This window comes from Temnothorax longispinosus, unplaced genomic scaffold (assembly GCF_030848805.1).
Source record: "Temnothorax longispinosus isolate EJ_2023e unplaced genomic scaffold, Tlon_JGU_v1 HiC_scaffold_65, whole genome shotgun sequence".
Lineage (NCBI taxonomy): Eukaryota > Metazoa > Arthropoda > Insecta > Hymenoptera > Formicidae > Temnothorax > Temnothorax longispinosus.
This window is the reverse complement of record NW_027270506.1, coordinates 1-64,897: the sequence shown is the minus strand read 5'-3', so window position 1 is coordinate 64,897 and position 64,897 is coordinate 1. Positions and strand designations below refer to the sequence as shown.

The 64,897-nt window shown below is 33.7% G+C and overlaps 4 protein-coding genes, 1 long non-coding RNA gene and 1 pseudogene across 7 annotated transcripts; 4 read left to right on the top strand and 2 right to left on the bottom strand.

Annotated features, from left to right (window-relative positions):
• The first annotated feature begins 16,010 nt into the window (after positions 1–16,010).
• On the top strand, positions 16,011–20,011 carry LOC139824898 (serine protease gd-like). Its single transcript, XM_071797451.1, is given in 5 exon segments — positions 16,011–16,157; positions 16,470–16,583; positions 16,685–16,925; positions 16,928–17,133; positions 19,169–20,011. Coding segments are annotated over 3 exon segments (600 nt in total). The 5' UTR covers positions 16,011–16,157; positions 16,470–16,583; positions 16,685–16,798; the 3' UTR covers positions 19,436–20,011.
• Positions 20,012–20,285: 274 nt separating this feature from the next.
• LOC139824895 (uncharacterized) lies at positions 20,286–22,917 on the top strand. Its single transcript, XM_071797448.1, has 2 exons — positions 20,286–20,462; positions 20,663–22,917. Exons 1-2 carry the CDS (start codon positions 20,286–20,288, stop codon positions 22,298–22,300), a joined length of 1,815 nt encoding a protein of 604 aa, XP_071653549.1. The 3' UTR covers positions 22,301–22,917.
• A 14,424-nt stretch (positions 22,918–37,341) lies between these two features.
• On the bottom strand, positions 37,342–39,620 carry LOC139824897 (F-box/LRR-repeat protein 4-like). Its single transcript, XM_071797450.1, has 5 exons — positions 39,298–39,620; positions 39,016–39,214; positions 38,560–38,930; positions 38,129–38,474; positions 37,342–37,983 (listed from the first exon to the last, which is right to left on the bottom strand). Exons 3-5 carry the CDS (start codon positions 38,762–38,764, stop codon positions 37,572–37,574), a joined length of 963 nt encoding a protein of 320 aa, XP_071653551.1. The 5' UTR covers positions 38,765–38,930; positions 39,016–39,214; positions 39,298–39,620; the 3' UTR covers positions 37,342–37,571.
• A 7,618-nt stretch (positions 39,621–47,238) lies between these two features.
• LOC139824899 (kelch-like protein 5) lies at positions 47,239–52,989 on the bottom strand. Its single transcript, XM_071797452.1, has 10 exons — positions 50,377–52,989; positions 49,805–49,966; positions 49,337–49,650; positions 49,098–49,184; positions 48,836–49,025; positions 48,460–48,684; positions 48,198–48,360; positions 47,806–48,024; positions 47,566–47,737; positions 47,239–47,473 (listed from the first exon to the last, which is right to left on the bottom strand). Exons 1-10 carry the CDS (start codon positions 50,477–50,479, stop codon positions 47,393–47,395), a joined length of 1,716 nt encoding a protein of 571 aa, XP_071653553.1. The 5' UTR covers positions 50,480–52,989; the 3' UTR covers positions 47,239–47,392.
• Positions 52,990–55,952: 2,963 nt separating this feature from the next.
• On the top strand, positions 55,953–60,978 carry LOC139824896 (uncharacterized; annotated as a pseudogene).
• Positions 60,979–61,537: 559 nt separating this feature from the next.
• On the top strand, positions 61,538–64,278 carry LOC139824900 (uncharacterized). 3 transcript variants are annotated; one of them, XR_011735342.1, is made up of 4 exons: positions 61,538–62,097; positions 62,815–63,162; positions 63,431–63,656; positions 64,110–64,278. It is a non-coding gene; the product is annotated as an uncharacterized lncRNA (long non-coding RNA). The 3 variants fall into 3 exon arrangements; XR_011735341.1 differs by lacking the exon at positions 62,815–63,162; XR_011735340.1 differs by lacking the exon at positions 62,815–63,162 and having other exon boundaries at positions 61,538–62,105.
• Positions 64,279–64,897: the final 619 nt, after the last annotated feature.

Genomic DNA, 64,897 nt, shown 5'->3' with positions numbered 1-64,897 from the left:
TCTACCCTTTCCCTTGACAATTAATAAGGTATTAAGTAGGTTTTTTATTTATGAGAAAAAACATCCCAAAAATTGCTTACTTTTGAGCGAACACTTCCTTAAATAAAAATATACGAGCATCTATAATCAAATAGTTATCTTCAAATATCCCATTTGTCAACCTGAAAATTTGTTTAAATAATGTCTTACCTTTAATCCTTGAAACATAATAATTCTGTCAATCTTAGGATGAAAAAAGTAAATATTAATATCTATCTACATATTGTAAAAATAGTACTTATGTGTTTATGAATTTTCTTTCAGATGAGATTAAACAAAAAGAGAGAAAGAAAAGGGGAAGGAAAGAGTGAAAACAGAAACTGTTCGTTGTAGACAAATCAAGAAAGCATAAGGCCAATTTGTGGGTAAACCTGAGATATACATTATTTATTAAGGCTAGACACGCGCGAGAATAGAAACGTAAATATCTGCGTTTTCCGGACCGGAAAGAAAGATTTTCTTCAGAATTTAGAGAAATTCGCGGCTTTAATAAATTCGCGTCGTCTGCTCGCGTAAATTATAGCGAGCCCACGCAAGCGAAGTGCGCGGAATTATTCGCCGTTATAGTTCGGTGCCGGTTTCTACAAGATCGTCCAAACGAAAACAAAACGCGCGCGCGACACATGAATTATCGCGCCAATGATTTGGTTATTAATAGGACAATAAGTGTGATAAACGAAACTAGTTTGAAAATAACAGCTCTCTTATCTTTCCAATTAAAAGTATATAAAAAGAAACGTGTACATTACATCACAATGGTACCCTTATCTTTTCAGTAATATATAATTGTTCTCATATATGTATATAATATATCGTATAATATTAAAAAATATACATTATTCATACATTTAATATTATATAGTTAATATAATTAAATATATTCTATATTAAAATATATTTAAAATAATATTATATATTTAACTAGCGGGTTACCCGGGCTTCGCCCCGGAGGACATGAGTAATAATACACGCAAATAATCTTACTCAATAGTCTCTCTCTCTCTCTCTCTCTCTCTCTCTCTCTCTCTCTCCTCTCTCTCTCTCTCTCTCTCTCTCTCTCTCTCTCTCTCTCTCTCTTCTCTCTCTCTCTCTCTCTCTCTCTCTCTCTCTCTCTCTCTCTCTCTCTCTCTCTCTCTCTCTCTCTCTCTCTCTCTCTCTCTCTCTCTCTCTCTCTCTCTCTCTCTCTCTCTCTCTCTCTCTCTCTCTCTCTCTCTCTCTCTCTCTCTCTCTCTCTCTCTCTCGCTCGCTCGCTCCCTCTCCCTCTCCCTCTCATGAAAAATTGGATTATTTTACACACATATTTGAACAAAATTTTGGCATCATTCTTTTTTGTGTAAATAATTTCTTGGAAAATTTCCTTTTTATTTATCCAAATTTTTAATAATAATCTTATTTATATAAAAATCGAATAAGTTGTTTCTCTCGTTTTAACTGCAGGTTATTGCAAAAAAACTCCAATAACTTTTCTATCACTCGCGACAGTCACGAAAGCCACGAATTGAAGTGACTGTTCACATATGTGAAATAAACAACTTATCCTACATAAAAAAATAAATTGTTATCGAAAAATAATACACATCGTGGCAATTAAACCCATCCTCGAAAAATTAAGAAAATTTTTGAAAGATCGGTAACGAAAAACTAATACAGTTTATAACACTTCCGAGAAATTCTACCTCTGTTTTATATACAATTCTTTAAGATTCGATCAATTATTTCCCGAAAAATTCAAAAAGTTTCTGATAACAATTTTCAAAAAAATCAGTAATGAAAAATTATACATTTTATATCACAAAATTCAATTCTTTGAAATTCGGACAATTAATTCCCGAAAAATTGGAAAAATTTTGATACCAGTTTCCAAAAAAATCGGAAACAAAAAATTATACATTTATATCACTCCCCGGAAATTTCTATCCTTATTTCATATATAATTCTTTGAAATTCAGTCAATTATTTCGCGTAAAAATTAAAGAAATTAGAAAAACCGGTTTCCAGAAGATCGGTAACAAAAAACTATACACTCTATAGCACTCCCCGGAAAATTCTATCCCTATTTTATATGGTTTTAATACAAATCCGGTTCAATAGTTTTTAAGATTCGATCAATTATTTCCTGAAAAACGTTCAAACATACACCACTTGTAAGAATTAAAAAAATTTTAAAAATGGGTTTCCAAAAAATAGATAACGAAAAACTATACACTCTATAGCACTCGCCGGAAATTTCTACCCCTATTTTATATGGTTCTAATATAAATTCGGTCCAATAGTTTTTAAGTTAACGTTTTTTTTTTATTTTTCTAATTCTTACGGGTGGTGTATGTTTGAACGTTTTTAACTTAAAAACTATTGGACCGAATTTGTATTAAAAACATATAAAATAGGGGTAGAATTTCCGGGAGTGCTATAGAGTGTATAGTTTTTTGTTATCTATTTTTTGAAAACCGATTTTTTAAATTCTTTTACCCGTAAAAATTAGAAGAATTAAAAAAATCGGTAACGAGAAACTACACACTCTATAGCACTTCCCGGAAAATTCTAGCCCTATTTCATGTACTTGTGGTAAAAATTCGGTCCAATAGTTTTCAAGTTATTAACGTTCAAACATACACCACCCGTAAGGATTTTATATAATAGTATAGATATCATTACGTGATAAATTAGTCCCTTCCATAATTTCCACGTGATGCTATCATTCAGTTTCACGTTTAATACATACATACGTATAGATATATGTGCAATATATATGTATAAAGAAAACATTTTTACATCACACGTGCGTGGAAAGTGGCACATTACGCGCGTGACACGCTCGTAATGGGCCACTTTCCACGCACTTGTAATATAAAATAGGATGTGTAACACGTGTGTTAAGTTGAAAATTGGACGTGCGGGTGATCGCACTCGCCTCTGGCTCGTGCGTCCACTCCGCACGTCCAATTTCCAACTTACAGCACTTGTTACACAAATAACTATTCTAGAATAGGATCTCAATTTAATATTGACGGCTTAAACAATAATTAAATAATTAATTTAATTAAATTGAGCAAATTTCAGTATGTGAAGATATAAAAGCAGCGGAAGTAAAATCAGAAGGTATAAGAAGCACGTTTATTTGTTCTGCGACACTGATATACTTTGCTCATCTCCAAAGAAATGCATTCTTATCGGCGTGTTGATTTTGAAGCAGCCTGTAAAAAATCGACTCTCGAAACTTTACTTCCTGGACGTTTCGTTACGAATGGCCGAGTGTCCGACTGACCGTGAGTGCCGAGCGCGAAAAGAGCATCGCGTTGCAACTAAACTGGGCTTACAAACAGGAGCTTGCGAAATAAGCAAAGAACCGTGAGACCAACGCTACGTTCATTACCAGGATTTTATTATAATCATAGAAATAGAAATCATTTATTTACATATTTGATTTACGTATAATTGGATTCACAGATAGGATAGATGTATATTCATACTGCATACAAAAAATCTATAATACACAATCTGACAAAAAAGTTTCTAATAAAATAAAAAAATTGCAATACGCGTAACATAAAATCAAAAAACGCTTTTTAATTTCAATATATTCCCCGGCAACGTTTACACATCGATGACATCGCTTGTACAAATTTTGGAATGCTTGTTTAAGGACGTTTACCGGCAAAATCGTTTTCTTAGAAATTTTCTTAAACTTTCAGTATATGTTTAATTAAACGCGTTTTATACGTAGGCGTTTTATTCAATGCCTCTTGCGGTACTAAAATTTGAGATATTCAGCTTCAAAGTTCCGATTTTTAAAACGGGATCCCTATGTTGAGCTCTCTCGACACGGACATTTTAATGAATAATAAATACAGTTTTCTTAGAATTTTTTTGAAAAAATAGTATAAGATGCCTCATATTATTAGTAACGTATGACAATAAAGTTCGATATAGCAAGCGGTATTTATTTTTGAGAAATAGTCGTCTAAAGAACACTATCGGACATAATTTTCGTCTGCTCGGAGGCAGGGAGAGGGAGAGATCACTGCGAGACTTGACAACGTTGCTACCGCTGCGACATATAGGTTAAGTAGAGAACGTCAAGATCTTATGGGCAACGTTATTTAAATCAAGTTATTTAATCTTTTTTCTTTATGATCCATTATATTATTTACTTTTAGAATGCTCAATATACAAGTAGGACGTACTCATTTATGATTGGTATTGGAGAAATGGAAACGGAACAAAAATTTGCCAGATCGAATAAAACTGCGCGGCTAGACGAGTTTCAGACTTTTGCGCACGGAAGTAGTTGTCAACCATATCATTACTCCGTGCGTCTGAGTTGAGCACAACTGCCACCGAGAGAACGTCCTTAAATGTACGTGTCGTAAGAGAGGCTGTTGAGTTCGGCGGTTGCATTTCTTTGACTATCATTGACGTTCTCGAAATATCTTCCCTTCCGGACGGTTTTCAGTTTGGGGAGCAACATAAAGTCCGCAGGGGCCAAGTCCGGAGAGTAGGGAGAGTGTTCCAACACTGATATCTCCTTCTTTGCCAAAAGCGTCTTCACAATGATACTCGAGCTGCGCGGATGCGTTGTCGTGCTGAAAACGCCAACTGCTGCGTTCAGCGAAGTTCGGACGCCAAATTCTAGCATTTTGAATGTCACAGTTGCATTTTTTTCCAAATTTATAGTAGAACTTAATGCTCACATACGCTGTCCTAATTTTAACGTCTTTGACATTATGTATCGATACACATACGATGAAAATGCGCTATGAGTCGCAACCAATTCTGACGAAGCTTTCTACTAAATTAAACAAATGTCTCAGCTATAATACTTCAATCGCGATTCAACAATATTGTCATCCTGGCGCGCGCAGTATTGCCAGTCCCGAAACTTTTTTTTTGGACCATGTATATATCTTACTAAAAATCTATAATATACAGGACCGGTTAAAAGTATTCGCTTAATGAAAAGGAAAATCATTATTTTAATAAAGAAAGACGTACATAAATGTTATAAATGTTATAAAATTTAATTTAGTACTGTTTTTTTATGCTTTGATAGGAATAGTTTAAGAAAAAAAAACAAAGATGTTAATGATTTAATTAACATTGAATAATTATCGTCAATGATAATGCATGATTATATGTACTTCTTCATTAAAGTAAAGACTTCTCTTTCCATAAATAATACAATATTTTTTTATCTGTATATCAGTACTTACACGCGAATAATTAAAAAAAGAGTGACAGAGGTATTATCGTTTTAAACATTAGTTATCTTACCTTAAACATTTATTGCATGATTATGCCATGTCATCTCGTCAAAATAACCATGACTTGCTATAACTTTTTTAATTATCGTAAAGAAGTGTATACATGTGTATCAAATTTTTATAACAGTTATAATTTAGAAATTAAACTGTTTCTCAACATTAAATAAAACCATAAAAAACGTACGGAATGTATTTAGCGTGTTGATAAGTAAACTCAATTGAGAAACGAATTTAAACGAACTTTTCTTTACAATATCTTCATAAAGTTGGAATTCACTTCGAGATTAATTTTGTCTGCGAGCGTAATATCAAATCATGCGTGATGAATAATCAACTTAAATATAATTAACTTTTTAACACGTGACTATCTTCTTGCACGAAAGTGCAATATCTTCGTGAGGAAGATATAGTTATCTGAATGACGCATCGCGAACGCATGTTTGAGATAAATCGTCCGCAACGTCAGTTGTCAGTATCACCGAGGGTCCCTTGACTTTTTGTCAGGTGATAAATTCTGGTGGATCTGTGCGGAAAAATTAAAGATGCTAGTGTGATATTCCGACGGAACAACGCATCGATCTCGCTATATGCTCGCACAAGCCCGAGTCGTCGGCCAGACACGGACTTCGCAGTATCCACGGGCTCACCTAGTCATTTGGTGCGAGCACTCGGCTGCAGACGTGTTCCGGTCTCACTCTGTCACATCGTGTATCAGCGAACAGGTTCGAGATTCACCGCGATTCGACTACGCTGGCGATAACACGTGCATCGGGATGAAAGACATTCGCGCGCAGGTGAGTCCCACACGGAACTGAAAAATACTCGTGAGAATTGTTTTCCCGTACACCGCACCGCCTTCCTGTAGGACAAAAGGAGATTCGCGTCGCCCTCGTGTCGTCGAGTCTGACACGTGGACGGTAATTTAATCTCGATGACGTTTTTGACAAAATTTTTGATTGAATGATTCTTCGTCAAGATATACCAATTTATTCGCAATATATTGACATTTTTTTCGATAGAGTAACGAATGCAACAATGGATGGAATAATAAACATTTTTAATATATATTTATTGTTTTGAAGATTTATGGATGATAAGAGTAGAAATGTACATATGGCTTGAAGTTTTAACATGTCCTTTATAAGAGATTTTAAAGCCGTCTGTAATACCAACATCTTTACTAAACGCATATCTTTTTACTGTGGCTTTATGGATTTAAAAAAATTCTTCTCCAAAGTTAAAGTATATGCGCTAATGCTCTCCACGATGGTTGATTTTATACCAAGAACGAAAATAATTTCAGAAATGCAGACAATTAATAAGACGTCGACTCGTGACAACATTTGCTTCATATAAAAATTTTACAATTTGTTGTTACAAAATGAGACCGTGAAAGGTGGATTACATCAAGAAATACCATACGGTTCTCAGAATTAGGATTAGACACCTAACAAAAAAGTTATACGCGTAGATCTATTATTGTGCACTGTAGCTAGGTACTATAATCTTGTCTATCCTTGTCTATGCAAGGGCAGATATAGGCCGGTAACACAGAAAACGATCAAAATTATCGACTTTTTAATTCCGTTTAGATGAAGGTGTATTCCGTCGTAGTTCGGCCTTTGGTTTAGGATCCCAAAAGAGAAAAAGGAAAGGGAGGGGGCGAGGAGAGAGAGAGAGAGAGAGAGAGAGAGAGAGAGAGAACTAATAATGATAATAATAAAATATCCGCAAAATGAGAAGTACAACTCTTGTATTGCGGTGAAAATATAACAATCGATAAATATTCAATTTTTGTACATCAAAATTAAAGATATATATTTTTTAGTTTACGGTATGTTGCATCTACTTTTAGTAAAAATCGAGTCATTCGGCTGTACGTATGTAATTAAGGAATTATAGGAAGTTTTCCAGCAAGTCGACACAAGTAGACACAAGTGTCGTTTTGTCTTTGTTACTCATTGCTAAAAAAAGGAAGATAGAATGATGTTTGTGTCAACCTGTGTCGCTTGCTGGAAAGCTCCCATAGAATTGTATACATTTTTTCAACTGCTCGTATTCACATGTCGCAGAGACGCAAATTTTGGATTTGGTCAAACCTTGTGATTACTATTTGCGACTACGTTACGACTGGAAGTAGTACTGCTTGCGAAGAAAGCAATACTATTTACTTGTGTTACTAGCAGTTCTGATTGCTTAGGACATGTTGATAATGACATTTTTACAACAAATCTCTTCTTTGATTGGCTGTGACTTGTGATTGCAGTGTAAAAGCGCCTCTTGCGTCTTGCGACAATATGGATTTGCTTGCGACTAATGTAGATCCGAACGACTTTAACGATGAGCCTCTAACGATTGCATCAACGAACTGAGAAATGAGGGTACACAATGTAGTCGTTTACTAACGGCGTCACTGGAGTTCATGCCATACGAGATGACATAATTGACCGGACCACTCGGTTCGGAGGTCAATGTGATATCTGCCGAATATCTGAAGAAATTCAGGCAAGCGCGGGTAAACGGCGGGAATAACTATGACTCGAATAATCTGTCGTTCTATCGAAACGTAGTAGCAACTTGCTAATGACTTATTTCTGACTTACTTTCACTTTTAATCTTATCGCACGTTTACGATTATATTTTTGTTGCATTGCCTGTTGTAAAGAATTAATATCTTATATATATTATTTAAATTAATAGCTTAGATTTAACTCTTTCTCTGTCTTCTTTTCTCTTTCTTTTCCAATGTTTTTGCAACAATAAGAAATAATACTTCAGCAATTTATAATGATAAAAAAGTAGACAATCAATGTTCCTTAATACTTGAATATTTTAAACCCAATTCTTAAATTATTGCTTTCTAAATTTTATTAGTTTATTATAATTACAATCCTTTATTTGAAAGCTGTAATATAATGAACATTATTTTCAATAATAATATTTATATGTAACTAACAATATAATAATATAAATATGTGTATATTAAAAGAAAAATATTAAAAATATAAAGTTATTTTTTGCGGAAATTGTATTTCTTTTTTACGGAAAACTATAAGAATAAAAGAAGAGAGTTAAACGTTTAATTACATGCGTGCGTATAATTGCGAATTGTTCTGAATGATTTCGAACTTTGGAATCAATTTCCTCTGCATCTGCGAGAAATTTTTATTAATTATTTCAAGAACGATATTCACAAACCGAATCGTTGTCGCGGAGAAGCTGAGGATTTCGTAAAAACAAAACGTTGTTATCGAATTATGCCTTATCGCTTGACCATTTATGATGATCCGAATGATCTTTTCTTGTCACTGTAGAATTTTGGAGACTATTTTTAAATCTTAACGAAAGAGACCAAATGGGCAACATATATTATCGCTGTGTATGTTTTACGTACTTGGGACCAACGGAAAGATTCAACAAAAAGTCTATTCTTGTTCCAGTAGAAAAAGGGAAAAAAGGCGCACACATATTCCAATAATTCTTTCATTTTGGGTGCGTTATGTAATGAATAGATAGCGTGTTTTATCACACGAAGAGATCCATATTTTAAGTAATTAAAAACCGCCCTCCAACGAGAGAGAATATCTCTTTCGTATAAAAAGATATCAAAAAATAATAGAAAATAAAAGATTTCAAAACATTTCGAACATTTTGTATTTCTGGAAGATGACTATCGTAAAGTAAAACCTTTTTGACGTTTTTAATTGCTCGAAATAATAAGAGGAAAAGATATAATAAATGTTGCCTAAGAAGATTAAAATTAACGGAACGCGATTATCTATATAACATTCTGCGTTGTATTGTCATGCTTAATTATATGCGAATTCGGTGATATTCGCATCAATTAAGGAGTGAATGTTTGCGCGTTAAAATATCACAATTTATCTTCGCGCTTCCAGTTATAGTTACTGATATTCTCGCTGTAAGTGGAACGGAGAATGCGAGAGCCTAAAAACAATTTTGTTTTTAAATCACATTTTTTTGACACATTTCCTCCAGAAACGCGATCCGCGGATAACGATTTTAATCAGTTTTCTAGGAATCACGCGAAAGATAGTGAAATCATTTTATTTTTAGACGAAAGAAGAAATGTGTTTACAGTGGAATCATCACCGATGATAATTATCACGTGAAATATTCTACTCGTTGATCTATATTGACCTACTATTAATCTATGTCGTTCATCATTTCCGACGCTATTTTAGTCGTAGCGTCTAGTTGAGTGTTGTTTACGGTTAGGCACAGATGGTAATTACATTAATTACACCGCCCGATAATAATCTTTTGTTTTTAAGAGTTAGAGTTGTGAATCGGTTAAAACAAGCCTCACATTTCTTATTTATTATCAAAATTTACCATTATTATTAATAAAACCTTCGTTTTTCATCTTTTTTTTATCGATATGACCAAAAGGTTGGAAGGAAGTATAGGATCAGAGGACCTTTAGGACGTTTTTAACTTAAGTACTCTTCGCGAATTCGACATATATACTCAAATTAATTCGAAATACCGTAGGCGACCTTGATCCTTCGTAATTGCGCTGCGAGATGAGAGGCAAACGACGGATGATGAACGCCCACGAACCCTACATCCCGTAATTCCATTCTGTTTCTATCCACGCGATTCAGCGCTTTCGCGGATGGCTTGAGTCATTCGTATATACGGACGAAATTTCAGAAAAATGTCGACGACAAGGGGAAATGAAGTAGCCCAACCACCCACCTGTCAACAACGACTAGCCATACGCTATTTTCGGGATGTGCTTCGCACGTATATTATATAACTTTGTTAATGTTAATAAACGTAGTATGCCCGCGCGAGTTTGGCTATCGAATTCGCTCGCGAGGTGCTTACGCGGCTTTAAAATTCTTATGCTCGCAAACCGAATTAGTACTACAGAAATCAATTAACTGCGTATGTGTTATATACACAGCATTTAAATTGAGACACTTGAATAGCTTGAAAAGCGAAGCATTTAAAAGAAAAGTGTTCCAGACAAAAGTTGAAAAAATCGACTTTTTAAACTCGCATGAAGACCATCGTCATATTTTAAAGTAGAATTGTATGATTTTTTTTTTACATAATATGATTCTTCCAGTTATTCTGCATATACTAGTAAAAGTATTAAGGTGGAGTTATCAAAAAATTAATAGTTTGAGATATTTTGTACTTTATTTTCTGGCACATTTTGATACGGAATATAAAATATCTCGCAAACTATTAATTTTTTGATAACACTCTACCTTAATACTTTTGGCTGTATACTTCCGAAAACGTCCATGCTCAGATTTAGATGAAACTTTGTGAATATGTTTCTTTTAGATAGAAAACACATATACCAAAAGGATTTTTGCGACTCCAAAGTTTAGCAACTTTTTTAACATTTTTAACTTACTGTCTCCGCACATACATTTTCCACGCGAAACAAACCAAAACAGCTCTCAAGTAATGTAAACAACTATAAAATCATACACAAAGTACAAATATATTAGTTTATATACTCTACAGTATACTCTGCTTTACCGAAAAAAGTGGAGCTCCCCGCAGGGAGGGGGCGGAACCTACAGCCTCCACGCATACACTGTCAACGCGAACCGAGATTCACGCACCCCCCCCCCCGTGCTTTCGGGGGAGGTGCGGTAGTCCCGAAATAGTTCACGCATACACTTGGCCCGGCCCGGCCCGGCTAATTTTTTTATTTGTTTTGTATATATAAACTAATATATTTGTATTTTGTGTATGATTTTATGGTTGTTTACATTACTTGAGAGCTGTTTTGGTTTGTTTCGCGTGGAAAATGTATGTGCGGAAGTAAGTTAAAAATGTTAAAAAAGTTGCTAAACTTTGGAGTCGCAAAAAATCCTTTAGTATATGTGTTTTCTATCTAAAAGGAACCTATTCACAAAGTTTCACCTAATTCTGAGCATGGACGTTTTCGGAAGTTTCGCCATTTATGCTTGTGGCAGCCCGTGACGTCGACGTTTAATTGAAGCAACTTCATTTTTTTCCGTGTAGGTATATATGTGTATATGTATAAATTAATTTCATTATTTTATAAATATATTTAATAAGAAAAAAATGTATATCCTCTCATATATTTTGTGTGTTAGGTATATTTATAAAATAATAAAATTAATTTGTGTGTACGCACACAGACATACATATATTTTCTTATCTCATTAAATTTGAAAAGTAATTAATAATCCGTTAATTACATTTACATCCAAACTATATTATTGAAACAACCGTTTCAAATTAAATCATTCAAACAACGGTTTCTTAACTTAAGGGAGTTTAACTTGATAAACTGTGACAAATTTAACGAAAAACCTCAAATAATCTGTTGATTACATTTATATCCAAAAAAATACATTATTGAAATAACCGTTTCAAATTACATCATTCAAATAACGGTCTCTTATCACCATAACTGTGGCAAATAAAAGGAAAAATTCCACATTGAAATCGTAAATTTTAATCTTTATCGCGTTGTTACGTAAAACTTATACTATCTGGTCAATATAACAGAATGAATAAAACGTAAAATGTTAATCGTGATGGACTTCGTTAAATTTTACAACTTACTTTCTCAAGAAACCTTTTTTTCGTTTTTCTTGTATCGCTGCTCAATTAAGCGTTTGACCTGAAGTTTTAGAAAAATCTCACATTATATATTGGCGGAAGAATTAAATGTCAATTCAATATATTCACAGCAATGCTGTTGAATATGGGGTGAGAAATCATTGTCAAAGATGAAGATGAAATATATTCTACAAATCTATCGTTTATTCTTGCGTCTTCATTATTAACTATCATCTCGAGAAAAAGAGTGATTGATGTACGGCTGTCATAAAAAAGATCGATGTGTAATCTCTTTGTTTGCGAGCGGTTGTGACAATTCGAAGGCCAGAGCTCAGCTGAGGGCAGCGCAAAGCAGAAAAGATTGCAGATATCATTGTTTTAAAAAAATTGCTACTGCGCCGAGCGATATTTCTCCTTTATCGCAGGAAATGCATTATATTGTAGCGATGCAATAATGCGTTTCGCCGTAATCGAAACGTAAAAATGGCGCACATAAATTGCGGATTTTTCGAAGATACCCGCGAGCGTTCTGCGTTCCCCGTGGTGTCTTTATTGCGACGCGCGATTTTCCCGAGCGGCGAGCCGTCACCGGAAGTACGAGGAAGAGACCGTGTAGCTTTCGAACGAATGACAAGCGCGGGACTTCCTACGATCGCGCGATGTGACTTTCGGCAATGTTTACGACCGATATCCCGCCGTTTCGAACGCTAAAAATACCGCGCGCCCAGCACACCTTTTTCCCGACCATCTACTAACACCGCGGAGAGGTTCCGTTTTGACATGCAAGTTTTGGAATTTTGCCGAATGCAGCTTCCTTATTTTTTTTTCTGGCGACTTTGTCAGTCCTCTAAACGTCCGTTCGATCGTAAATCAAACGATTAACGAATATGCAACAAGAAGACGAACGTACGTCTCGGCTCTTAGGGGAATTGCTCGTAAAACCGTTCCGCGAATTAAATGCCGCACGAAGTGACGTTTCGCTTTCGTTTAACGGCGTTTTGCAATTTCGAAACACCCGTTTTGACGCGCACTCGCATGTGAGATAACACGGAAAGGCCTCTGCCAACTAGCGTGTGAGATTGTATATCTATATACCGATACGTGAATCACAAAACTATATACGATGTACGCGACGATCTCTGTTGCGCAAACGTTTTATTTATATATAATTTATTTAGACTACGAGTCTTAATGACACGTCGCGCACGCATGATAACCGGTTAATAAAAATAAATTTCTGAAAATTGGATAAAATTATCGGCGGATAAAAAATGGGAAATGAAACAACGCGACGCCGACGTAGCCTAATTATTAAGAAAAATATTTTTTCGAAAGCTGAATATAAACAGCGCCACAAATGAGAAAACAAAGCCATTAAGATATTAGATAATAATTAAGAGAAATGCAAGATTATATATATACTAGATTTTGAGCCCGCGCGAAGCGCTTCGCGCGGGCTCAAAATCTATTCACCTTTCCCCAAACTCACTCATTAATTAGGAGCACCTAGATAATATAGAGCTAATAGATAATATAATAGATGCAGATTAGCATATTGTCAAATATTTCAAAAATGTAATCTCTTATATTAAAGTCTTTAAATTTTATTTTTGCTCGTGCCTCGCGCGTTTTTACCCTCCGTTGATCCACCATTATTAACTCTCTTTTATTTTCTTCTATTTTATTTTTTTTTTTCGAAATCATCGAAAACTTAGAAAAATTTGGCACTGGTTTAAAAAAAAATCAATTCTTAATGAAAAATTATTCATTAATAAAAAAATAAACTTATCCTCCAAAAATTAAAAAAATTTTGACTCCTATTTCATATATAATTCTTTAAGATTTGGTTAATTAATTCCCGAAAAATTTTGTAACCGGTTCCCAAAAAAATCGGTAACAAAAAATTATACACTTTATAGCAAACCCCAGGAAATTCTACCTTTATTTCATATACAATTCTTTGAAATTCGATCAATTAACTCCCGAGAAATTTGAAAAATTTTGTAACCGGTTTTCACAAAAATCGGTAACGAAAAATTATCTATAAAAATTATCCATAAAAAAAATTTAGCTTGATATCTCAAAATTTACGGAAATTGGAGCAAAAATCGGAAACCTTTTTATTATTAGCAATTTTTCTATAAACTCATCGTAGCCATCCTAAAAAAATTAGAAAATTTTGAAACCGGTTTCCAAAAAATTGATTATGAAAAATTATACACATCTTCGCCATCCCCGAAAAATTAGAAAAATTTGGGCATTGTTTTTAAGAAGAAAGTAACGAAAAATTATCTTTAAAAAAATTTAGCTAATATCTCAAAATTTGAGGAAATTAGAACAATCACGTACCTACATTTTTTAAACAAAAATCAAAAACCTTTTTAGAAAATTGGAAAAACTTTGTAACCGGTTTCAAGAAAATCAATTCATTAATGAAAAATTATCCATTAATAAAAAATAACTTATCCTCCAACAATTAAAAAAATTTTGACACGACTGCTATTTCATATATAATTCTTTAAGATTTGGTCAATTAATTCCCGAAAAATTTCAAAAAATTTGTAACCGGTTTCCAAAAAAATCGGTAACAAAAAATTATACATTTTATAGCAATCCCGGGGAAATTCTACCTTTATTTCATATGTAATTCTTTAAGATTCAATTATTTTCCGAGAAATTGGAAAAATTTTGTAACCGGTTTCCAAAAAGATCGGTAACAAAAAATAATACACTTTATATCACTCTTCAGAAAATTCTACCATTTCATATACAATTGTTTGAGATTCGGTCAATTAATTTCCGAAAAATTGGAAAATTTTCTGATACCAATTTCCCTAAAAATCGGTAACAAAAAATTATACACTTTATAGCAATCCCCGGGAAATTCTACCCCTACTTCATACACAATTTTTTTAGATTCGGTCAATTATTTCCCCAAAAATTGAAATAATTTTGTAACCGGCTTTCAAAAAGATCGGTAACGAAAAATTATACACTTTATAGCACTCCCCGGAAAATTCTACCCCTGTTTCATATATAATTCTTTTAAATTCAGTCAATTATTTTACGAAAAATTAGAAGAATTAAAAAAAATCGGTTTCCAGAAAATCGGTAGCAAAAAAAATGGCCACGACATTTTCATCCCCGGGAAATTCTACCCCTGTTTCATATACTTTCGGTAAAAATTCGGTCCACTAACGAATGAGTAGTTCGCGTACATACAGACAGACGGTACTTATCTATATATATATATATATATATATATATATATATATTATATTTTTTTTTTGTATAAAAAAATATTTTTTTTTTTTACGTGTTTTTTTCCACCTTGGACTAATCTGAAACGTCTGACACACGTAATACATGTCGAACTATCTTAACCGTAACAAAACAATTTGCCGCTTTTTTAACGGATGTATGAGCATCGCAATCTGATTGCATGATCGGCGCTGACGCGAAGCATGGAATGCGATAGGTGTGAAACGGAAAAACGTAGGAACTCTGGGCGTGCGTTTCCCCTCTGAAGCAGGCAATGCCCATGGGTTTATTTTTAGATGGCTTTATCGGTCGTGATCTATTTATATATAGAATCGTAGTCTATATCACTCAAAACATTGTGGTGCAAGGTGCAACGAAACTACGACATTGATCGGTCAGATGAGATCAAATGACCGGAAACAAAATTTCTTTAAATTTTGAGCCGACGACCTTCAATTACCGCTTATCTTATCCCGGCAATAAATCGAATAAGCGATTCGTTGTTCTCAGATTCATTCAACTTTTACTACAAAATTCAAATTTTTACGGTGACGTTAAATGATGCTATGAAATTCAAGTAAAGAGACTGCAGATTATTCCGGAAAATGGATAAATATTTTTTTAGTTCTCCCGCACATCTATATCTTATATGTAAATTTATTTTTTATATAAATCCATTTTTTTAATTTATGAATATAATATATAATGATGGAAAGCGACTTCTCTTACACATTATCATTTCTTATTTCTTTCCGCGCTTGTAATTAAAAAAAAGATATGGTATTTTAAACCACTTATTTTATTAGCTTATATATGTATAAAAATGCCAAAATAATATTTATATATTAATTATGCTTTTAAATTAAGTTTCAGAAAATGGCTACGTCATTTTGGAAGACTTCTTTTGACCGGAAGAGATCGAAGAATTGAGAGCTTGTGGAGAAGAATTAACGAATAAATTGCCACCTGAATCGGAACGAAAAGTATTCAATACGATCGATACAGTTACAACAGGTGATAAGAATATAAGCAATTGTGAAACTTAACAGTATAAAGCATATAAATATTAATATGACGATTCAGAATCAGTCAGAGATGATCGTGCAACGTATAACTTGTGAATACTTAAAAACGATTTTTATCAAAGAAGGTAGATACGTACATACAAAGAATAAATTTATGTTTTACAAAATGTTTTACACTGTATTATGTATTAATGTAAACTATATTTTTGTTAATTTCGAGACTTAATTTCCTGTGAATGTTATACAAATAAAACTCAATATTAATGTTAACGGAAGTAATGATTATATGATCTTATTTCAGAATAAGGATGAGTATTTTTTGGATAGCGCCAATAAAATAAGTGTTTTCTTTGAGACTGAAGCTCTGGAAGAGGACGGGAAATTGAAGGTTCATCCAAGAGTGTCATTAAACAAAGTAAACTATCTCAAAAGAGCCGTACCTCTAGTTAAATCAATTCCTACGAAGATATTTTGAAATAATTTCAAATTATTTAACGGTGACTTAATAATTTCCAGGTAGGCCACGCTTTTCATTGGTTACACCCTACTTTCAAAAAGTACACGTTCGATGAGAGAGTCAAAGAAGTTGCTTTCCAATTAGACTACGAGGAACCAGTCGTACGCCAATCAATGTATGTACATCCCAATGTGTTAGTAGTGGCCTTAGGACGATTTAGGTTGCGTCAGTGGCATGGGCTGGGAACTGTGAATAGGGAGGTCGCAAGCTTCAAGATCCACCCCAACTACACGCACGAGGCCCTGGCGACTCCGATCTGGCGATTTTGACTCTCAGGACACCCGTCGAGTTCAGCGATTTTATTAAACCTATTTGCTTGTGGTTTGGTTCAACCAATCTTGAAGACATCGTCAATAAGAAAGGATGGGTTGTGGGATGGGGCGAAGATGAAGAGGGTCGTACCTACACCGAGTTACCACGGGTGGCGAGGGAGCCGATAGTAAGCCAGGTGAGAAACCTCCCTTACGGAAAGAAACTACAGCGGATTACAGAAATTATATTACAGGAACTACATAAAAGTATTACACGAAATTACAGACTGAAGTATTGTAATATACTGTAATATTTTCGTACTATACGCTCGGATTACAGGAAAATATTACAGGAAAATAGACTGTATTCTGTCATTTAGTGGCTCCCGCTTGATTTTAGAGAATTTTCCTCTGAAATACAGTCTCAGAAGATATTTTAAAATCTAGAGGAATATCCTCTAACCATGAGACACTAAACTTAAGATTGCAGTCCCCTAATACTAGAGGACACTGATTTCCGATATTCACCCGGCATAAAAAAAAATATTTTTTCGAAATTTTATTACTATTTTATAACTAAATTTGTTTCTTAAGATGCAGTCTATGATTATAAATATTTTCTTGTATTTGAAAAACCTTACCTTGGTGGGATTCGAACTCGGGACCTCTGGATCGTGAGCCAACTGCCTTACGTGGTAGACTACTTCTTAATTTGATGTAAGTGTTATATATAGTCTACATATGTCATAACCAGCGCAAATATATAATTTTTTCAAAAATCATCTTAAGAAACAAATTTCCCCACTTATCAGTAGAATATTTTTTTTGTGAATATCTTGCCGATATTACAGGATAATAATAGCCTGTAATATCACTGTGGAATTATAGGAAAATAATCTGTAGTGTATAATTATAATATATATAAGAAAAATATATATTTATACGATGTCAAAATGGCGAATACCCTGTATACACACTGATACTTTATATTTCTTTATATTTATTTACTTATAAAATATGAAATTAAAAAATAATAAAATGTGGTTAAAAAGTGATACATTAAATCTAATAAATTTCAAACAATATTTATAGAAATAATTTATATACAGCTGCATTGAAGTAAAAGTATACTATATATGGAGGGGTAAAAACCACAGTGGTGTAACTCAAATTTTTAAAAATCTTTTCTTGTGTGCATAGATGCAATGCGTACAATATATAATATGCATCTATGCGCATGAGAAAATATTTTTAAAAATTTGACTTACACCACTGTTGTTTTTACCCCTCCATATATGAGGCTCGCTATTTCAAATTTCATGGATTACTGGTAGCATTACGTTTAATACACGCGTGTAGTAGTGTATTACACATTTTGTAGATTACATGTGTAGTCTACTACACAAGTCACTTACCATACGTGTAGTATATTACACATATAATGGATTACACGTGTAGTCTACTACACAAGTCACTTACCACACGTGTAGTATATTACACATATAGAGGATTACACGTGTAGTGGATTTTACACTTCATGATTAGACATGTATTCCATATTACAGGAATTTCACGCACTAAAGGAATTACAGCGTGTAATAACTACAGATTATTGTGTTCCTTTCTGTGATAACTACAGGGAGTCCTGTAGTAACTACACAAGTGTAATATTTACTGGCTGTAGTTTCTTTCCGTAAGGGCTTCACTGATAATAAACCCGGTTTTTCCTCTCCATGACTTTTGCTCTTCGGTCGACTGGGTCGACATACAAATTGAATTCCAATGGCAAACAAGGTTTTCTAAAAACAAAATGTCCAAAACATGATAACGACAAATTTGAAATATTTGTATCTGTAAATATTTATATCGCGAAAGGGAAATGCTTAGAGATTTTGCATCGTTAACGATGACGCGCGATACTCCATTTGATTTCGCTATGTTTACAGTTACACAGTTAATTGCTATTATGACAACGATTTTATATAACAATATTTGCCGCATATCTCCATGACAAATGGATTTGTCAAAGTCATTACACACCTCAAGTAGGGTTGACGATTCCGCCAATTGATAAGCGCTATCGTCGATGATGTGAATTTTAGTGAACGTTCTTGAAATAATACAATTTCACACAATTCCAAAATGCTAACGATATCAGGGAATCGTCAAATCAGCGCTATTATAATACCAAATATTTTAAATAATGAAGATCTGTTGTTGCGCGAATTATAGGAGACCTGTCTCCGGAGTCATCAGGCTTTCTACGCTCTCACCTCGGTGCGTACCTTTTGCGCCGGTTTGCGAGATTACAGCGGTCCATGCAACGGTGACAGCGGGAGTGGATTAGTGCTTTTCGACTCTACCACAGGCCGTTATTATTTGCGCGGCATTGTTTCGCGGTCATTGGGTGGCAGACCGTGCGATCTCTCAAATTACGTCGTCTATGTTGACGTGGCCAAATATACATCCTGGATTCAAGAGCAGATCTGCACCAAGTAACGCTGATTTTTTGATGCAAAACACAAAAGTGCTAATCAACATATCTCTTATGTAGATTCATTAAAACCACGTTACTTATATTTACATGAGGATTAAAGTTGCTTCTGAATTTTACGGCAATATTATTATTGTAATGAATTTATTACAATGGTAAAATACTTATGTAAATGGTTATAAATATAGCTATCTGTTTTTGTAGATTTATTAACAATTAAGAATAAATCGTATGTGTACGAATAAATGACATGCGTTGTAATACGTTTATTGATATGCATCTTACGCAATATTCAGCTATACATCGTATTACTTAATTTAACACTTCGTTAATGATCTATATTATAAAGTATTACAAAAAGTATAAAAAATATTGCCTGCAACACTGCTCACACATGACTGTTAGATATATATTAAATATATATATTATAATTCTAGCGCGACTTAAGTTTACCTGTCTAACAGCATGTATAAAAAGATTGTTTAAAAATATATATGCGTATATACTCTTTTTTTCACTATGTAATATTTTGTAAGTCTGAAAAATATTTAAATGTACACGCCTTAATAAAAAAAAAAAGATTTATTTTAGAAACACGTGAGTTACTCTTTTTTGATATATTATAAGTAATAATAAGGCAAGAATGATAAAAGGAAGAAATGTTGAAATCAGAAATCTTTATACCGTTCCCGATCGCGGGAATTCAATTCGCGCTATCAACGTTCGCACCCGCACGCTTTAATAAAAGTTATTTACGATCGCACACGTACACATAGGTTCAAACAATATTTTTATATATACCTTCAACTAGACGCCGTCGACAGCACGATAGAATCAGCTCTCGATACGAAGAATATGTGGCTCCATTGCGGTATACTGATCCACTTATTCGGATTTCTTCTCGCGAAATCGTCCAAATCGTTCGACGATGCCGGGAGACATTCCTCATCTCTGGAGAGAAAATTGACATTAAAATTAAAAACGGCGGCACGACTAAAGCACAATGTCGGGAAAATTCTTCACGAATTGCCGGTAAGTTTCGTTTTTCCGGAAAGCAGAACGTAAGAAGTCATCCTTGCGTGGAAAGAGATCGCGATGCTAAAGATGTATTTTCGAAATAAATTAACAGAACAAATACATATAAGTTTCATTTAATCTTTAGTTATATATATATATAGACATACTTCATTCTGACGCCAGAATTTACGCTTATTCGTTTTTTATTCTCACAGATACAGAGTTACGAGATGCATCACTCCGTAAAGATCATCGAGGACTACTTGAAAAACAGCGGTTCGCTGCTCGACTGTCTCGACGTCTTACCTTCCGTAACGTACGCGCCTATCGCGGAGCAGGTGGACAGTATCCTTGGATCCATGGAAGACCGCTTACCCGAGTATCTTCTGCCGGCGATATCCTTGATACGGCGATCCCTGTCGGAGGGCCTTCTGAACGCCGACGAGATCTACAGGCCCACATTCGGACCGCCGAAGGCCGACCCATTGGAGAAGATATCTTTTCGAGAGTTAAAGGAAGCGACCTCGCCTCTGACTTATCGCTCGCCTGCCAAAGATGTCAAAGGACCCTGGCCGAAGATTGTTGGCGAGACGGCGACGTTGATCCACGACAAGATCATCCCTCCGCGTTCTGAATTGATTGCGTACATGTTAGCGAATCTGCGGGTACCAGACGCGACAACGGAGGTGAGAGAATCGGTCGCGCTTCTCGTCGAACATCTAAGATCGCACGGCAAGCACAAATTGACCGGCTTCAGCATGTCCTCCGATCCGTACGCGCTGGTCGCCAACGCCGTCTCGAGTCTGTCTCTGCAAAATGAGACATTGATAGCCGCCAACGTGTTACTGCCGTTCTTGCGGAGGCCCTCGGAGTGTCGAGGATCCGCCGAGTTCGCCAGCTTCTTTCAAGACAACACTCTGAATTACACTCTGCTGATATCTCGGGATAGGAAGATCTCTAGTTCGAAAGACGGTATCGAGTTTCTTTCCATGATACAGCAGAACAATACGGATGTAGCGGATATTATAGAACAATTTTACCCCTTTGAATATGCGTCCCGAAAAGATCTGTTGCTGGCTTTCGTCAGTCGTCTCAGGCGTCAGCAGAGTCATCAGGGCGAAGTGTCTAGCGTTGTAGACAGCGTCTACGGTGAGCTGATTCTGAGAAATAACCGGAAGCGTTGGCAACTTCCGAGGAACTCTATTATTGCCGCACCGGTCCTCACCGCGATAGCCAGAAGAGAGAACTTCGTCAAGATTCGAAGACTACTCATGGACGTGGCTGCGGACAGAACAGTCAAGCCGGAAGTCTGGCAAAAGGCACTTGCTTTCGCTTCTTCGGATGATACCAGTGGACCGATAAACGCCGTACTGAAAACGCTGAAGGCTCTGCTAGCTTCCGGTTTTCTTCCGTCTGGCGTCTTGTCGATGAATATCGCCGAGCTGATAACCACGTTCGATAACAGACTCAATCAAGAACAGGCCGAGTGCTCCAATCGATTAGAAACATACTTGGCTAATCTTACTCAAGTAGAAATCGAAACCGACAAAAAGAAGACGATTAAGAACGTCGATGTCAAGGATCTTCTTCAGGTTTTGCCGGGCTTGGACACCTACACGGATGAATACAGAAGCTTGGAGAGCTTTTTGTCGCAGAACGGCTTGGAGGCAAAGATAGGACAAGTTGACCTGAATGCCCATCCCACCAGAGGTAGATTGCTAGCGCAATTGTTGCAGATGATAGAGCGTGCCGACAGTGTCGACAATAATTTACGACGTTTGGCCGAGCAGCTCGCCGATAACGTGGCTTACGAGGGCTATGGCGCTGGTGCCTTGTCGTATCGTTCTAGTTAGTTCAATAATGAGCACGGTTTTTTCATTGAGTAAATTTCATATTTGACATTTCCGCCAATATCTCGTCCCGAACATTTTGGTTTATATTTAACGAATTAATTTAGTTGACCGAATTGTGGAACGGTTATTTATCATTAATATATTATTATACTATTTGTGTATCGCATGATTCTATCTAATAAATTCTCGGAGAATTTTTTACCTATCGTTTTGCGGTAAAATACAATCAAACTACAACTATGCAATAAAAATTAAATAAAATGTGTTAATAAAAATTTTTCCCATTATAGCGATTTAAGAAATAGGTTTAAAACAAATTATTTTGTTAAACTTGAGTCGAGTATAAAGAGAAAAGGTATTACAATTATCCTTCAAAATTCTGCGAGCGTTGGAAAATATATAGTTTTGTTTTTATTATTTTACTCTTTTTATTGCTTTGTACAAATCGTCTGTATTCAAGTATACACTTAACTTTTTGCAAACAATTTTAATATAAAAATGCAAAAGTATTTTATATTATCTATCTATACTATTATCTATACTATCTATACTATTATATAAAATCCTTACGGGTGGTGTATGTTTGAACGTTTTTAACTTAAAAACTATTGGACCGAATTTTTACCACAAGTATATGAAATAGGGGTAGATTTTTCCGGGGAGTGCTATAGGGTGTATAGTTTTTCGTTATCTATTTTCTGGAGACCGATTTTTTTTTATTCTTTATTTTTTTAAATATTAAAAAAATTAAAAAAATCGGTCTCCAGAAAATAGATAACGAAAAACTATACACCCTATAGCACTCCCCGGAAAATTCTACCCCTATTTCATATACTTGTGGTAAAAATTCGGTCCAATAGTTTTTAAGTTAAAAACGTTTCAACAAATACCACCCGAAAAGTCCTTACGGGTGGTGTATGTTTGACATCACCCGAAAAGTCCTTACGGGTGGTGTATGTTTGAACGTTAATTAAAAAACCTGAAGAAATCAAGAAGAAAAACCCCTCCATTTTCCTATCTTTAACTTTTATATAATTTTTTTTTTATTAACTTGAAACTTGGTGACATTTATGAACATATGTTCGGCTCAGAAGTTCGAGCGGAAACTTTGAACCGAACATGTGTTCATAAATGTCACCAAGTTTCAAGGGTAAACCAAAGGATGATGTCGCTCCCCTAAATATAGAGGTCGATGTTGAATCTTAATAATGCGAAAAATATACGACGATGCGCCGCGTAGTGTCTGTATAATTTGTCTGTGTTATGTTATGAAGTGAACTTATGAATTTATGAAGTTGTCTTTTTTATAGACTGAATTTTTGATTGATTGAATTTAAAATCGCACCTAATTTCGTATTGTATAAAAGAAATAAAAATAAAGGATTCTGAGATTCTGATATTTATGAAAACAAAAAATACTTAATATTAAACTTTATAATTAAAGCAAAATCAATTCTATTACCTGAATAACTGCAAACATGAAATAAAGGTGAAAAATACTTTTTATAATATACACACGTTCTCTCTCTCTCTCTTTCTTCTCTCTCTCTCTCTCCCTCTCTCTCTTTGCTTCTTTAAGCAAATGTAAACTGCAAAATAGTAAAACAACACATGCAAGCAAAATCAATTCTATTATCTGAATAACTGCAAACATGAAATTACAATTAAAGCAAAGCAAATTTTTTAATAATAAAATATTTAGCACATTCTCGATTTTAATTATTAAATCATTGATATATTTAACAATTTTCTTATTAAAGCAAAGACTACGAAATGAGCTGTTTTCTAAAGTTTTAATAAACAAACACACATTCTAGTTAATAAGATAAACAATATTGCATCCGTATTAAGCAAATAACACTTTATGATTTGATTATATTAAATTAAAAAATATATTATATTTATGAAAACAAAAAATACTTAATATTAAACTTTATAATTAAAGCAAAATCAATTCTATTACCTGAATAACTGCAAACATGAAATAAAGGTGAAAAATACTTTTTTATAATATACACACGTTCTCTCTCTCTCTCTTTCTCTCTCTCTCTCTCCCTCTCTCTCTTTACTTCTTTAAGCAAATGTAAACTGCAAAATAGTAAAACAACACATAAAATATTTAATAGACAAATTGATAAAAATATATTGAAAATTTATATAAAATATTTAGCACATTCTCGATTTTAATTATTAAATCATTGATATATTGAACAGTTTTCTTATTAAAGCAAAGAATATTTGATATAAAATTGCACAATTAAAAGTAATTTACAATTATAATTATACAATTACAATTAAAGCAGAGAATACATTATATTTATGCTTTTTAAAACATAAAATTGTATATTGTATATATACTTTTCTATACGAACTATTCTCTGATGTAATAAGAAACAAACAGAAAATACAATAAAGAAATAAAAAAATTGAAAAAAAATATAATAATATTTTGAATTTAAAATAATCACATTCTTATTATTTAAAAAAATTTAGAATTTAAAATATAACCTTACCTTTCTTAATCACATTCCTATTCTATCTCTCTCTCTCTCTCTCTCTCTCTCTCTCTCTCTCTCTCTCTCTCTCTCTCTCTCTCTCTCTCTCTCTTTCTCTCTTTCTTTCTCTCTCTCTGCCAACAATATATACGAATATACTATTTCAAAATATGAATCCGTTTCTCTTAATATCACAATCTCAGAATCCTTTATTTTTATTTCTTTTATACAATACGAAATTAGGTGCGATTTTAAATTCAATCAATCAAAAATTCAGTCTATAAAAAAGACAACTTCATAAATTCATAAGTTCACTTCATAACATAACACAGACAAATTATACAGACACTACGCGGCGCATCGTCGTATATTTTTCGCATTATTAAGATTCAACATCGACCTCTATATTTAGGGGAGCGACATCATCCTTTGGTTTACCCTTGAAACTTGGTGACATTTATGAACACATGTTCGGTTCAAAGTTTCCGCTCGAACTTCTGAGCCGAACATATGTTCATAAATGTCACCAAGTTTCAAGTTAATAAAAAAAAAATTATATAAAAGTTAAAGATAGGAAAATGGAGGGGTTTTTCTTCTTGATTTCTTCAGGTTTTTTAATTAACGTTCAAACATACACCACCCGTAAGGACTTTTCGGGTGATGTCAAACATACACCACCCGTAAGGACTTTTCGGGTGGTGTTTGTTGAAACGTTTTTAACTTAAAAACTATTGGACCGAATTTTTACCACAAGTATATGAAATAGGGGTAGAATTTTCCGGGGAGTGCTATAGGGTGTATAGTTTTTCGTTATCTATTTTCTGGAGACCGATTTTTTTAATTTTTTTAATATTTAAAAAATAAAGAATTAAAAAAATCGGTCTCCAGAAAATAGATAACGAAAAACTATACACCCTATAGCACTCCCCGGAAAATTCTACCCCTATTTCATATACTTGTGGTAAAAATTCGGTCCAATAGTTTTTAAGTTAAAAACGTTCAAACATACACCACCCGTAAGGATTTTATATAATATAGTATAGATCAGCTTGATATCTCAAAGTTTGCGGAAATTGGAGCAATCACGTATATATATATTTTTTTTAACAGAAATCGTAAACCACTTTACTATTAGCAATTTTTCTAATTCTATTACATTCTAACGAAAAACTATACACCCTATAGCACTCCCCGGAAAATTCTACCCCTATTTCATATACTTGTGGTAAAAATTCGGTCCAATAGTTTTTAAGTTAAAAACGTTCAAACATACACCACCCGTAAGGATTTTATATAATATAGTATAGATGCGCCGCGTAGTGTCTGTATAATTTGTCTGTGTTGTTATGAAGTGAACTTATGAATTTATGAAGTTGTCTTTTTTATAGACTGAATTTTTGATTGATTGAATTTAAAATCGCACCTAATTTCGTATTGTATAAAAGAAATAAAAATAAAGGATTCTGAGATTGTGATATTAAGAGAAACGGATTCATATTTTGAAATAGTATATTCGTATATACTGTTGGCAGAGAGAGAAAGAAAGAGAGAGAGAGAAGAGAGAGAGAGAGAGAGAGAGAGATAGGAGTGTGAAAAAGAGAGGTAGGGTTATATTTTAAATTCTATATTTTTTTAAATAATAAGAGTGTGATTATTTTAAATTCAAAATATTATTATATTTTTTTCAATTTTTTTATTTCTTTATTGTATTTTCTGTTTGTTTCTTATTACATCAGAGAATAGTTCGTATAGAAAAGTATATATACAATATACAATTTTATGTTTTAAAAAGCATAAATATAATGTATTCTCTGCTTTAATTGTAATTGTATAATTATAATTGTAAATTACTTTTAATTGTGCAATTTTATATCAAATATTCTTTGCTTTAATAAGAAAACTGTTCAATATATCAATGATTTAATAATTAAAATCGAGAATGTGCTAAATATTTTATATAAATTTTCAATATATTTTTATCAATTTGTCTATTAAATATTTTATGTGTTGTTTTACTATTTTGCAGTTTACATTTGCTTAAAGAAGTAAAGAGAGAGAGGGAGAGAGAGAGAGAAAGAGAGAGAGAGAGAACGTGTGTATATTATAAAAAGTATTTTTCACCTTTATTTCATGTTTGCAGTTATTCAGGTAATAGAATTGATTTTGCTTTAATTATAAAGTTTAATATTAAGTATTTTTTGTTTTCATAAATATAATATATTTTTTAATTTAATATAATCAAATCATAAAGTGTTATTTGCTTAATACGGATGCAATATTGTTTATCTTATTAACTAGAATGTGTGTTTGTTTATTAAAACTTTAGAAAACAGCTCATTTCGTAGTCTTTGCTTTAATAAGAAAATTGTTAAATATATCAATGATTTAATAATTAAAATCGAGAATGTGCTAAATATTTTATTATTAAAAATTTGCTTTGCTTTAATTGTAATTTCATGTTTGCAGTTATTCAGATAATAGAATTGATTTTGCTTTAATTATAAGTTTAATATTAAGTATTTTTTGCTTTCATAAATATAATATATTTTTTAATTTAATATAATCAAATCATAAAGTGTTATTTGCTTAATACGGATGCAATATTGTTTATCTTATTAACCAAAATGTGTGTTTGTTTATTAAAACTTTAGAAAAAAGCTTATTTCGTAGTTGTTGAATCTTATTAAAAAATTTGCTTTGCTTTAATTGTAATTGTATAATTATAATTGTAAATTACTTATAATTGTGCAATTTTATATGAACTATTCTTTGCTTTAATAAGAAAACTGTTAAATATATCAATGATTTAATAATTAAAATCGAGAATGTGCTAAATATTTTATTATTAAAAAATTTGCTTTGTTTTAATTGTAATTGTATAATTATAATTGTAAATTACTTATAATTGTGCAATTTTATATGAACTATTCTTTGTTTTAATAAGAAACTGTTCAATATATCAATGATTTAATAATTAAAATCGAGAATGTGCTAAATATTTTATTATTAAAAAATTTGGATTTGTTTTAATTGTAATTGTATAATTATAATTGTAAATTACTTTTAATTGTGCAATTTTATATGAACTATTCTTTGTTTTAATAAGAAAACTGTTCAATATATCAATGATTAATACTTAAAATCGAAAATGTGCTAAATATTTTTATATAAATTTTCAATATATTTTTATCAATTTGTCTATTAAATATTTTATATGTTGTTTTACTATTTTGCAGTTTACATTTGCTTAAAGAAGCAAAGAGAGAGAGAGAGAGAGAGAGAGAGAGAGAGAGAGAGAGAGAGAGAGAGAGAGAAAACGTGTGTATATTATAAAGTATTTTTCACGTTTATTTCATGTTTGCAGTTATTCAGGTAATAGAATTGATTTTGCTTTAATTATAAAGTTTAATATTAAGTATTTTTTGTTTTCATAAATATAATATATTTTTTAATTTAATATAATCAAATCATAAAGTGTTATTTACTTAATTTAAAGCAGTGAAACGTAAAGAATACTACTTATCTTATCAATCTGAGCAGTTATTCGAGTAATAAGATCGTTTTTGTTTTAATTGAATATTTTAATACTAATTTTAAATTGTTTTTTGATTTATTTAAGGTAGGGAATTTTGAGATTGCTCGCCAAAGGCCTAAAAAACGCCAGGGTAAACCAAAGAATGATGTTGCTAATCAATAAGTGAAATATCGGAGAAGCGGAAATGATTCAATAGTGTGAAACTTGAGTAGAAAAAGACCGGTTACGACATGTTTAATCCATGAAATCATTTATGTGGTCCATTTTGAAATTTGAGACATTTAGTTATGATTTAAATTACGAATATCATTTCATCCGAAAGTAATAATTTTGAAAATTAATCCAATATGTGATCATTGTTAAGCAAAAAAGTTAAAAACTTTAGCAGCTAAAATGTGTTATTCATGTGTAAAAGTTAAATTACTGTCTTTAAATCAACCCGACTCCTTATGGAACTCCTTTAAGAAAAACGACTCCCGGCGAAGCCCGGGTAACCAGCTAGTACTATTATATAAAATCCTTACGGGTGGTGTATGTTTGAACGTTAATAACTTGAAAACTATTGGACCGAATTTTTACCACAAGTACATGAAATAGGGCTAGAATTTTCCGGGGAGTGCTATAGATGTGTAGTTTTTCGTTACCGATTTTCTGGAAACCAATTTTTTTAATTTCTCTAATTCTTACGGCTAAAAGAATTAAAAAAATCGGTTTTCAGAAAATAGGTAACGAAAAACTATACACTCTATAGCACTTCCCGGAAAATTCTACCCCTATTTTATATGGTTTTAATACAAATTCGGTCCAATAGTTTTTAAGTTAAAAACGTTCAAACATACACCACCCGTAAGAATTAGAAAAAAAAAAAAAAAACGTTATTAACTTAAAAACTATTGGACCGAATTTATATTAGAACCATATAAAATAGAGGTAGAATTTTCCGGCGAGTGCTATAAAGTGTATAGTTTTTCGTTATCTATTTTCTGGAAACCCATTTTTTTAATTTTTTTAATTCTTACAAGTGGTGTATGTTTGAACGTTTTTAACTTAAAAATTATTGGACCGGATTTGTATTAAAACCATATAAAATAGGGGTAGAATTTTCCGGAAAGTGCTATAAAGTGTATAGTTTTTTGTTACCGATCTTTTAGAAACCGGTTTTTCTAATTTTTTTAATTCTTACGCGAAATAATTGACCGAATCTCAAAGAATTATATATGAAACAGGGATAGAATTTTCCGGGGAGTGATATAAAGTGTATAATTTTTCGTTTCCGATCTTTTTGGAAACTGGTACCAAAATTTTTCCAATTTTTTGGAAATTAATTGCCCGAATTTCAAAGAATTGAATTTTGTGATATAAAGTGTATAATTTTTCGTTACCGATCTTTTTGGAAATTGTTATCAAAAATTTTTTGAGAGAGAGAGAGAGAGAGAGAGATTATTTGCGTGTATTATTACACATGTCTTCCGGGGCGAAGCCCGGGTAACCAGCTAGTCATAATATAAAATTAAAAGTATTATACGCGTTATAATTATGATATAAGATAATTTATATAAACGTGTTTCAAAGCGTTTTAATAGAGAACTAATTAGTCATGAAAATTCGGTGAGTACTAGCGTAATTCCAAGGATTAGCATGCTAAATATCTGGCACCGCAACGTTCATTTCCATCTTGTACCATTAAAAAGCACTTTAGAATACGTCGCAAAAATGTCTCAAAGAAATAAATGTCAGAAAGAAGTACGAATAAATACAAAATAAATACAAAATACAAAATAAGAATACGTAAAGGGACCCGTTCGTCAAATATATCTGTTATAAGACACCTATAACTGTATTACGTTTTATTTGGATGCTGAATGTATCACGTACATAATATTCCATTCATTACTTTTGAGCTTATTTTATCTATGATTTATCAGTTTTTTCTGATTTATTTTGTTGTGAATGGAAATAAATCATTTCGTACTATGTACCGAAATCTTCTTTAACTAATGGATTACATCAAAATTTAATGCACGAGAAGTGGATATACGTATAATATTAATTATATGTATGTTGATCATGTATATAATTAGTTAATATAATTACACGATAAATTTGTAGTAGTTTTAAGGTTCCTTCGAAATAAAATTACAAATTTTTTTTAGTAATTCTTTTACTTAGAGTATTATTAATTCTGTAACGATCAATAAGCTTCTCTCTGGATAGAAAAAATCCGTGAAGCTATTGTAATTAGCTTCATGGCTAGCGACACAATTTCGAAATAATTATAATACAATTATGCAGTTATTAAGAACAATTCGTAAAAATTCAGTACACTTCGAAATCATATCGTATTTTGTTAGTTTTGTAACAGAGCCTTACACAAGATAATTAAGATTTCTATTTTGAGCGTGTTGCTACCGCACCTAGTTTATACCATAGTACGTAGTACAACTGAGACAATCCAAAATCGCAATACCAATAACAACGACGAATGCGGTATCACTGGCTACTACCCCGATAGTACAAATAATCGGATTCCCAACGGTGAATATGCATTTCCAGGCCAGTGGCCGTGGGTGGTTGCACTCAACTATAATCTGTATGAAATTGGATTCCTGTGTACTGGTTCCATTTTGACAAACAGACATATTCTAACAGGTATGCTAATAAAAAAAAACTTGATATTTCTAATACTCTACGCACATTGAACCATATACCTACATTTCTTATCTAACCTGCTTCCTTAAATTTTTATAGCAAGATTCTTATCTTTACCTATTTATATTGTATAATAAAATAGGATTTATAGCTGCAATTAATCTGAAGATAATCGGGGAATGCGCGCAATGAAGTATCTGACATAATTACCTAAACAGCACACACACAATATGTTCTCAAGATCACCCTTAATACATTCACAATGTCTTGAAATATTTATAGGAAGTTTTTCATGCGCTCTGTATTATTATAAATATTAAATAATATTATAAATATTACGGCGCGCATTTCAAACGCCACGCTCGATCTGACTCGCGCGTTGAGTCAAAAATCATGATCAGCCTGAGTTTTGCAGGGGCCAGGGCAAATCAGCCGGGTATTTTCTGAAAGGGAATTTGATGCCCTTTCGAATGAAACAAGTTTCGTCCATAAAAGCGATGGACCCAAATCGCTTAGAAATCTAATTGTTAATAAATTTTTATTGCTTATAACGCAGGGGGTACGAGTTTGGCTGACAATCGTTTATGATAATACGACTTATAAACTACCTTTTGCAAGTAAATTTATCCATAAAAACGATGGACCCAAATTTTTGCGGTGGGCTCTCGGACTACCAGGTAAAAAGAAGCGTTATGCATCGAATCAAGCCTTACTTATAAATTCTTCACGTAACTGCATAGTATGCAAAACTAAGAAGCATCCACTTTACTTATGCGATAGATTCAAGAATTGCCCGTACCTAAACGCATCGAGACAGTAAGAACGCGAAAATTTGTTACAACTGTTTACGTTCCCACCGGGAATCTCCTTGCAAGTTCTCTAATTGCATTATTTGTCAGAAACGGCATAACACGCTCTTGCATTACGATCAGTATGCAAGCACGAGTAAACAGGATGCTTCGAAGCCCGCGACCGGCAATCCCGAATGACTAACCGACTCGAACGGGGAGAGAACAATAAGCCTTGCGACAATATTACCCATATCAGCGCCACAATTATTGACGAGTGCGATGGTATACATCCGGGATCGTGAGAGTAATCTCATCAAGGTCCGTGCTTTACTAGACACGTGCGCTACCGCGAATTTCATTTCGGAATCCATCGTAAAACGTTTAGGAATGCGAGTCATGGCACACTCAATACCGGTCGGTGCGATTAACGACACGATTACCGAATCACGAGGTTTAGTAAGAATTACGATACAATCGACTATCGATGATTTCCGGAAAGAATTAACATGTTTAACGATACCGACTATTACAGACTTAATTCCATCGGAAATATTTCCCCGAGAGTCGATTAAAATACCCGCAAATATCAGATTAGCCAATATAGATTTTCATCTACCGAGACCGGTTGATTTATTGATAGGTTCGGGAACAACGTTATCGTTATTTTCCGTCGGTCAAATTAATATCTCCCACGCAGGCCATGACTTATATCTACAAAAGACGCGTCTCGGATGGGTGATTGCCGGCGACGCGACAACAAAGGGCGCGACGAAAATGACATGTCATTTAACGGCTTTAGAATTTTAATTGTGCAAATTTTGGAATATCGAGGAGATCGCGACACATAAACCAAAATCTAAGGAAGAGATTAAATGTGAAAAACACTTCTCAAACACCGTGCATCGCGATAGCACCGGGCGATATGTGGTTCGTTTGCCATTTCGTGAGGAAAATCACTGTCTCGGCGAGTCGCGAACTATTGCACTTAAACGCTTAATATCATTAGAGCGTAAACTTAATGCAAATGCCACGCTGAAGATGGAATACACACGGGTTATAGAAGAGTATCTAAAATTAGGGCACATGTCAATAATAGAATTTCCCGAGGAAGACGGATTTTACATGCCCCATCATGCAGTGATTAAAGAATCAAGCCACACCACTAAGGTTCGAGTGGTATTTGACGCGTCCGCCGAAAACTAGCAACGGCGTATCTTTGAATGACCTATTAATGACAGGACCCACGATACAAAATAAACTATTTGCACATTTAATCAGATTCCGTATATAACGTAGTTGTCATTACGGCCGACATAGAGAAAATGTATCGCCAAGTCCTATATGCGAAGAAAATAATGCAAGATGTATGGCGATGCGGAGTATTGCGGAGTACATTGGGATGAGTCGGTTCCGCAAATATATGTACAGAATGGTTAGAGTTTGCTCGGCAATTAGAATTAATAAATACGGTTTCCTTTGAACGCAGATTATTGATAAATAATTATCAAAACGTTCAGCTATACACGGTTTTTTGCGACGCTAGTAATAACGGTTACGGCGCGTGTCTCTACGTACGTTCAAGAGGAAAAAAACGGAAAGATTGTCACTAGACTACTATGCGCTAAATCCAGAGTCGCGCCATTGAAATTGATCACAAGTCCCCGACTTGAACTATGTGGCGCATTACTACTAGCACGATTATACCGCGAAACGATAAGTGAATTAGGTATTAATATCGATGAAACAACCTTATGGTGCGATGCAACCACAGTACTGCAATGGTTGAAAATTTCACCTCATTTACTTAAGACTTACGTGGCGAACCGAGTCGCGGAAATACAAGAACTAACCAGCGGGATCAAATGACGACACGTTAGGTCGGAAGACAATCCGGCGGATGCGATATCAAGGAGTCAATTACCCCACGCCTTCTTAAAAAACCGCACCTGGTTTACTGGACCTCCGTGGCTGGGTGAAAATGAGGGCAAGTGGCCCAACGAAAGGATACGATTAAGCGAAATACCCGAAACAAAGACAAACACGTGTTTAACGGCGACATCCGGTAGTTTAGAATTATTTGAAAAATATTCCTCTTACTCTAAATTGTGTAGAATCATCGCGTATTGTCGTCGTTTTCGACATGATAACCAATATATTGGATCATTATGCGCGGAGGAAATCAATGAAGCGGAGATACGTATTTTAAGGCTTCTACAAGCTACGCAATTTTCAGAAGAAATTAAAATCCTTAAAAACAAACACGTAATAAACCAAGGAAAACTTGCTAGTTTAAACCCGTTTTTAGACAAAAACGATTTAATTCGCGTCGGAGGACGTCTACAAAAATCACAACTGACATTCTCACGGAAGCATCCAATCTTGCTACCGAATCGACATCGCTTAACCGATCAGATCATACGTGAATTTCATGAAGCCCATTACCACACGGGAATTCAGACTACCTTATATATTTTCCGACAGAAATTTTGGATAATAGACGGCCGAAATCAGGTGCGAAGAGTGATACGTGTATGCACGCGTTGCTTTCGTTTCGACGCCAAGGCAATAGAATATAGAATGGGTAATCTTCCGGCGGTCCGTGTACGCGAAGCGATACCATTTACAAATACTGGAATTGATTTTTGTGGCCTTTTTTATATAAAAGAAAGGAAATATCGAAATAAAACGCGAATCAAAATATACGCGTATGTATATTCGTATGCATGTCTATAAAGGCGATACACCTCGAAGTGGTAAACGATTTAACATCCGACGGATTTCTCGCGGCATTACGACGATTCGTTGCTAGACGAGGAATACCGAGTCATATCTATTCGGACAACGGAACTAACTTTGTGGGTGCAAATAACCAGCTGAAAGAACTATACGTTTTGTTCAATTCAGATAGACATAAAACTCTAGTAGATAATTTCTCAAGCGAACGTTGCATCAAGTGGCATTTCATACCACCAATAGCACCGCATTTCGGCGGTCTGTGGGAATCGACTGTGAAGCTATTCAAACACCATTTTCGACGCGTTGTTGGCGATTCTCTATTCACATTTGAGGAGCTAAACACTTTCACAATCGAGATCGAAGGAATTCTAAATTCCCGTCCTATTACCTCTCTTTCTTCCGATCCGAACGACACGTTAGCCTTGACACCAGCTCATTATTTGATTGGCAAACCGCTAACCACCCTCCCGGAGGGAGATCTATCTTCTGTTCCAGCTAATCGACTATCTACATGGCAACATATTACGAAGGTCCGGCAAGATTTTGGGCTCGTTGGAATCTCGAGTATTTGAACGAGCTTCAAAAACGCCATAAATGGACCAAAGATGGACCGGAGTTGAATATAGGGACCGTCGTGCTCCTGAAAGAAAAAAATCAGCCGTGCTTACAATGGGCACTAGGCAAAATCACCACACTAATACACCCAGGTGAATACGGAGTAGCTTGAACGGCCACGGTCAAAACCGCAACCGGAGAATTAAAGAGAGCGGTTAAACTTTTTTGTGTCCTTTGCCGATTGAAAATTAATTGTGCGAAATAATGTATTGTCAAGCGAGATAATAATAAGTTACTCGCTATCGTTTTTACATATCAATTAGATGCGAGCGTTATAGCTACTATATATAAGATTGATCGTTACCCTCTCAACGGGGGGAGCATGTTGTGTCGCCGGTAAGCGAAAGTCGTGCACGACGTAGCCCATAAGAGAAATAAATATATATATATATAGGGCAGCGACGCAGATACACACACACATATATAAACAATAACAAGGCGGCATAATTTCAAGCGTCTTTGGTGCCTGTGATGTGGGATCCGTGACTTCCGCTATCTCCGTCTCGTTTCCAACAAATTAGGTCGTCGTGACTTGACATATAAGTTGATTGGTGGATGTGAGCGAATCAGAGGGCGGATCTAGGATCCACCAATCGAGCGAATCTTGCATTTATTAACAATAGCGGGAATCGTGGCGCGCGGCTACCGCGACTCAAGTCAGTTGGCATTAGTCAATCGAAGAGCACGGTCATAGCGGAAGCACGATCGCACAATTTAGATATATATGTTATACGAAGCATTGTCGCGACCCGAGTCGTCTCCAAGGCGTCATCGCGATCCGAGCATAAGCTCGAGACGTCATCGTGATCTTGAGTCGACATCAAGGCGTTGTCGCGACGTGTGCGTGTGTCCTACGCGTTATTACATGCAACCATCGGCTCGACCTGGGGCACATCCTCAAGACGTTGTCGTGACCGAGTACGCGAATATATTATATACGAATAATAATACGAAACGCGAACGCATTACTGTGCACCTTGCCAAAAACGGACATTGTAAAAATAATATGAATAAAAATAAACAGACATACGAAACCACAGTGTGAATACGAATAGTGTTGACGCTGAAAGACATTCCAGACATTGTAGTTAATTTTTTAAGAAATATTAGAAACGATCAGTTAAATAAAACTATTGTTCATAAATAATATAATTTTTAAATGTAACTATTTTGGACTACTGCAATAATTATATATTTTCTGTTTCATAAAAATATATTTTCTCGAAAATGTAAAAAAATAATTGTTTTCGTCAGTTATGAAAGAATTTCTTATAAATACGTTTCTTAGTTCTGAAACGATCATTGTTTCATTTCAAACTGTTATTACGTTTGTAAGGCTGATCTATCTAAACAAGAGTGCACAAACATGTCGCAGTTGTGTGTATTTATGTCAATGAAGAATATGTACCGTACTACATCCACAACTGACCAGCCACTAATATAGAATAAATCTTATAATAGTGATTATATACGTCCAATCCGCAAAATGCAAAAAATAAGGGTGCACCACAAATAGTTCAGTTTCACAAAGAATTATAGATCCTTTAGACAAATGCTGCTCAGTAGATAAAATTAAACACATACAAAAAAAAAATTCTGTCGCTAAAGTATCCATTTACGAAATAAAGAGAAGCATCTGGAAGAATTGCGTTTTGTATGCAAAAAATTATAAAAATTCCAAACTAGTGATACATATCACAGTTATGAATGACTTTCACAAGACAAAGGCTTTAAAAAGAAATAATTTTAAAAAGAATTGAGTACCTATCCTGAGAAGCTTCAAAACTCGTATAAAAATATTCAAGTGACGAAAAACGAATGGGTTTGAATTTGTATAAAGTCGGAAAGTCAATCGGGATGTTCCCAATGATTTAAGCCAAAGGTCTAAACAAATAAGGTGTGTTTGAAAAAAACACATTAAATCAAAACAAGGAAACAAAATTTTAAAGAACTTGCCAATTCAATTTAAAAATAATAAGTTTCACGAAAAAACGATTGCAGATATGGCTCACGGTCTGCAAACTGAGATTATCACGAGAAATTATTTTTGCATGATACTGCATGGATTAAAAGTGCAAAATCAAATTTCAGTTTGTCAGAAATAGGTTTAGGCTTGGAAAATTTTTTTTTGTGCGTGGGAGTGCAGAGGAAAAGGTAAAGGCCCTCCCTCGCAAACTTCTAAATTTTTTTTATACTATAATATATGTAAATATACAAGAATCATTTCAAAACTCTTATTTATTTCAAATTTTGCGCACTTTTACATTACTGCGCATGCTTTCTCTGATGCTCATGTATGTACTTGTACATACCCTGTCGATATAGAATATTTCTTAACCCGAAAATTGTCACTTTTAGTACTTTATAACTTTTGTTTCTACTTGATAGCGACGATTTTAGCTTTTATATTCGAATTTAACACGCCAAAATACATAATATATTGTTAAATTTCAGCCAAATTGGTAAAAATGCCACCTTCCTTCATCATCATAATATCCCTCATCATTATCATCAAGATCGAATTGCTTTTGATATTTAAGGATAGACATGTGTGGATATTTTTCCTTCGCCTGAGCAACGAACGCCTGGCCATCACGCATGGCGATGGACCCGTCCCGCAGAACGTAGATTGTTTGTAGTTTAGGACACTGCTCAAGAATTGCGAAACTAGATATACCCCACAAGTATAATTGTCTTAAGTTTTTACACAGTGTCAGATCGTCATCGTGGACGTAGAAATTGGGACAGAACACAAAATTGTGATCAATCAAATTGACTTCTTCTAAGCGTTGACAGAAGGAAAACAATCTATGCAAGCTATGCTTATCGATTATGCAATATCCTGCCGGTGCGAATATGTTTCTGTAACAAAAGTCATATATTATTATACGGTTTTTCAATCGCAATAAGAAAAACAACATAACCATTTCATAATGTTTGCAAGAAATGTAAATAAACATTTTGATAAAGAATATGTGTTTTAAAAGAAAATCTAGCACACACGTACATCTCAATCATTGTCAGTTTTCGTAAATTCTTGCATTCAGCGAGGGCATGAATACCTTGCGATGTAATAATATTGCCCGATAAATCTATTATTTCCAAGTCTGGACACGAATTTTTTAACTGTATTGTGATTGCGTCTAAATGTAATAATCTTCTGTGATCGACCGAAAAACGCAGCATGCCCAAGTTTAAGTCACGCATCCGGCGAGTTTTTTGAAGTATTTTGCAAAGAGATTCAGCTCTTATACCGCAGCATTCAAGGTCTAATTTCTCTAGAAATTCTAGATTTCCGAGACTCGAAACTTCTTGGTCCATTCCCTCCAGAGTACAATAACTGAGATCCAATACTAAAAAAAAAAAAAAAAAAAAAAATGTATATATTAGTCACATACGGTTTATCTGTAATCTTAACAATCATATTTATTTATGTACCTTTCAAATTTTTGCATATCTTTGAAATTTTTAGTAGAACTAATTCGTCAACAAATTCGCAGCTACTTAATCGTAAGTGCGTTAAACCATCGCCGCAACTCTGAAGAAAGTTTACGAAATCCGGAACAGAAATGCAGCTCGCTGTAAGATCCAACTGTTGTAAATATTTTACATTTGGATGCAAAATAAGACAGAATTTTATCATAACAAAAGGATGAATCCCTAGAGTACTCTTTTCTTAAATTTCGCAAGTTCAAACATTTAAAGAAAAAAGGATCCTGTGTTAAATTATTGAGGCGTTTATTTACTTTGCTCATACGGCAAAACAACCTCATATCCAAGTATTTTAATATCATTAGTATTATTTCATCCTGCAAAAACAAAACATAAAATTTTAATACATGAGATTATATTGTAATAAATTATAACGAAAAATAAACTTTAAAAATATTTTACAGAAAACGCAGAAAAAATGTCAAGTTGCTCCTTGGAGTCTCCCGAAGAGAGTTTGATATCTTCTATAAATTTTACATAATTCCAATGATTTCTTAATAAAGGGTAATTCACATGTCCCTGCTTAGAAGATGGCACATCTTCTTCTCGAGATACTTGCATGTGCGCGAGCTTACTCTTGTGAAAACTCGTTGCTACATCGCTGCAAATAACATTGAAACACATTTTCATTATTAAGTAAATAAAATAAGATTGAATATTACTTAATATCGATAATTATAATACCTTTTACAAATAACGCAATATTTAGGAAATTCCTTTTGAAGATCAAGTATATCCGAGTGTGCATTTTCATAATCACGTGTTGAATTATACAAGTCCTCCAATAGATACATGTTCCAAGCATCTTTCTTTTGAGAGTCATTTTGTTTTTGTTTAGCACAACAAATACAATAACGCGAGCAAGAATGTCTTTGTACCCAAATGCGATGTAACAGTTCAGATAAACTCTCATCTTCAGGATTTTTAGGTAAAATCAATTTTGATGTACCGATCAGCAACACAGCATCTAGCTGTGTGCAAGAGTTGGATATAAATTTTAGTCTGAGCTTTTTGGTTTTAAACCTTTGGTTACAAGAAAAACATCATAAGATTAACATTAATTAATAATTATAGCATTTTTATTATGGAATTTATCCTCTCTATTGATTTAAATCATAGCGGTTGTTTTTACTTTCTTAATATTAATAATTATAGTATACAAATTACATGGAGTTATTAAGAAGCCACATCAAGTTGAAAGCCCAAAAAACCGCTTAACAAATAGTTGAAATGTATGCGTGGTCAAACTATAAATTTAATTAAAGAGTTGTTAACAATTAAAACTTAAAAAATAATTATTCGTTTAATGGCGAGAAAAATCGTGTTAGAAGACTGAAAAATGTGGAGCGAACGACTTTAATCATTGCGTGTCAAAAATTTTCCTAAGTCAAGCTATGTAATATTCAAATAGTAAAAAATCTATAAATTAAGTAAAAATCGAATTCTTTAAAACTGTGACATAAAAAAGTAGTAATTCTCAACAAAAAGTAGACTTATCTTAATATATAAAACAAAGTCGGGTTAGTTAGAACATTTATAACTCAAGAACGGCTGGGCCGAATTTTTACCACAAGTATATGAAATAGGGGTAGAATTTTCCGGAATAGCAGAATAACTAATAAAATATCGGAAAAATTCACGTAAAAAAAAAAATAATAATCTAGAAAGATATCCAAATACATAAAAAAAATACATAGAGGGAGGGAGAGAGGGAAGAGGAGGAGATAGAGAGAGAGAGAAAGAGAGAGAGAGAGAGAGAGAGAGAGAGGAAGAGAGGAAGAGAGGGAGAGAGGGAGAGAGGAAAAAAGAGAGAGAGAGAGAGAGAGAGGGAGAGAGAGGGACTATTTGCGTGTCTTATCACTACGGTCATTACTGTTAAGCGGTACGAAGTTCGCCGGGGCAGCTAGTAGTCTTATAAACTCGAATTAGCATCAGCTAAATTCTCAAATTAACGAAGGCTCCTATGCTTCAATTCCAAAAAGCGACTGAACGAGCAAGGATTCAGTTTTATTATTTTTCAACAGTATAATTTAATTTTTCTTATATTTCACAGTATATTTACATTAAATTTCATAAAGAAAATTATGATTTATTTTGAAATATATTCAGTAATTTTTCAATAACTTTTATTTCATTTATCGATCATCAATTTCATAGTACTTTCAGCAAAATATTTTCATCTGGGTCAATTGAGACAGAATTTCAGTAAAATTCCATTATATTCAGTAAAATATTTCCATCAGGGTAATAATAATAGTAATTAAGATTCTAAGATTTAAAATCAATTTAATATAAGAACGCCATCAAGTCCGAGCTAGGATCTAAGTAGCAAATAATTTCCGTGTAAATTTCCAATACTATTTCCAACTAAACTGCGCGCCAACGAATTGTCGGTCTTGAAACACAGCTTCTTCGTTAGAACAGTAAATTGACTTAAATAAATCGCAAATCGATTTAATTCTTTAATTAATTCTTATTTATTCTTATTTATTTATTTTTTATTAACTTTTATTTAATTCTTTTACTTCTTTTTTATCCTAGCTTGACAATTCTGCGATCGCGCCATATGCGTTTATTATTATTTTTTTGTTAATATTAATATTATATTATTATGATACAACAATCAGGAGGGAGCTGTGTGTACCTCGGCGTTATCATATCACTATGTACAGGCTTGTCGTCTTCCGCGTACGTCGTAGGGATCGAACGATATAGACACACCAAACAAATTAGTCGATCATCTTTCCTCGACGTGTTACAAATGAGTCTAAGTACATATACACGCGACGTTTACGCTTTCACGTCGCGTAAATCTCTCTCTCTCTCTCTCTCTCTCTCTCTCTCTCTCTCTCTCTCTCTCTCTCTCTCTCTCTCTCTCTCTCTCTCTCTCTCTCTCTCTCTCTCTCTCTCTTTCTCTCTCTAATCTAGATGATACTCGTACGGTAGTTACAGCGATGAAATTCGTTTCGCCTTATCTTTGCTGCTAAAAACGCGTCTCTCGCTCTCTCTCTCTCTCTTTCATTCTCGAGGAAGAGATGTCGTCGGTGTTCCACTGTCTTTCTCCACTTCTTACATCTATTGTATTACAGTACTGCATCGTACCTGAGATTGCTTACACACAGACGATTTCCCTCGAAGAATCGAATGCAATTGAAGACTTTGCGACAACAACCATCTAATTTTTTCTTCTTTCAAACACTTGTTAAAGACAGCTAAGCCAAGTTTTCTAGACTTTGATTCATTATCATGATAAAATGTCTATCAATACAATCACGATTACATAATTATTTATATATTAGAGAAAGTTATTCAGTTACATTATATAATATGTATATAATTATATAATATAGCTAAATATATATATATAATCAAGAAACAATTTCAAGAAAAAATATTTATAAGTAAAATAAAAATTTTCAAATATTTCTTTATATTTTAATTTTTATATTTATATATTTTTTTTAATGGTTTCAGTAACATGTATAATAATCTTTTTATGAGATAAAAGATAATTAATTTTTCATTATGTTGTAAAGTTTTATCAAACGCTTGAAAAAAAAAAAATAAACAGATTAGATGACTGTTCGTTGAGAAACGTGAAAATCGCCTGCGAATAATCGACCCGTACGAAAGACCCGACACCCTGAAGATCTCTCTAAATATGTACCAACGAAAAGGAGTTGGTGTGTATTCGCTACATGTCACGCATTATATGTATGTACACGCCGATTTTCTTCTCTCCAACAGAGCGGGGGTTTAAATTCACAACGATCCTTTGTATGTGTATATGTATATATGTTTGTTTTTTTGTGTGTTTTTGCTTTATATGTACACGCAGACCCGTCCCTTACACACGCGTGTGTTCAAAGTTGCTCCTGAAGTCAAGGCGTACCTCGATCGCGCGAGTGATCTTCAATCTGACAGAGTGGTGCGGTTCTCCCCGGCGCTTGCGAGTATTTATACGAATTTATTGTAAAACGAGATGCAACAGATTATATGAACAATGTAACAGAGATACGTGAGAAAAATGTAATGATAAAGAGAGACATTTGAATGGTATACACCGAGTTCTTGCGAATATTCTATTCTCTCGATATATCCTTAAGGCTTAAAGACGATAAAACGTCTTTCCGACGGTTTTCTTTCTTCGTGTGCCGGACTTGGATCACTCGCACCATTCCTCGCGCCTCATCACGACGGGGGCGATCGCTAAACGCAGGGCTCTGTGTGTCGCTCAGGTACTATACGAGGAGGAGAAACGTGACGCCGAGAACACTCTTCTCTAAGTATGAAGTACGAAGATCGAGTCACGGCTGTCGCGCTATTCTTCGCAAATGTTATGCATGCCTCGGGCTAACTAGATTAATTCGCTTCGGTATGTATGTGTCTGTCATGTGTTACATCTATCTATACGATATACATATCCATCTCCACTTATACTCCGGAAGCAATCGACGGTTTTTTCAGGACCTCAATAATTATATTTTGTACAATGAAGAATCCTTGGAGGTGCGCGCCTCTGTGACAGGTGCAGTGTTCCGCGAAATTCGTCGATTCTCATCAAAAAACAAATCAAACTATAGACTGTATAAAAAAAAAATGATTGTAAAATTTCAACGTGACATTTAAATGCCCAATATATAATTAGAACAAGTACAAACATCACAACTAAAATTCTCAGTGCGCATAAGTTATTGTTTTTAAACCATAGAAGTAATAATCCTTTTTGCATGTTTTGAACAGCAAAAATGAAGAAAAAGATGCCATCTAATCATTTAATTATGTAATATAGCAATTAATTACGTTACATAATTTGTATAATTAGAATATAATAATTTAGCATTGTATAAATTTTTAAACACTTTTTTTTCTTCTTTATTTATTACGTTGCATGTTTCAATTGTTTCATGCGAAGGATAAAGAGAATCGACGAGTAGCACATCACATATTGCTCCTGTCAGACGCTTGTTATGAAAGGTTGTAAGAGAACAAATAAAAACAAGAAGTTAAAAAGAGAATAATACCTGGACCGAGGATACAATCGCTGTATTGAAGATGCAAAGAAGAAGCAAAAATGCAACATGTACGAGGGCTAATCGTCTGATCGCTGGCGTGCGAATGGAGGCAGTCGTCTTTAGCGAATCTCTGTAGTCTTGATATCTCAGTCGTCCGAAACGACACGGAATATACATATACATATAATCGAGGCGCAATCTGGCAGAAGCAGGTGAGCTCACGGCGCAGCAATTGAAAGAAGTAACTCTCGCGGTGACGTTTGTTTGAATTCGTCGGGTATCACGATGGCGAAGAAACAAGGCGCAGATCGCAAAATAGTTGAAGCTACAAATATAAAATTAGGCTGTATAAAAAAGTAGGTATGATAAATGATACGTGTTACGTGTCGTGTGTGTTGCGCATTGTGTGTATGTGATAGTCTAGTCAGAGCGTACACATTCTCTCACTTTCTTTCTCTCTCAGATTTGTTCGAAACAGATTAAAATAAATCTACATCCACGTTCGCTTTGCGAATGATAATTCCATCAATTTAATCGCTTGCATATTTATTTTGCCGTCATTTATTTAAAAAGTAGAGTTCGGGAGAAAGTCCTTTTCCCCTGAAATCAGTTCGTGGCTGTTTAAACTCCTAAATGCTGGCTACGTCGCGATTTCATCACTAAACCTAAACTCCTTATACAATAGCGCGTACGGATTATCTAGCCATATTACTTGTTCAACTTAGAAATTAATATGTACTATATATTATGTACATACAATACACTTTGTGTTACGATTTTTTTCCCGTTTTCTCAAACCCACCTCACCAAGATGAGAACGATCGTCGAAAGTTGATTCTCATTGCCAGAATATTTCGATTAGCCATCTCGTATTTACCCACGTGTGCCAGAATACGTTGTACGGCATTTTCCTCGACGTATTTCGCGCTTTCCATCTCCCTTGCTCTCTCTCTCTCTCGTTTTTTCTTTCATCTTCAGTTCGAACTACAGACTATGCTTTGCACTGGTATGTAACACAGTTGAACCTATTAATCCCAGATACATCACAGACTCATTCCAAATAAAAACACGCACGCCCTCATTAGCGTTGTATATTATTATCGCTTAACGATATATATATAGTTTTTTTTCAGTTATGTACAAAAGAAGCGTCTGTATTGTGAACATGGGATATACATATATAGATCTAGATGTTTCACAGATCGAATGCTTGCACGTATACCGACGTCTTTTTGCGGACTGATCAAGCCCAAGTCAACGTAAAAAATAATAATTCACCTCGATCGAACGACTAAAGCTTCGCGCACTAGGTATATCAGTGCATATACGAAATAGAATGGATATATATCGAGTGCCGATCCCGGTTTGTTTCCTTTGCGAAATGAAACGCTAACGTACACATATACATCTGCGAGTATCAAAAAACCTCGTTTCTTCGCCTATGCTACACCTCTCATGTCTCCTTACAGTGCCAGACTAGAGTCAAGCTCAACAGGGTCTTCTTTCCCCGCTAATTTTTCCAAGCCCGTTCCCTTGGCAGTGGTTTCGCTAGATAGTAGATAGGGACAGTGGGAATCAAACTCCACCCAACTTGCACCAATGCTTCTCTTATAGAAGCCTACCGATATTAAATTTTATGAGCGTAATCTAAATATAAATTATGTAATTCGCTCAATGATCAAAACTGGGCTTTTTACGTATTAAATTACTATGGCTATTCTACTTTTACATTCAAAGCGTTATCGGCAGTTAGTTAAAATTTATAAATATGTGGTAAATGTTTTACTAGCAATCGTTTTATATTTTTCATTTTCACGTAAATTAAGTCGAATAACATAGTCACGTATTTTTATATCGTAAGCAAATTTTATTAATACATAATGATTATCAATTTTAAACAGTTATTATTAACAATTATTATTAAAGCACATAGAGCAGGCAAATAGCAAAATATTTTATTATAAACTCAGTACACACACATGCACGCATATGTAACATACGCATATTCATATTTCGGGAGTTTCATGAATACAATAATATTTCTTATGTGATAAGAAAGTCTGATGATAACTTTTAGTTATCTATATGTAATTTCTTATAGCTTACACGTAGTTATATTTTTATACACAGTCAAGATCTTCATGATGTATAATCTTTATAGCATTTTTAAATAGAAACTAATGTAACGTTTTATATTTTGTTGCTCGTGGACTTTTTTATCGTTAAATTATTAATATATGATTCTATGTAAATCTATAAAAGTTTAATTATCAAAATATGTAATAATTTTAGAAATATGTATTATTCTGTAGGAACATAATTATATATAAAAATATTAGTCTTTTTTAAAAAATAGTGATAAATTGTAGTACAATTACAAAACTTGGCAAATATCTTGACAAATTAAAGATATTTTAATATAAAAGAAAAAGAGAAAGACAGTGTAATACAGTAAAAATATAGTAATAAACTACAGAACAAACTAAGAGCTGTTTTATTATATTGTTACAATCTATATTTTTCATCCTGTTTGCAGGAATATTTATTTAATGTCTCTGATTTTTATTTAACTATGAAAACAAGATAATAATATATTCTCTGATCGATAAAAAAAATATTTAAATATTCTCTCTCTTGCGTTTGTTCCAGATACCGTGTTTATACAGTTTAATATTGTATTATTGTGATTTCATTGTATTGTGAATTTAGACACAGAGTACGGAGTTTTTTATCGATATTTATAAAAATTAGTTGTAGAGAGAAATTGTAATATATTTATTCGGCTAAAATTGTTATTTTAATTCTTACTCGTTTCTTTATGTTTGAAATGTATATTTATGCAATATATATATATAAAACTTTGTTTATTTTTTAGGGCAGTAGAACAAATATTGGCGTGATTGTAACATCATTAATTTTTGCAGAATATGCTTAACTCTATTTAGACATGTACTTTTTGAAAATCATTGAATATGGCAAATTTTTTGCACATTTATTAAGAGTAATTGAACGAACACAACATACTTACTGTCCCTATCTTGTGCCTCAAGATAGTTGACCGTGTGAGTTGCTTTTCAGCCTGTCTCCCCGTAATTAATCTTAATCTTTTTTCGATATAATCAATCGCAGATTTTCATCTGTATATATATTGTACCCCTATTTAATTAAGGCAAGATTAAGATAAATTGATGTAATGAATATATACCGGGTGTCTCAGACCACCCGTATCACCCGATTTATTCGTAAACGCAACATTTTAGAGAAAAATGTTCCAGACCAAAGTTGTATGGTTTCAAGGGGTACATAAGATGGTGTCATTAGTTTCACCTTAAATAATTGCTTGAAAGTCACGTAAAGGTCACCTTCAATTTTTTAAATAGAACCACCTACTTTTTATTACATATTCTTGTAGCTTATCTCGAGGGCTTTCCAAAACACTATAAGAAAGTATTTTTTCATTAATAAGGCTTGAAAGTTCTAGTATTTTGACTTGACATAAAATACAAAATATCTTGTTATAAAACATCAAGTTTTCGGTAATGTTACCTTAATACTTTTCTGCACAGAATAATGAGACGAATCAATTGGTATAAAAAAAGCATAGTTCCTTTAAGAAAAAATATGTAATTTGCAACACGCATCTTCAATATATAACTAACACAATCATCATTTACTAAAGAAATAGAGTTCTACAAAAAATTATATATATAAGGATTAATTTTAACCATAAATTTGCATAATTAGCAAGTCCAATTACTGATCGTTTAGTAGTTATTTAGTATGTTATTGGTTAAATTTTTTACAACAACACAGCGTCCCCAACGGCCAACCTTAAGAGGAGCAACCTATAAACATAAAAAAGGTTTAAGTTTACAAAATATATTTACAATTATTTCTATTTACCATATTCAATTACAGGAATAGTTTATACACTCACAGGTTCCCATTCGTTGAGATGTGGATCGTAGGCTTCCACTAGTGTGAGAATTTGTTGGCCGTCGTATCCTCCCACGGCCATAAGTCGGTCACCTAATACGCACACACCAACTCTACTCCGGGGCACACTCATTGGCGCAACCATAGTCCACGTATCGGTTTTAGGATCATATCTATATTGTTACATCGCATTATATATAACTTGAAAGTTTCAACATATAATGTAACAGCGGCTTTATACCTTTCTACACAGTCGAATCTGCTACGTTCATTGGGATTGGTACGTGAAGTATAGTCAACACCACCGAGTGCATAAAGACAACCATTCATTACTCCTACGCCTACCCAGCCTCGTCTCTTTGACATAGGTGCACACGGTGTCCATCTGTTAGTGTGCGGATCGTAACATTCTACTGTATTTAAGCAGGAACTGCTACCTACTCCTCCTACGGCATACAATCTAAAACATCATAAAAAGTTTAATATTAAATTTATTTAAAAAATTTTAATATTTAACAAAATTTAAAGTTAATAAAATAATATTTATACGAAGACACGTACGTAAAAAGGAAATCCAAATGATTGAAAACAGATAAGACATATAAATTTAATAATTTATCTGTAAAGACTTACTTATCATTTAACACAGCTACACCGAATCCAGCTCTTTGTTTGGACATAGGGCATATTGAACTCCAATGACCTGTTCCCGGATCCCATCTCTCTACCGCATTAAACAAACAACGACCGTCGTGACCACCAACAGCATACAAAAGTCCACCTAAGACTGCCACTTCTAAAAAAGAATATTATAACGTATTTGCCAGGGTTTGATTATGAATAAATGAAATAAATTGCACATCAATTTTGCAAATTCTCATGCATTTGCACATACCTAATCCTTGTCGATAAACATTCATAGGTGGTAGAGTGCTCCACGTAAGAGTGGAGAAATCGAAGCATTCTACTGTGTTCAATGTTCTTAAATCGTCTGTACCGCCCGCGACAATCAATTTTCTATCGAGTACTACTGCGGCAAACTCTAATCTTTTACTGCTCATGGCTGCTAAATATCTCCAGGCATTATCGCGTAATGAAAATGCATCTATAAATGTTGTACCTAGAAAGTACGTTGCAAATTATTTCGCTTGGAAAAAGTAAAATAGTGCGACAATATTGGCATAATATATTTTTTTTACATTAATCGTGATCGATTAATTATCAGTTATGCGATTAATATTAAATAATTAATTTTGGTTATAATAAATTACCGTCTATGGCGTCCATCCCTGCGAGAACTAACAACGTACCCACAGTGGCTTTTCTGGGTTTCGTTCTGCCTGTTTGAAGCAAAGGTCTTCGCTCAGGCAGCAAATGATACTTCAATGCTTCCATTACTAATTCCTGCGCCATTCTTTGGTCTTTGAACATTTCGTTACTCTCAATATTGTCAGCTATAAACTGTTTTGATTTATTAGTAAGCTAATGCACAAGTTCTGTCGAGTGAAAAAATTGAGCTGTCGATGAACTTACCGCGGGTGATAGCAATGGTAATTTGACTAAACCTCTGGCATCTTTGCTCCTGTTTTCTGGATCGTGTTCCAGCCAAGTTACTAGAGCCTGAAATAATAATAAAACAATAACGATTCTATTTATTCTGCATCTCAGCTTAGATATTTTAATTGTATTTGTATGAAATATTTGCTCAAACATAAATATAAACTCAAACATAAATATAAATTGGTTCGCTCTCAACAAACAGTTTGTCTTACATGAAAGATAGTTTCTTCCGAAGGAACATTAAGATCCTCAGACTCAAGTAACTTCGAAACTTCATTGGCAGATAGCAGTAAGAATTCTTCATTTTTTGTAACTTCTATGAAATGTTTGGTAGTGTATGCGTGTGCATATTCAACCAATTCCGAACAACCCTGCGTATCGGCGAACATCCGTATGCCCAGACAGTTGCTTGGGTGAAGTTGTTTGACGAGAAACTGACAGCACGCTTTAATAACTGGATTCATTTGTAACAAACATGCTGTTACAAGTAGAGTCTCTACGCTATCTTCCTGTAATTCTATGCAACCTGCAAGTATACAAAAGAACACGTTATTAAGAATTGACAAGAAATCCAGAAATTAACAAAAACGGCTTAAAAAAATATCTGCAAATGCCTTTATCGTAACGTTAATATTCGTGAAATGTTTTCTTACATGAAACATCTTCTCAAGCAGAATTACCTGTATAACAATAAAGAACCAAAGCCCATAAAGCATCTCCATCAACATCCATTAATTCTATTTCATTTTGTACCGACTCTCGCATAGAATTTGTGAACATGGCAGCAAAATATTCTGAGCCAGCACTGAGTACTAATCGATGAGCTGGGACACGCTTATTTCCTAAGAAAAACACAGAACAGAGAAAGAAAATATGAGAAATGGGATGTCACACAAAGTTCATCGAGTGCGAAGAATATTTTCAATATGTTGTGTACAAAATATACTCTCTCTTCAATTTTTACTGGTTAAAAACTTTGAATAACAACTTTTAACAATAAACATAATTTTTCTTTGAATCTCTTGATTATACATAAAAATATACATAAAATTATATTAGAAAATGCACATTTTATGTAAACAAATTGGTATAAAATAAATAATAACTCTCCTCGTTTTTATTAATTAAAACGTTTGATTAACCATTATCATCTGAATCATTACAAGTCCAATTGACAGTTGACACATAGGTGCGTTAATTGTTATCAAAACAAAAAGCATCCCGGAGCCCGGTAAAGGGCGGGTACACTCACCCGCGATCAGCGTGACGTCTGTCAGCTGTTGCTTGTGCAGATAACTCTCCATAATTTGGAGGCTACTTTCCGCGTGCTTCGGCGAGATGGACACACATGACATTGTGGGGTAATAATTTAGAATACGCGCTGCACCTAGAATATCAATAAAATTATGCTCATTCGACGAGTTTTGACACGAAACGAAAGAATCTGGCAGAAAAATGAGGCGGTCTGCCCTGCGAAGCGAGATATTTAGCGTTAAAGTTGACGACTCTCAGAATCACCCCGTACATTTGAATTTAAAGCGATTACTGAAATCTCATAGGAGACTTTATGTTTTACTTGGGATTTAAAGAAACTACCCAGAGATAGCCAAGCGTTATAGAGCATATTGAGCAAACTAATGCATTGCATGTGTTTTCATATATTTGCTGCAAATTTGCTGACATCGAAATAAAACACGTTACAAATACAGCTACATGACTGCTTATACATGCAATCAGTTGACGCAATTTCAAGAGCAAACGGTCTGCAATATTGGTACGTTATGTTGTCTGCAACATGTCAGCAACATGACAGCAATGAATGATTCATCGTTCGATCTTGAGCATCATGATGCAAACGTGACGGCAACAACACATATATAATGATTTCCATCCGTTATTGTGTATATGTCATCAAGCTATGAAATTTTTTAATTGTATCTCGTTGCTAACGAAGTGTTGACAATATAAAATTGTCACGAATTCCCCAAAAATTGATGCTGTCACGTTGCAATCAATTTGCTGTTAATAGAAATATATAATTCATATGAGTTCAACCCGACAAGCATAATGCTGTCTCATCTTGACCCGAGTTTGTCAAAATTAATTGCATTAACGACAAGCTGTCGTTGCTGCTTGTTGGCAAACATGGCAGCAAACTCACAGCATTTGGCTATCTGGGTAATCATTATCATCATGTATGTTACGTACCAGCTCACGCATGAGCCAGGTCAAATGATTTGATGAGAAAGCTAGACACAAAACTAAAAGATGAACTGTTCGTAGATTGTGTATTCGCATATGTATCCCAATTGAAAATATATATCGTATAAATAAAGATCATATAATGAAAGTAAGCTGTATCAAATACAATGTAAAGAATAAAGTAATTAGTCGGAACGGATCCTTTCCTTGATATTGGTAACGTCTCTATCTTACAATAATAATTTATCTACATGAAATGTATCTCGTATTGTAGATCGACACTTATATGAAAGTGAGACGTGTCTTAACTTGTCTGATCTCGACGAAATTGAAGTCATCAATCACCAATCGTATTAATTTCTATCAAGAAAAGGACATCGTTTCAACATGAATAAACAGCACATAATATATATATATATGAAAGAATATACAGCAAAGATATTGATAAACACATAAAGAAATAACATGGATAGAATCGATGTGTCAATTTAACTGCTCGTAAATGGATATGTTTCTGAAAACAATGTTCTTCAATCTACAAGGATTAATTTCACTAATAACGAAAGAGAAAATGAAAGAAGAAATATAACTAGTAAGCTCAATGAGTCGTCAGATATATCAGATGAATAATCCTTGATCATAGATATTGACACACTAATTCTCATTAAAAGAATACAAATATCGCTTGCAATAATTTATCTGAAAGTATTTATTATCTTTCTTGAAAAAAGAACGCACGCAAGATTACTTATTGAAACGTAAACGAAAGATCTATACTCGAATCGCACGAGATAATTAATGATAAGAATATTTACAAGAAGAAACGCTTAACATAATCAAATTTCGATTTACAAGAATCAATACGTTATTGTTAGAGAAATATATTCTGATAATATGTAATAAACTTTATATTGAAATAAAAGAACTTTAATGGCGGTTGCAACCTCACAAGAAGAAACGTATTATATTAATATGTCTACTGAGCTCAGTGTTCACATCAATATTGAATAATGAACCACGAAGATTAATCTAGTCTTTCTCACGGATGTAGAATCCTCAGTTTGTACGCTCGTGTAATGGTTGGTCGTCGCGACCAGGCCCGTCAGGACTCTCTCTCTCTCTCTCTCTTGTATTGTTACCTGAGTACTGTCGATACTAGTGAATACGTTCTCTAATGCTTCTACCGAGCTCGAAAGGATGTTCCAGAACTTTCCTGATGCGTCGTTCCTTGTCCGTCTCTCTCAGCAGCTCTCGCGTATAAAAGGTATAGATGCTCGTTGTTAAATGTAATAAGGCCGTTCACAGGCTCGCCCTTCTCGTCCGACAGAAATTATCGTTCGGTTAATCTACAACTCATTAACACAAAAAGTATTACAAAGATAAACTGCGACAACGCGCGACGCAACAAAGAATGTAATGCACGACCTGTCGAGGAGGACGTACGACACGAGAATGAACGCCGGGCTGCACGCACGAGCCTCAATATACTGTGCCTCAAGCCTGCACTCTGCAGGCTCCCCCTTACGGAAAAAAACTATTGGAATGCTAATAGTAACTATTGAAATGCTAATAGTAACTATTAAATGCCAATAATTATAAGCAGTGATTACTACTGCAATGCTTACTGTAATACTGGTAATAAGTAGTGTCCACTACGCAATTATTACTATTGATCAGTGTAAATTATTAGAATGTAACAGTAGATACTACTGCCATTAGTGCAAAAATTTAACAGTATACACTGTTATACTAATCATTCAACAGTGCGAATTAATAGTGTGCAGAAGTTTGCAATATTAAACCAAATTGTGCACATTCTGTATATTTATATATATATATATATATATATATATATATATATATATATATATATCAATTAAACTTTCATGTGTACCTAGTATATATATATACCTAGGTTTCCTTATTTTTGTCTAGTGAGGCCCTAGTAAGGATTTGATAAGGATGTTTTAACTTCTTAAATACTTATTTATTAGGGCTAACCGGATGAGGTCCCGATCATTATTTATTAGGGATGCCATAAGAAAAGTTTTCTTATTTTTGTCTAATAAGGCCCTTGTGTAAGGATTTGATAAGAATGTTTCAACTTTATAAATATACTTTTTTTTATAAATATATTTACGAACACAAAATTTCATAATAAGCCGGTTTCTGACATTCACCCCCGACATTAAGAAATATTATATCATATATCCAATTCAAAATTTTATTACTCTTTTTTAACTGAATTTGTTTCTTAAGATGATTTTTGAAAAATTATATATTTGCGCTGGTTATGACATATGTAGACTATATATAACGCTTACATCAAATTAAGAAGTAGTCTACCACGTAAGGCAGTTGGCTCACGATGCAGAGGTCCCGAGTTCGAATCCCACCAAGGTAAGTGTGTTTTTCAAATACGAGAAAATATTTATAATCATAGACTGCATCTTAAGAAACAAATTTAGTTAAAAAATAGTAATAAAATTTCGAAGTAAATATTTTTTTTATGTCGGGTGAATAATTATTCAGTGAAACATGTAGAGAGTACTAGTGCGGACGTAACACTACTAGTGCGAATTCCAACAGTGCAATGCGCAAAATTACTATTGAGTAGTGTGCACTAATAGTTACGAATAGTTGTCATTTCAATAGTTACTACAAGTTTTTTTCCGTGATGCATGCGCATTTGCAGATTATCGACCGTTCTCGATTTCCGGGTCGCAACGTGGTCTGCGATTTTCTTTAGTGCGATTTATTACATTTGAGGAAACGTATACTGAAATAAAGTTAATATATTCGACAAAAAAGGGAAAGAATATTTTATTTGTGAGCATTTTTAACTCGACGGAATCCTATAAGTTCGTAACGACGCGCGATGGGAAACGTTTCTCAAATTTAAAATATATATCTAACTATAATATATAAGCAGACCCGCTGCGAGGCGAAAACCACAGAGTCCACTATCGTAAGTGGAAAAATCCCTTCTCTACAAGGGTATTTCTTGGTGCTTGGACGCCAATTTAGTATATGTTTGAAAAAATTTTTACAAAGTTTTTACTTATAGGAATGGATCACGTTTATATTTTAACGCACCTGGATCCACGTTGTTGACCCTTACGGCTCTTTCTACTTATATTTAATAATATCATAATTTGTTTGTGCATTCCAGGGTGGTAATACCTATATTCGGCAAAATGGACTTGTCTGAAAAACGCAGGACAAAGAGGACGAATAATCCAAGTTTGGAGCCTTGTGCTGGCCCCTCATACGCTTGAATAGACATCTATACATTTCTAAATAGATTAACAAAAAGAAATTTTAAGAAGACTCGCACACATTTTATGAAATCAATGCAATTAACAAACTAATAATTCTGTAAAAATTATGGCAATTAATAAGTGATGTAACAACATAATTTGTACGATATTGTAAAGTGAATGTACGAAATAAATACGAAATTGTGTATCAGAGATCATTATTAAATTTGCTGCAAGTAATCATCAATTAATTTGTTTTGTTACTGATTTTCTCACTCTAATTATCTTCTCAGATCTTACAATAGTGTTCTGCTTTATATACAATTACGGATTCATATTTCTGTTGCATGTATATTATTGAAAAATTATTATTTCTTTTTTTTTAATAAAAAAAATGCTAAATGCTAAACTTATATTAAATGTTTTACATTAAATAAGAAAATATACAACATAATTATAACGAAACATTGAAATATTTAAATACTATTTTTTCATTTTATAACATTACAACAAATGTAGATGAACACAATTGTCAATACGAGGTAATTCTTAGCATGAGTGTTAGCATAAGCTTGCATATATTAAAATTGTCTTTTGCCTTTTCGTCAGTACAATCTTATTACAATAATTATAATAACAATTATTATAGTAAATATTGATGCTTTTTAAATTGTGTTGAAAATATTGATTTGATAACACATAATCAATTAACATTATTGGTAACTGCATATACAATGAGTCTCAGCGCGTGGAGCTTATTCAATGTCAATGTTTAACTCTGATACTGTATGCGTGTGTCAGCAGAGATAAGAACTCCACGGTTTGTCACTTCTGCAGTATTTTTCTGCTTCTTCTTCTTTATGTAAAATATGACTGAAATAGTCACCCAAACGGCCATATCTCTACTTATATACACACATACACACACGATAAGCAAAATCCGATCAGTAATCTGCCTGTGATGTTCATCGAGTAAAGCTAATGCAGGCAATAACTGAATTAGAATGCATATAGGTAACTTTGACACGCCGTAATTTTGTGAAGATAATTAGTACGGACCTTATTTTCCTTAATTTGCAAGTAAACGTCCGTATTTTATGATGGTTAGCATGACATTTGCAAAAAAAAATTATTCCACCCTGTTGAGTGCGTCAAATTATGTAATTTTTTTAGAAACAAAGTACGTCTAATACCAAAGTACTTTGGAAGAGATGGCGGGAGAAGGAAAAAATAACTTCAAAATCTAACAAATGTTATTTAAAGTACAGACTTATCTTTTAAAATAAAATACAATTTAATCAAAGAAAGATGGAGCGTGGAGCCGTAACAAGGTGTTGGTGTTCATATATTATATACTTTACGTATAAAGAAATAACGAATTGTAATGTACATACTGTACATATACATATATTCCAATTTAATAAACTGCGCGCCGAAAATTTGTCGGACTTGAAACACAGCTATCTTTGAACATTAATACCCTTCTCTTCCGCGCATATGAGTGTTCGTGGAATGCTCAAGATAGTCTGATTCGCGCGCAGGTGTCAATTCGCCGTATGAAATCGTACCTCTTCTAAACGTAATCTGGAAACGTGATTTCGAGAAGTTATCTGCTTATTGTTTAAAGTCGATATTTTTTGACGAAATTTTTTGACGAAAGCTTAGAGTGTTCTTTCGTGGAAACGTTATCAAATTTGTGAGAATGTGAGTTGCGTCGTTAAAATTTTTATTTCTATTACCTGCTTGATTGGATACATATGTCGCATACATTTGCTGTCGACTTTATACGCTACATCGCTCGTCACTATAGCATCTCAAACTTTCTATTTACTAATATGAATAATAAGTATTTGCCGTTTCGTTTGAGTCTTAATCTGTGTGGATCTACATAATAATTTCTCTTTCCTGTGAACAGTTTCGTATTAAAAGATTTTCTTTGTTCGAATTTAATTAATTAGCAAGATTATTAAATTTTAATTGTTCAATTTTTCTAACAGATTGAACGTAATTAGATTGATCAACCTCTTTATCGAATACAGATTGATTTGAAACGTACACCAGTTGTAAACTAAATGAAGTTATATAGAAGTAAAATTATTATCTGATCTCATAACGTATTGGCAGTAAAGCGTTTGATCTTTCAAGGGTTATCGAGCAAGGAGTAAATGCAGTATTACATTATGTTTGGGTGCTGAGTTTATCATATTCATATGACATTATACTTAAAAACATATTCGAGCTTATCTGCGTGTTCTAACAATTTTCCTGGTTCGCTTGTGGTAAACGGTATAATAAATCATTTTGCACAACGTATCGAAATCTTGTTTTCTAATCTCATCAACATATCAAAATTTAATGTATAATAATGAATAAATGAATGTATAATGAATAAATGATGTATAATGAATAAATGGATATTAATTATGTAAATGTCAATTATAAAATCGCATTTGCATGATAAACTTGTATTTTCAAATTTTCTTTAGAACAAAGTTACAGATTTTTTTAAGTTCTTTTTGAGATAATCGTAACTTTCTTTCTGAATGAAAAAATCCATAAAGCTACTGATGATCACTTTGATTAATAATAATTATTTCAACATTGTTAAATAAAATATTAAACACGATTGTAAAAATAAAGTACATTTATAAATCATGTATTTTGTTAAGTTTGTAACAGAACCTCACGAGATGGCTAAGATTTGTATCCTGATCGCGTTGTTGCCGCAATTGCTTTACACGCTAGTACAAGGACAAGAATCTCCGTGTCCACAATATTTCACATATATAACCAAACTTGGGACAGATGAAACAATAGGACAGATCGAAATCCAATCTCCACCAAGAACTGGTGAACTCCATTTAAAAGTGACCATAAAAGTCGCTGCTGAGTTGCCTACAGTAAGTATCCTTTTTTTCATATTAATAATAATATTAGGAGAGAAAAGACCCCCGTACTTTTTCTACGTAAAATAGGTACCAACCGTAAAATTTTTTTACAAAGATTAAGATTATTTCCTGTATATTTTGAACTGTAAATAATTTTTTTGATGTATCTAAATATTTAAAAAGCAAGGTCGAACATATATCTTCTTGCGATTTAAGTGGTTAAAAATGAATGATTAAGAAATAATTTAAAAATTTTGTTTTAAATTTTTATTTTTATTTATCACCTGGTAACACCTTAATAAACAGAAATAGTTTAATCATCAATATATGTTTTAGAGATACGTCGGTCGACTGGAATTGGCGCGATCGAAAGAGGAATCTGCTGCAGCTGTTCAACAGGGCAGGCATTTGTCGTATCATCTTTATTTTCCTTTACGCTATCCGATTCCGACATTGTCTGGAATATGGTTCAACGGTGAGCGATATTGCTCGGGACGCGATGGTGAGTATTTATTTAAAATGCAATATATAAATGTCATATGTTTGATGACACAAAAGCACAAATTACAGAGTTCTATCAAGTTACCAATTAATTCTTATTTTTATCTAATTATGCGTAATTTCCAACTAAAACGACGAAGATAAATTGGAAGATAAAGCTCATAAACACTTGAAATTTTCTTGCTCCATATAAATTGAATAGCATTATTACGTTTTGTTGCAGTAACGGAAAGTATCATAACTACTATCACGTTGGAACATACTCTGTACCTGCCGAACGTGCTTTCTCAAAATTTTCCTGTCATCGCGTCAAAACTCGAAACCGACACCGAGACCATCGTCTGAACGGAACACCCCGAAGAGATCCACCACCGCCACTCTCTCTCAAGGAATTGGCAGCAACATATTTCTGAATATGATTCCGAGCCAATCACCCCCACAATACAACAACAACAACAACAATAACATATTCCTAAGGCCGACTCCGGCTCAACAAGCTTCACAACATAATAATAATAATAATAATAACAACATATTTTTAAAACCCACCCCGACCAATATGTATAACAATATATTTCTAAGACCGAATCCGGCCCAACCAGTCTCACAACCAGCCCCACAACCAGCCCCACAACCAGCCCCACAACCCGATAATAATAACAATAATAACAATAACAACAATGATAATAATTACAACGAATGTGGTATCAGCGGCCGCAGCGAAGGCACCAATCTTCTGATAGCCAACGGAGAGAAGACGTTGCCAGGCCAGTGGCCGTGGCTGGCGGCACTCTTCGTCGTTAGAAATGGATACGAGTTTCAGTGTGCTGGTTCTGTTCTGACTACAAGACATGTTCTAACAGGTATATTATATGAAGAAAAAATTTTTTATATATTACTAGTATTCCATGTATAAAATGACTTCTTACGCTATATCTATTTCTTTTCTTAAATTGCACGAGATTTATTTATTTATACCTATTCATATTCGCATAGTAATATACAATTTAATAAATTTTTACAAATATCCATGATTGATCCGAATATAATCGAGAAATGAGCATGCAAATATTTGGAATAATTAATTGTTTATTTAGATTTAGATATTTAGACACAATATCTTCAGATTGTTATTACAAAATACGCATTATAAAATACAAGAATACATCTGAAATCTATTTACCGCTTAATTTCTTTCTTGATAGAACGAGCAGATTATAAGAAACTATATTTATACATATGTTTTCTTATTACAGCGGCACATTGTTTGAAGTTGGGCCCCACTAGCAACGATACCCTACACCCCAATGTGTTAGAGGTGGCCTTGGGGCGATTTAACTTGCGCCGGTTTCGCGAAGAGGGAACTGTTAATCGGGAGGTCGCTAGCTACAAGATCCATCCCGAATATGCGCACAGGACCACCGGCGATTCCGATCTGGCGATTTTGATCCTCAGGACGCCAGTCGAGTTCAGCCCTTTCATCAGACCTGTTTGCCTGTGGTCCGGTTCAATCGATCTTCAAAATGTCATCGATAGAACAGGATACGTCGTGGGATGGGGCCGAGACGAACACGGCCATATCGTTACACCGAAGAACCACGGATGGCGATGATGCCGATAGTGAGTTTGGTAAGAACGAGAGAATGATTTTCCAAACGTTCGAAACAAAGATATCTTCATGATAACAAAATCGGGGTATTTATATCACGGAAGAGAAGTACTTAGCTAGGCGATAAGTACACTCCATTTGAATTGGCTATGTTTACAAATTTAATTATTAGGTACATTGTTATTCGCTGCATATGGATGGATTTGTTAAGCATCGCGTAACGAAAGTGATAAATGATAAATAAAATAAGGATATGATAAGTGCAATCGCCGACAGGGTAAGGACTCTCTTCAAATTTTTGAATGCTCTTAAAGCGACACAATTTCACATAATACCAAGATACTAACGTTGCTATCCGGGAAACATAGATTTCGCGTTACCGTTGTAGAATCAAATTTTGCATATGATGAACCCGGTATTGTCGTATATTAATTATAGGAAAACTGTCACTGGAGCTACCAGGGTTTCGTCTCTCTCACCTCGAACCGCACCTTTTGCGCCGGTATGCAAGACGGGACAGGTCCTTGCAACGGTGACAGCGGGAGCGGTCTGGTGCTTTTCGACGCTACCACGGGTCGCTATCAGTTGCGTGGCGTCGTTTCGCGGTCGGTGCTCGGCAATGAAATGTTGTGCGATCTCACAAAGTTCGTCGTTTTTGTCGACGTGGCCAAATACCAATCTTGGATTTTACAGCAAATCTCCACGTAGACCCTAGTCACTCGCCTCAGAACGCAAGATGTATTAATCGACAAGCTTTTTACGTAAAGCTTATTTGAAGTCACGACTGAAAGTCACGTATTTCTGACTTTTTAGTGATTCCTATTATCGTAATGCATTTATTATGAATATAAAATGGAATATGTAAATTGATACAAATGTAACTATATACCTGTCATTGTGGATTTATTAATAATTAAGAATAAATCGTATCACGATACGTGTTATGATATGCTTACCGATGTGCTTATACTCCGTCATATATATGCTTATTCGAAGCAACGGCACTTATATACGACGACGTAAAGATATTGAAGTTCCGAATTTTATTTTTGACTTTTTACGGTGATTCTTTTTATCGTAATCCATTTATTATGAATATAACATGGAATATGTAAATTGATACAAATGTAACTATCTGTCATTTTGGACTTATTAATAATTAGGAATAAATTGTATCATGATACGTATTATGATATTACCGAAGCGTTTATGTTCCGTCATATATTGTATTATTTAACTTATTAAATGCATCATCAACATTTCACATCACAAAACTATAAAAAGTACAAAAAATATTGTCAGAAATTCTGCTTATGACTAGAAATATATAAAATAGAGATATATTAAATATAAATCTAACGATTTAAGTTTTGTCTGTCTAGCATATATAAAAACAATGGTTAAACATATAAAATTAACCTACAAAGTTAAGTTATGATTTACGTATGTACTCTTTTTACACGTTATACTATTTTATAAGTCTTAAAAAAATATTTATATGTAATAATAAAAATTGTTTCCTGTTTTCTAAATATATGCGTTACCTATTGTAACCTTGTAATTTTCCTAGAAAAAATTATAAATAATAATCAAACGAGAAAGGAAAGAAGTGTTAAAATCACAATCCACATCACTTCGTGACAATATCATTTAAACAAGATTCAATGCTGTTCATGTCGGAGTCGCACGTACTTTTCATCGACATATGCAATCGCACGGCAAACACAAATTGACCGGTTTTAGCGTGTCCTCCGATCGTTGATCGGCAAGACATCGTTTCAAGTCAGTCCCTGCAAATCCTCAAATGCATGGCTACAGACATTCGTCTCTCACATAGATGTCACTAAATTTCCGTCAACTCGAATAAAATGCCCAAAACTTATGTTCTACTCGGAAATACATCATTAAATTTTTGCGCAACTACTCCGAGAAAAATTCTATATTTTCCTCTTCTGCCGCCGTTCTCCATCTTTAGAATTGTGCAAAACATTCTGCTGATAAATTTTGAAGTAACATGCAAAATTGGCGGTAACTTATCGGACGTACGTCTACGGGTTTCCCAATATTTTTTTCTTCTCGTGTGATATCAGAGTAAAAAGATGCGATATCCAGGAAAAGAGGGTATTTCAGACATACTTATCTCATATTTTTCTGGTTGCGATTGTCAGCTTACAATATTCTGTTTAGCTTCAGACAAATTGAATGATAGGTACGACCTAACTCATGATCGCCTTGACTCGCGGTACCCCACTATCGCACCATTCGAACGCATCTTCGACGCTGAAACTGAGAGAACTGATCAGTTGGTGTCTCGGTGTAGACTTGGCGAGGCTATGGAGAATCGTAGCCAAGATTTAACTAAACTTTGGAGCCGACCGCTGTTGAATTTTGTTGGGGATCTCTGGCTATCCTGAAGCGCTTCAGAGTGCTTCGTCAGGAGCCTCGTGTGTCATCACCCACCCCATGGTCAGGAGTATCTCAAAAGTACCTCGGAAATAAATAAAAATAAAAAAGTAAATAAGTAAGTAAGAATGTGTAAACGAAAAAACATATTGAAAACATATAATTCCAACGTTTGACGCGTGTTCTAACGATCAAGAAGAAAATGCAGTATAATATTCCAATAAAATGCGAGAGATAAACGACGTCGACAGTACAAAAATAAAAATAAGCGGAGTAAAAAAAGTGAAGGTGGATAGTTTCATGCTAAAATCGCGTTGACTCTTGTCTGAGTTTGAAGTCCGTTTAAGGTGATCCTAAAGCCGTGATCCTAGCCGGTTTTTTTCAGTTTTTTTCTTAGCACTAATCTTTTAATTGGCTTTATAGAAATGCAAAATTCTTGTCTAGAATTAAAGTACGCATCAAAATCTAGGTCATGGTGGTCGAATTTATATGTGGTGGTCGTCACGTATAACAAAAAATATTAATTTTTTTTTGTTTTTGATATAAATTCGACCACCATGACCTAGATTTTGATGCGTACTTTAATTCTAAACAAGAATTTTGCATTTCTATAAAGCCAATTAAAAGATTAGTGCTAAGAAAAAAACTGAAAAAAACCGGCTAGGATCACGGCTTTAGGATCACCTTAAACTGCAATTATTATCTTTGCTGACCTTCTCATGAGTTATCGGCATAAATGAAGTATTTGATCTTTTAACTCTTTTCTCTCTCTCTCTCTTTTTTTTATCAGTTATCGAGCAAAATATACATACAGTATTTCGTTATAGACATATATCTGGCAATTTTTTAATCCAATTTCATCTGTTTTATCAAGAAAATAATTTTGCATTAATAAATGTTATTGTGGTACGAACAAACTATTGTTGGCACAAACAGCTTATGACAGTTGTTATCGATTTTAAAAAATATAGATACACGCGCAAGAGTAAGTATATGACAATGCAGAAACTTACCAGTCTATCGATGTCGATAGCATTTTAATAATATCTATTGAATTATATTCTGTTACAGTACATAAAAAATTGCGAAAAATATGTAAAGTAGAAAATTTTGTGTGTAAGATACTGATAGAAAAAAACATGTCTTTATTTTATCAACATATTACAATTTGAAAAGTAGGTATATGGGTATTGTGTAAAGGTCACTTTTGATATAAGTGCATTGGCATGGTAGACTTGTCGCTTCCTTGAATTTTCTTTGAAATAAAGTTATAAATTTTTTGAATTCTTCTTGAGACGACAAGTATCTCTTTCTGGATGGAAAAATTTATTTAATGACGATTATTTTGATTAATGGTTATTTCGAAATTGTGTTAAATATTAAGATCTATTTGTAAAAATTAAGTATGTTTATAACCTACAATATTTTCTTGGTTTGTAATAGAGTTTCACGAGACATGGCTAAAATTTTTATTTTAATCGCGTTTCTGCTGCAACTTTGCACGACCATACAAGGACTATTCCCGTGTTCTAAATATTATTCATATACAAGTAAACCTGGGACAAATAACGAAATATTGGGACAGATCAAAATCCCATCTCCACCATATGCAAAAAATGCTCGATACAATTTGAGGGTAGGCTTTAATACGAACCCTTTGATACATAAAGTAAGTATTTTTTTTAGTTTTATCAGTAATATAAGAGAAGTTTGTGGCTGCTAGTAGGCAATCTCTAATAATTTCTTCAATTTGACCATGATTAAAAGTTTTTTTTTTATAAACTTTCTAAAATATAATTTAATTAAGTAAAGTCGCGTACTGTTTCTACAAATAATGCCTTAAAGAAATAAAACCTAAAAAAAAAGGGTTTACTTGAAAATAATCATTAATAATTTTAAAATATTGTCTTTTGAAAAGAGTAGATTGTCTCCTGTACAGTTTGTGCTATGAAATGATTTTTTGATGTCTAAAAAACAAAGTTAAACATATAATCCTTTCGCGATTTAAGTGATTAGAAGCGGACGATCAAGAAATAATTTAAAGATGTTGTTTAAAATTTTTATTTGCCACGAGCATCCTGTATTTAGAAAATAAATAGAAATAACTTAATCGTCTTTGCAGAATAAACCAGTTGCTCGACTAGAAATAGAACAACCAGTAGAGGAAGCCAATCAAACTGTTCAACAAGACAGACCTTTGCTGTATCATGTTCATTTTCCCTTGGGTCAAGCAATTCCAAGACTAACTAAAATATGGTTTAACAATGAACAATTATGTCCAAATTCTGCAGGTGAATACCATATTTGCTTGAAGGGCTATTGTATAAATCTCATGTACAAAATAAAAGTTACACTCATCCATTCTTCCGAGTTACATCAAATTAGTTCATATTTTGTCATATCTTGTATCTGACCACGTAATTTCCAACTACAACAGCGAAGATAGATAAAAAGATAACACTAACTGCAAACATCTGAAATTTTCTCTTTGTACACATTTTCTTTATTTCTATAAAAAAATATCTGACGATCATTTCCATGTTTCGGAGATTATTTTTTTTTCTCTGGGAGAAAAAATCTTTCCTTTTTAAAAGACTACGTGATTCGAATAACAATGTTATATATTTCATTTCAGAAACAAAAAATTTCGCAACTACTGTCGTAGTACATCCGTCAGGCGAAGTGTCACCTTCACTGAATCAGGACTCAAGCGTCACTAGAGATGATAACGATCTGACGGTTCAGGTCCAAAACCCCGCACAATGCAATAATAACACTAATAATAACAACAACAATAATATCAATTACAATGATAACAATAACAGTAACAATAATGAATGCGGTATTAACAGCCATAATACCAACCGCACAAATTTTTTGATCAATTACGGAGAGGAGACAATGCCGGGC

Excerpts from the sequence above, each read along its gene's own strand:
- LOC139824895 (XM_071797448.1), top strand. The coding sequence starts at position 20,286 with ATGTGGCTCCATTGCGGTATACTGATCCACTTATTCGGATTTCTTCTC. Across the intron at positions 20,463-20,662 it reads AAATTCTTCACGAATTGCCG|ATACAGAGTTACGAGATGCA; the intron begins GTAAGTTTCGTT and ends TTATTCTCACAG.
- LOC139824897 (XM_071797450.1), bottom strand. The coding sequence starts at position 38,764 with ATGATAAAATTCTGTCTTATTTTGCATCCAAATGTAAAATATTTACAA. Across the intron at positions 38,475-38,559 it reads GATATGCAAAAATTTGAAAG|TATTGGATCTCAGTTATTGT; the intron begins GTACATAAATAA and ends TTTTTTTTTTAG. Across the intron at positions 37,984-38,128 it reads AAACTGACAATGATTGAGAT|AAACATATTCGCACCGGCAG; the intron begins GTACGTGTGTGC and ends CTTTTGTTACAG.
- LOC139824899 (XM_071797452.1), bottom strand. The coding sequence starts at position 50,479 with ATGTCATGTGTGTCCATCTCGCCGAAGCACGCGGAAAGTAGCCTCCAA. Across the intron at positions 49,185-49,336 it reads CGGAAGAAACTATCTTTCAT|GCTCTAGTAACTTGGCTGGA; the intron begins GTAAGACAAACT and ends TTATTATTTCAG. Across the intron at positions 48,025-48,197 it reads GTAGCTGTGTTAAATGATAA|ATTGTATGCCGTAGGAGGAG; the intron begins GTAAGTCTTTAC and ends ATGATGTTTTAG.